This window comes from Equus caballus, chromosome X, assembly GCF_041296265.1.
Source record: "Equus caballus isolate H_3958 breed thoroughbred chromosome X, TB-T2T, whole genome shotgun sequence".
Classification (NCBI taxonomy): domain Eukaryota; kingdom Metazoa; phylum Chordata; class Mammalia; order Perissodactyla; family Equidae; genus Equus; species Equus caballus.
In genome coordinates this window covers 115,785,099-115,856,485 of record NC_091715.1, presented here as the reverse complement: position 1 = coordinate 115,856,485, position 71,387 = coordinate 115,785,099, and the positions used below count along the sequence as shown (strand labels likewise).

The 71,387-nt window shown below is 42.7% G+C and overlaps 2 protein-coding genes and 1 long non-coding RNA gene across 4 annotated transcripts; 1 reads left to right on the top strand and 2 right to left on the bottom strand.

Annotated features, from left to right (window-relative positions):
• The first annotated feature begins 13,717 nt into the window (after positions 1 to 13,717).
• AKAP17B (A-kinase anchoring protein 17B) lies at positions 13,718 to 38,566 on the top strand. 2 transcript variants are annotated; one of them, XM_023634310.2, is made up of 7 exons: positions 13,718 to 13,857; positions 17,581 to 17,646; positions 19,730 to 19,833; positions 27,913 to 28,681; positions 30,123 to 30,253; positions 32,327 to 32,561; positions 34,206 to 38,566. In XM_023634310.2, exons 3-7 carry the CDS (start codon positions 19,781 to 19,783, stop codon positions 35,847 to 35,849), a joined length of 2,832 nt encoding a protein of 943 aa, XP_023490078.1. In that variant the 5' UTR covers positions 13,718 to 13,857; positions 17,581 to 17,646; positions 19,730 to 19,780; the 3' UTR covers positions 35,850 to 38,566. The 2 variants fall into 2 exon arrangements, with proteins under 2 accessions (XP_023490078.1, XP_070114398.1); XM_070258297.1 differs by lacking the exon at positions 13,718 to 13,857 and adding an exon at positions 14,990 to 15,328.
• On the bottom strand, positions 17,567 to 32,637 carry LOC138921973 (uncharacterized). Its single transcript, XR_011435025.1, has 3 exons — positions 32,499 to 32,637; positions 23,808 to 23,875; positions 17,567 to 17,700 (listed from the first exon to the last, which is right to left on the bottom strand). It is a non-coding gene; the product is annotated as an uncharacterized lncRNA (long non-coding RNA).
• Positions 38,567 to 40,594: 2,028 nt separating the features above from the next.
• On the bottom strand, positions 40,595 to 49,158 carry PGRMC1 (progesterone receptor membrane component 1). Its single transcript, XM_001914705.6, has 3 exons — positions 48,396 to 49,158; positions 44,898 to 45,053; positions 40,595 to 41,916 (listed from the first exon to the last, which is right to left on the bottom strand). Exons 1-3 carry the CDS (start codon positions 48,721 to 48,723, stop codon positions 41,813 to 41,815), a joined length of 588 nt encoding a protein of 195 aa, XP_001914740.2. The 5' UTR covers positions 48,724 to 49,158; the 3' UTR covers positions 40,595 to 41,812.
• Between the last annotated feature and the right edge of the window lie 22,229 nt (positions 49,159 to 71,387).

Here is a 71,387-nt window from a genome sequence, read left to right as displayed (position 1 = left end):
GGATTTGCACTTTAAGGGGAAAATGCTCTCTATTTAGATATGCCAGTACAGAGAAACCCAGTAGGTGTTTTTAAAGAGAATTAGGCCATTTGACATTTCATTGGAAGAGACTTAGAAACAGTATTAGGCAGGAAAAACCAACCAGCACCCTGTGAAACAAGGAAAGGAGAGGGTGAGTGAGAGAGACTAGAGTATAAATTGATGTAAGATTTTTGGAGGGTAATTTGGCAATATATATGGTAAAAATCAATATGCATGTACCCTGTCCTTCTGTCTTGCCTTTTTGAAAAATTCAGTCCTGAAGCCATTAGGTGAGGCAGAGCAAGGTAGACATTCATGGTGGGGAGTGTAGGAGGCCCAGATTGAGATGTCAGAGACAGGGTGAGGAGGGTGTGCCTGTGGAGGGCGGCCTGGTATGAGGGATCAGAGTCCAAGCAGGTGGATGCAGGTATCCTCATGGAAGGGCAGCCTGGTGTGGGCAGTCAGAGCCTGAGAGGGCTGACAAGGGCATCCCATGATGGAGCGGGCTGGCATGGCATGAGGTGTCAGAGCCTCAGCAGGATGAGAAAGGAATCTATGTGGGGGGGCAGCCGGTAATGGCGAATGAGAGGCCCCAAGCAGGGAGTGCAGACATATTGTGAGGGAGGATGGCAATGGAGATGGGAGATTGATTACTGTATTAGTTATCTATTTCTGTGTAACAATTTACTTCAAACCTCAGTGACTTAGAACAACAAGCACTTATCTCAGTTTTTGTGTGTCCGGCATCCGGGCCCAGCCTAGCTGCGTGCCTCTGGCTCAGTCTCTCACAAGGCTACAGTCTGAAGGCTCAGCTGAGGGAGAATCTGCTTCCAAGCACGTTCAGTGATGTTGTTAGGATTTAGTTCCTCACAGGGTGTTGACTTAGTGCCTCAGTTCCTCCATGGCTGTTGGCCAGAAGCCTCCCTCAGCTCCTTGCCGCGTGGGCCTCTCCATAGGGCAGCTAGCTTCCCTGAGAGCTAGTGAGAGAGAGAGAGCACAGGAGAGCAAGAGAGGGTAAATTAGACAGAAGCCAGAATCTTCCTGTAACTTAATCTTGGAAGTGATATCCTATAAGTTTTGCCGAATTCTATCGTTAGAATTGATTCACTAGACCTAGCTCACACTCAAGGGGAGGTGATTACACAAGTGGATAGATACCATCAGGCATGGATTGTTGAGGGCCATCTTGGAAAAAGAGTTCATACTACCCAAAGTGATCTTCAGAATCAACGCAATCCCTATCAAAATCCCAAAGGCGTTTTTTAAGGAAATAGAAAAAAACAATCCTAAAATTCATATGGAGCCACAAAAGACCTCAAATAGCCAGAGCAATCTTGAGAAAGAAGAAAAAAGCTGGAGGCATCACACTTCTGGATTTCAAAATATGTTATAAAGCTACAGTAATCAAAACAGTATGGTACTGGCATAAAAATAGACGTATAGACCAATGGAATGGAATAGAGAACTCAGAAATAAACCCACGCATATACAGTCAATGAGGATGCCAAGAATGCACAATGGGGAAAGGATAGTCCCTTCAACAGATGGTTTTGGGAAAACTAGACATCCACATACAAAAGAATGAAATTGGACCCTTATCTTATAGCATACGCAAAAAACAACTCAAAATGGATTAAGGATTTAAATGCAAGACGAGAAACACTAGAACTCCAAGAAGAAACTATAGCGGAAAAGCTTCATGACATTGATCTTGGCAATGATTTCATGGCTATGAGACCAAAAGCACAGGCAGCAGAAGCAAAAATAGACAAGTGAGACTATGTCAAACTAAAAAGCTGCTGCACAGCAAAAGAAACAATCGATAGAGTGAAAAGGCAACCTACAGAATGGGAGAGAATATTTGCAGACCATGTGTCTGATAAGGGATTAATGTCCAAAATATATAAGAAACTCTTACAACTCAATAGCAAAAAGTCAAATAACCCAATGAAAAAATGGACAAAGGACTTGAACAGACATCTCTTCAAAGAAGAAATACAAATGGCCAATGGGTATATGAAAAAAGTGTTTATTATCACTAATCATAAGGGAAATGCAAATCAAAATCAGCTCACATCTGTTAGGATAGCTATTATAAAAAAAAGACAACAGATAAGTGCTGGCGGGAATGTGGAGAAATTGTAATCTTCAAGCGCTATTGATGGGAATGTAAAATAGTGCAGCCACCATGGAAAACAGTATGGAGTTACCTCAAAAAGCTAAAAATAGAACTACCGTATGATCCAGCAATTCCACTTCTGCATATAGACCGAAAAGAATGGAAATCAGGATCTCAAAGAGATATCTGTATTCCCACGTTCACTGCAGCATTATTCACAACAGCCAAGCTATGGAAACCACTTAAGTGTGCATCGACAGATGAATGGATAAAGAAAATGTGGTGTATATATATGCAATGTATTATTATTCACCCTTAAAAATTAATGAAATCCCGCCATATGTGACACCAAGGGTGAAACTTGAGGACATTATACTAAGTGAAGTAAGCCAGTCACCGAAGGACAAATACTGCATAATTCCACTTACACGAGGCTTCTAAAATAGTCAAATTCATGGAGACACAGAGTAGAATGATGGTTGCCAGGGGTTTGGGGGCGGGGGCAATGCGGAGCTGGCATTCAAGGGTAAAGGGTATAAAGTTTCAGTTATGTAAGATGATGAATAAATCTAGTGGTCTGCTGTACAGCATTGTGCTTATAGTTAACAATACTGTATTGTACACTTAAAAATCTGTTGAGAGTAGATCTCGCGTTAAGTGTTCTTGCCACAATAAGAAAAAAGAAGAAATAATGGTACAGTGCTTAGGGGGTCATTTAGGCCTTTGTTTGAACCAGGCTTCATTTTAACTAGCTATCCTACCTTGAGCAAATTATCCTATGTCACAATTTCTCCTCTAAAATGAGGATAATCATGCCCTTCTCACAGGGCATACTGAGAATTAAATGTAATTTTGGATATAAAGCAGATAGAACAGTGCTTGGCACATAATAAACAACCAACAAATGGTAGTTACTATTAAAAAAGAAAAAGAAACCTCCCAACACAGTTACATACAGGGGGCTTGATAAAATGAGTAAATACATTAAGAATAAGGCAAATTAGTTTTCTCATTGTCATAAATTGTTACAAATCCAGAAAGAGAGAAAACTAGAATGAACCCTGTGGTGTTGGATTAGATATGTCAGAGTGAACTCATGGATAGATAGATAGATGGGTAGGTAAATAGATAGAGATAGAAAATGTGTGAATGTGTGTGTGTGAGCATGTGAGTGAAAGTGTATAATTGAAGCCTCTGAGAGGGTGAGGGAGCAGCAACACACCGATAGCAATATCTACACCTAATGCTCAGATCTGGCTTCTAAATACTATTTTTCACTAAAGGGAACCAGAACTCCTCAGAAAAATAGCTGACTTCAGGACTGGGTATGTTAAAGTACAAGATGTTCCAGGATCATCTTGTACCAGAAAGTAAGGAAGTGCTCAGAGTGATGGGGACACGTCAAAGGGACACAGAAGCCAGCTTGAAGGGACCCCCAGTGGCCAAATCTAGGACAACTTCAGCATCAAAGTGAACAACGATAGTAATGGATTATAATCCATTGAATAAAATAGGAAACCATAAGTCTATACTGATATAAATAAATGAATAAATTGAAAGTTTGATGAGAAATGGAAGATTTACACTGTTTCAAAGCACTTCCTCATAAAATGTTGTACAAAGAGTAACTTCACAGTTGACAAGCCTGGCAAGTACCACTTTCGGCAGGTGATCCAAGTAAGCATCATCAGTAACAGGACACATTGAAATCGTGCTCCACCTGACAGAACGCAGAATACAGTGTCCCTTCTGTGATAGTCCTGCCAATGATGGGTAACCTGAATCCAATCATGAGGAAATATCAGACAAACCCAAATTGAGGGACATTTTCCAAAATAACTGGCCTGTAGTCTTCAAAAGTGCCAAGGTCTTGAAAGTCAATGAAAGAGCAAGGAAATATTCCAGACTGAAGGAGCAGAAGGAGATGGGACAGCTAAAGGCACCATGTGGTTCTGAACTGGATCCTTTTGCTGTAATAGACCTTTTGGAGACAACTGATGAAACTGGAACAGGACCTGAGGATTAGATGTTAGCAATCTATTAATGTTAATCTCCTGATTTTGATGACTGTGTCATAGTTAGATAGGAAAATATCCTTGTTGGCAAAAAAAAAAAATACACACTAAATTATTCAGGGATAATGGGACATTGGATTGGTAACTTAGGCTCAAATGGTTCAGAAAGAAAAATCCAGGACATTCTTTTTTGTACTTCCAACTTTTCTGTAAGTTTATAATTGCTTCAAAATAAAAATAATAATAAGTAATAAAAAGAATGTCATGGTCATGAAAGGCAATGTCTGATCCTGAATTACATCCTGGACTCCCTTGCCAAATTAGTTTTGCTACAAAGAATATTATTTGCACAACTGGAGAACTCTGAATATGATCTGTAGGTTGGATACTGGTATTTTATCAGTATAATTTCCCGATTTTAATATTTGCACTGTCCTTATGTAAGAGAAATATTTTGTTCTGAGAGATACAGGCTGAAGTATTTAGGGCTAAAGCAACATCATGACTAAAATTTACTCCCAAATTGTTCAGATAAAAAAGGAATATGCACATATATTGAAAGGAAGTGATAAAGCAAATTAACAAACTTAATAATTGAGGAAACTGGGTGAAAGGAACAGGGATGTTCTTGCAACTTTTCTTTAAGTTTGAAATTATTTTATAGTGAAGTTACAGAAAAAGCACATACACTCTGTCCTGGCAATTCCTTTGCTAAAAAGTACCCAATATGTACGTAAAGAGGTGTGGGTGTTCGTCCACTGCAGTATTATTGGAAATAGCTGAAGATTGGGCTCAAATACTGTGCATTGATAGAGGTTTTCCATATCATAAAACATTATGTAGCTGTTGAAAATAAAGAGTGAATCACTTCACACCCGTTAGAATGGCTACTATTTTAAAAAAAACGGAAAATAACAAGTGTTGTCAAGAATGTGGAGAAGTTGGAACCCTTGTACGATGTTGGTGGGAATGTAAAATGGTGCAGCTGCTATGGAAAACAGTATGCAGGGTTCCTCAAAAAACATTAAAAATAGAATTACCATGTGATCCAGCAATCCTACTTCTGAGTATGCTTGGAAAAGGATTGAAAGCAAGTTCTCGAAGAGCTATTCGTACACCCATATTCATAGCAGCGCTATTCACAATAGCCAGGAGGTGGAAGCAACCCAAATGTCCAGTGATGGATGCATGGGTAAACAAAACGTGGTCCATACATACAATGACATAGTATTCAGCGTTAAGGCGGAAGGAAATCCTGTCACACACAACAACATGGATGAACCTTGAAGACATCATGCTAAGTAAAATAAGCCAATCACAAAAAGACAAATACTGTATGATTCCACTTACATCCAAACTAGTCAAATTCATAGAAACAGAAAGCAGAATGGTGATAACCAGGGACTGAGGGGAGGGGAGAAGGAGGAGCTGTTTAATGGGTGTAGTGTTTCAGATTTGCAAGATGAAAAACTTCTGGAGATTTATTTCACAAGCGATGTGAAAATACTTCACACTATTGAACAGTACACTTAAAAAAGATTAAGACTAAATTTTATGTTCTGTGTTTTTACCACAATAAAAAAATGAGTAAATCTAGATGTTCTGCTACAGGAAGATCTCCAAGAGAGATGGTTAAGTGAAAACACAGGTGAAAAATAGCATGTATGCTATGACCCTGTGTGTGCCTGCTTGTGTGTATGTTTAAAAGACGATACATATTTGTGTTTGCCCTTAAAAATTCTGGAAGGATACATAAAAAGCTGTTAGTGGTTACTTCTAGGAATGAGGCTGAGGGTTAAAGGGGGGAAACCAATTTCTACTGTCATTTTACTTTTTGTTTTAAAGTCTTCTGTAATTTTTTTTTACCACATGCATACATTATTTTTACAATAAATGTTTAACATTTTAAATAATGGCTAATATTGAGTGCTTATAATGTGCCGGACACTATTCTAAGCACTTATGTGGAGTAGCTGATTTAGTCTGAAAAATAACTCTATGAGGTAGGTCCTTTATTAGTATTATTGACACCTCATAGATGGGAAACTGAGTCTTAAAGAGGCTGAATAACTTGACCAAGGTCACACATGGGAAGACACAATGCATGCTCATTAATGTCAAAAATAAAAGCTAAAGTGAGGGGGAGCATCTGACCCCCAATCCTGCCAGCCAGAGCCCAGCTTGTTAATCTTTCGGTATGTGGCCATCCAGCCTTTAAGATATGCGCTCTTTCCTAGCCTAGTGGAGATTATATTGTACATACAATTTTGCATTCTGCTTTTCTTCCTCTCCATATAATGCCATTTTCCTTTTAAATCATCTCTTCTCAAGTCTCCTTACAAATAGTCACAGTGTTTTTAGGGCTGATAATGAGAGCCCCAGATTCATTTTAGAGAAGAGGCAGAGTAATAAAATCCTTGGAAAAGAAAAACATGGAAAAAAGATGGGAAGAGGAAAATCTGGGTCTGCAATGGTGAAGAAATGGCTTCCACTTGCTTGTTCATGAATGTGAAAGTCTAAATTCTATTTTTCCCCTCGTTGTGCATCTTTATTATATTTTGCTCTATTGATATTTGGACTGTTTTGTTGGGGTCGGTATGCCTAAATGACTAGGTTTGGGAAACAGAAGGGCATTTTGGAAATTTTTCCAGGAATCCAATTTTAGGAAAAACAAAAGTAGATTATTGCTGTTTTAAGCTATTTTAAAAAAGGCTGTAATGATGGTAAGTCCTAGATTACTAAAATGTTAGACCCAAAGTAGAGACATTATTTAGCTCAATTCCCCCTCATTTTGCAGATGGAAAAGCTGAGCCCCAGAGAAGTAAAATGAATCATATAGGCCGTGCAGCTACTGAAGACAGAGTCTGGACTAAATCTAGGTTTCCTGATTCCTAGGCCACTGTTCTCTAAAACTTCTGAAAGCCTTTAAAATCAATTAATGAATCCTTGGAAGCACTCAGCCAAGTAGGTTAGTGTTACTTATTCTGACTTTAAAGCCATTTACTGAAAGAGTGATTCGATGTCTGTAAGCCAAAACGGATTCTACTGTAATTAAGCATGTTTTTAATCACTCCCAAAAGAACAGACTATTAAGTAAGCTTATCATCTTAAGAATTAGCCTTTTCAGTTTCTTGTGCAACCAGTTTAAAGATCACCACTTCTCACCTGGCATCTTAAATTCCTTTTATATTAGGCATAAAGCCTGTATTGGCTTAGCATGATTAAGCAAATACATAGTCATTAGATTAGCTGTATCTCAGCACTCCTCCAGGACTCTCAGCGAATGAACGAGGGGGATGGAGAACGCGTCACTGCTGGGCTGGCAGAGACTATTAGAATACATCCATGTGCCTGTTGGTTTTCCTTCCAAATGACTTCCTTAGGCTGCAATTTCTTATCTGCCCTTTTGCTATATGGAATAAGCAGGGGACACACAATAAATTTCTTTATGTAATTTATTGTGGCAATTATCACCTGAACATGATAAAATAGTTTGCCAAAGCAGATTTTAATTAAAGTTTGCATAGAAGATTCTTTAATTGTTAAAGCAAACAACTTGGAATTTTTAGTTCAAAAGTTGAATTGAAGTGGTTATATTATAGACTGAGGGAGTAGGTAAGGCTGGAGGTTAGGGCTTCTTGTCTTTCCTTTTCCAGATTTTCTTCCTTCTAGTATTCACTGCTCTCATGCTGTCTGCTTTGGCATTTCACCAGAGCTTGTCCTTTCCAAAAAGCACCTCTAGTACCAAAACTATTTCCTGCTACAATGAAAATGCCCAGGCCCCCAGTGCCCTGATCTCAGCCAGCCAGTAGTGGAGGGATTATAGAGAGAGCTGAAAGGACCCTTGGAAAGCATCTCATTTGTTTTTTTCTTTTGGTGAGGAAGATTGGCCCTGAGCTAACATCTGTTGCCAATCTTCCCCTTTTTGCTTGAGGAAGATTGTCACTGAGCTAACATCTGTGCCCATCTTCCTCTATTTTGTACGTGGGACAATGCCACAGCATGGCTTGATGAGCAGTGTGTAGATCCGTGCCTGGGATCTGAACCCATGAACACTGGGCAGCCAAAGCAGAGCATGTGAACTTAACCACTATGCCACCAGGCTGGCTCCTCATTTGTTTGTTTGTTTGTTTGTTATTAAGATTATGATAGATTACAACCTTGTGAGATTTCAGTTGTACATTATTGTTAGTCATGTTGTGGGTACACCACCTCACCCTTTGTGCCCTCCCCCCACCCCCCCTTTTCCCTGGTAACTACAGATCAGTTCTCCTTGTCTATATGTTAACTTCCACCTATGAGTGGAGTCATATAGAGTTCGTCTTTCTCTGTCTGGCTTATTTCACTTAACATAATACCCTCGAGGTCCATCCACGTTGATGCGAATGGAACAATTTTGTCCTTTTTTATGGCTGAGTAGTATTCCATTGTGTATATATACCATATCTTCTTTATCCAATCATCAGTTTCTGGGCATTTAGGTTGGTTCCACGTCTTGGCTATTGTAAATAATGCTGCGATGAACATAGGGGTGCAAGGGACTCTTGGGATTGCCAATTTCAGGTTCTTAGGATAGATACCCAGTAGTGGGATGGCTGGGTCATAAGGTATTTCTATTTTTAAGTTTTTGAGAAATCTCCATACCGTTTTCCATAGTGGCTGCACTAGTTTGCATTCCCACCAACAGTGTATGAGGGTTCCTCTTTCTCCACAACCTCTCCAACATTTGTCGCTCTTGGTTTTGGATGTTTTTGCCAATCTAACGGGTGTAAGGTGATATCTTAGTGTAGTTTTGATTTGCATTTCCCTGATGATTAGCGATGATGAACATCTTTTCATGTGTCTATTGGCCATACTTATATCTTCTTTGGAGAAATGTCTGTTCATGTCCTCTGCCCATTTTTTGATCGGGTTGTTTTTTTTGTTGTTGTTAAGCTGTGTGAGTTCTTTGTATATTATGGAGATTAACCCTTTGTCGGATAAGTGGCTTGTAAATATTTTTTCCCAATTAGTGGGCTGTTTTTTTGTTTCAATCCTGTTTTCCCTTGCCTTGAAGAAGCTCTTTAGTCTGATGAAGTCCCATTTGTTTATTCTTTCTATTGTTTCCCTCAACTGAGGAGTTATAGTGTCCGAAAAGATTCTTTTGAAACTGATGTCAAAGAGTGTACTGCCTATATTCTCTTCTAGAGGACTTATTGTTTCAGGCCTAATCTTTAGGTCTTTGATCCATTTTGAGTTTATTTTGGTGTGTGGTGAAAAAGAATAGTCAATTTTCAATCTTTTGCATGTGGCTGTCCAGTTTTTCCAGCACCATTTGTTAAAGAGACTTTCTTTTCTCCAATGTAGGCCCTCCGCTCCTTTGTTGAAGATTAGCTGTCCATAGATGTGTGGTTTTATCTCTGGGCTTTCAATTCTGTTCCATTGATCTGTGCACCTGTTTTTGTACTAGTACCATGCTGTTTTGATCACTGTAGCTTTGTAGTATGTTTTGAAATCGGGGATTGTGATGCCTCCGGCTTTGTTTTTCTTACTCAGGATTGCTTTAGCAATTCGCGGTCTTTGGTTGCCCCATATGAATTTTAGGATTCTTTGGTCAATTTCTGTAAAGAATGTCCTTGGGATTCTGATTGGGATAGCGTTGAATCTGTAGATTGCTATAGGTAGTATGGACATTTTAACTGTGTTTATTCTTCCAATCCATGTGCATGGAATGTCTTTCCATCTCTTTATGTCGTCATCAATTTCTTTCAAGAAATTCTTGTAGTTTTCATTGTATAGATCTTTCACTTCCTTGGTTAAATTTATCCCAAGGTATTTTATTCTTTTCGTTGCGATTGTGAATGGGATTGAGTTCTTGAGTTCTTTTTCTGTGAGTTCATTGTTAGTGTATAGAAATGCTACTGATTTATGTATGTTGATTTTATACCCTGCTACTTTGCTGTAGTTGTTGATTGTTTCTAATAGTTTTTCTATGGATTCTTTGGGGTTTTCTATATATAAGATCATGTCGTCTGCAAACAGCGAGAGTTTTATGTCTTCATTACCTATTTTGATTCCTTTTATTTCTTTTTCCTGCCGAATTGCTCTGGCCAACACCTCCAGTACTATGTTGAACAGGAGTGGTGAAAGTGGGCACCCTTGTCTTGTTCCTGTCCTCAGAGGGATGGCTTTCAGTTTTTGTCCATTGAGTATGATGTTGGCTGTGGGCTCATTTGGTTTTATTGATGTGGAAACTGAGGCCTAGAGTGGCATGGTCACTTGGCCAAGGTTAATGGCAGAGCTGGAATTTGAATACCTAGATGAGTCTTAGCTTCCTCCCTCGTACAGTGGAGATCAAGATATTTACTCAGGTTACTATGAGGATCAAATATGACAAAATCAGTGAAAACACTCTGAAAACTGCAACTTGGTACAGGTACCTTAAAAATATTTTTTTTATTAAGATATGCTGCTTTCCATATGCTAATTGTTAATAACTAATAAATGTTGGCATGTGGCTCTTTCAAGTGGGATCTGCACTTTGAAAGAGGAGGTCCTGAGGGCACATCTAACCCTGGAGGAAAAAATTGGACAAAGAAGCTTTCTAGGTTCCTCTCAAATCACTTAACCGAGTAGAACCATATATTTTAGCAGTAAGAACAAAGCATGCTTTCAGAGGCCAGAGAGCTAAGAACTGTGTAAAGAATCTGAAAAACTGCCCACATAGTAGTTCTAGCAACTAAAGTGGGGTTTGATTAAATTAACTTAAAATTCTCTTCTGACAACAGAAGTTCTGTAATTGTGTGATTCCAATTGATTCATTTTTACAATACACAGTCCTGTTCATGTGCTTTCTCTTCAGATTCAGAAACATCAGTGCCTGCAATGTGTTACAAATTGCTATCCTGATCTTATTGTTTATATATTTTTATTGAGATGCAACTGACATATAACATTATGTAAGTTTGAGGTGTACAAAGTGTTGGTTTGATTGACCCTGATCTTCGAAAAGAAAAATAAAAAGGAAAAAGGACCCAACACCCTCACACAATGAGCACATACTCACACACACACAGAACACTTTAACAATTTGGGGTTTTTGTAAGTTAAAGTGAACATGAAGGAAAAGGGCCATAACTTCTGGCCTTCAAACTGCCAATGTTAATAGACTGAGTTTGAGTATTATTTAATGACACTCTGCAAGGAAGAAAATCCCAGTCTCAGTATTGGGATGAATCTGAAGTCCCAACCAGTCATTCCAGTTAGCTGCCTGATGTCTGCGTGGCCACGTGAACGGAAGTGGAATCATTAGGCTTTACTCCGAAGCCCCTCATGGAGGGATCAAATGAAACTTCTTTTTTAAAAATCACATTTTTATACCCCGAGTACTTGATACATAGGAGGTGCTCTGGATGCATGTGTTCAATGAATGAATAAAATACATCAGCGTGTTGTAGGTCAGGACTAGGAGGGTAAGGAGCCGGTTATTCCAGACTTTGTGTAAAAGGCACAGAAGTGTCAGAGACCACAGCTCCTTTGAGAAACAACAGGAAGTTCGGTTGCCTGAAGTAGAGAGTGCTCCGTGGTGGAGGTGGAACGCTAGAAATGAGGCTGGGCAGGTGGGGCCAGATGCTCTGCCGTGGAGTTTGGATCTTATCCTGAAAGCAAAGCGGGACAGAAAGGGAGTAGAAAAGGGCTTGAGGGGCCGGCCCCGTAGCCGAGTGGTTAAGTTCATGCGCTCTGCTTTGGCGGTCCAGGGTTTCGCCAGTTCAGATTCTGGGCGCGGACACGGCCCCGCTCATCAGGCTGCGCTGAGACAGTGTCCCACATGCCACAACTAGAAGGACCCACAACTAAAAATACACAACTATGTACCTGGGGGCTTTGGGGAGAAAAAGGAAAAATAAAATCTTACAAAAAAAAAAAAAAAGAAGAGAAAAGGATTTGAAGCTGAAGTGGCTTTTTAGGCTGGGGTGTGGTGACATGATTATATTTGTGTTTTAGAGACAACGCTGGCTTCTGGTGTAAAATGGATGAGGAGAGGAGCGTTGGGAGGCCAGCCAGGAGGGTGCAAGCCTAGAGGCAAAATGCCGGGCTAGGAGGCTCTTTGGCAGTTGTGCAAACAGGATGAGGACCTGAGCGAAGCAGTGGTAGCAAGCAGAGATGGAGAGATATTTAGGATAGAATGAGCGGCCAAAGAGGTATTGAAAGAAGAGAGTGAACTCTTGAGAGAGCACTGCCCGCCCTCCCCCCCCCCCCGCCAAAACCCAATGACATTTACCAGTAATCAAGTAGAAAACAGAGCCTTGTGATAGCAGCAGCGGTGAGAAATGGCCCAGGGGTGAGCTGACAGTAAATCTACTATGCATCAGCCACGTGATATGGCAGTCGAGAAAGTGAATGCCATCTTAGGGAGCTGCAGCAGAAAAGTCTAGTGTCTAGACAAGGGACATGACCGTCCTGGTCTGCTCTGTGCAGAAGGGTCTGTGTCCTGGGGCTTGGGGGACGGGGGGAAGGGTAGACTCAGTTTTCCCCCTTCCACTTTCGAAAGATATAAAGGAATTGGTGTAAACTCAAAGAAGAGACTTGAACCCAGGTCTTTGGAGCAATAGAGTCTGGAAGAAGTGTGGGGCCAGAAGATTTGTCTTCAAATTGTTGGACTACTATGTGGAAGAGGGGCAAAGCTGGCTCTGCTTGGCCTCGAGGGGCCAGAAGTTACCAGGGGGCCAATTTCACTCAGCCTCAAGCCCTGAGGCAGAGACCCAAGCAGTGGCGGTCTGCGGAGCCAGTGAGTCCTGGTCTCGGGAAGCTGTCCAGACTAGAAGGCAGGGACCCTGTACATGGGACCAAAAAAACACCCCAAACAAAAACAACCAGTGCGGGGATAGAGTCAGTATGACCTTCGAGGTTCTTGCTGACCCTGTGATGTGTAAGTTCTGGTCAAGCGGGTGCACATTTCTCAGCAGTCCTGCCTCAGGGATGAAGAGGACAACAGGACCTCTCTCATTAGCTTTCTCATACTCGTTTATTCAAAGCAAATAGGTCGCGTAGAGGTCGGCAGCCCAGGTAAGCTGCAGCCTCTAAATCACTGTAACTTTGTGCGGGGGGAGCCTGGGCCAAGTCTTGCAATCGTCAGGAGCAACCGCGCAGTGGGATAAACTTTGGCTCCAGCTTTGCCACACGAGAGGGGCGGGGTTACTTGAATGGGTCCTCAGGAGAAGGCGATTGGCCCTGGGGGAATCGAAGGGGCGGGACTAGGCCATGGTTGCCATTGGTCCTGCGGGCAAGTTGAGGGATGGCAGCGAGGGGGCGGAGCCCGCGAGGGGAGGCAATCTGCTTGGCAAGAGCCCACCGAGGGGAGCGGGCGGGCAGGCGGGCGAACCCGCAGCCGGGAGCCAGAAGGCCGGAGCCAGGAGGCAGCTGCGGCGAGCGCGCCAGGGCCGCGGCGGGGCGAGGGGCGCGCGGGGCGTTGGCACTGGGGCGCGCGCCTGCGTCGGCGGCTTGGATGCGGCGGAGACGCTTCTGCACCCCGCGCGCTCGACGCGAGCCATTCAACAGCTGGCCTCGCGGGCCACAGTTGCAGCGAGCCGGTTGGAGCGTTAACGGTTGCGACTGCGGCTGCTGGAAAGAGGCGGCGGCGGCGGCGGCGGCGGCGGCGGCGGTGCTAGTCCAGCTGTCCCGGCGGAGACCCGAGTGGAGACTCAGAGGCTCCTTAGGCTCCCGGTAAATGCCCTTCGCTCTGCTCGCAGAGAAGGCAGCCACGTGCCGCTGCGTTCCTGCCGGCTGGCCTCCCTGGCCTACGGGGGCTGTGGTGCCTCGCAGACAGGGCCACGCGGATCCTCGGTGGGGACTGGGGAGGGGATGCGCCGGAGACCTGGGTCGCCCCACCTGCCCTTGCAGAGTCAGCTTTTCCAGAGATGCACCTAGGCTCTTCCCCTGGTTCTCTCCCTTAGCCCTAGAGCTTGCTGCCCTGACACCGCACTAGGGGGCGCTCTGGCAGCCAGTCAAGGGCTGGCTCTGGCCGCTGCTCCAGCCGAGGTCACTTGAGGCACTCCCCTGGGGTACGCTGGCAATGGCATCCCGCTAATGGGAACTGAAGGTGAAGCTTGGGCTTCCTCCCTGCTCCGGCTGAACTCATTCAATTAATCATTAGCAGGGCTCCACCGACCCCCTCCCCCTGATAACTGGGTCCTTGGCTTCAGAGATTCGCCTAGAGTCTGACTTGAGGTTTCCAGTGCGAGTGGAATAAGACCGTTTCCAATCTGACTGGGAGGGCGGGGCTCACCCACAAGGCACAGGACACGGGGTCCTGATTGGGGGGCAGCAGGGCGAGGGGAAGAAGTTGGAAAGGCCCATGCAGTAGGAGAAACTGCCATCCCTGAACGCTGGGGAATCATGTCGTCTTGGCCTTTGGGACCTGCGTCTTGTTCACACTTGGTCTCCCGCTTTTTGCAATTTTATTTAAAGCCAGCCACTACCAGATAACTTTTGAATGCTGTCCACTCCAAGGAGTGACTTGTATCAGAAAACTGGGTTTCAGCATGAGGACTGGTTATCCTTTGGGCCTTTTCATCTTCTCTGTGTCTTTTCTAAGTTGAGAATAAAGTTCCAAGGATCATGCCCATTTTATGCTGTTTTTCTGCCTGCCTCTGCTCTAACTTTGGAAATTTATGCTGTTGGAAGAGTGTGCTCCTGCAGCATGATTGGTAGGGCTCAGTATTCATGCTGAGAAAACCACTCTGGGATAATATAGTTGGGACCTCTCAAGTTCTGGTTGTTTTGTTTGCTTTATAAGAATGTGGCATTCCAGTAGTCACATTTTTCTGTGCCTTGTTTTTTTGTTTGGGAGGGAGTCACTCAAAGCATGGAGTAACTTGCATGAAGTATTTTTACCTGGACTCTTGCAAAGTACAGAGAAAAGTGCCAAGTGGAATAGGCCTGCTGGCGCTGGTGCCCCAGGGATCCCAGCTATCACTATATCAGAGGGTGGGTGGGGCTGACTTGAGGTGGTCAGACATTGTGGGGAGGGCACAGGGCCTGCAGAGGCCATCTTGGCGCCTGCGGTGGGTCATTAGTCCCAGCCAAAGATCACACCTGCATTGTGGCCCATTTGTCCGGTTCCCCATCATACACTCATGTGAAGAGCGTGGCCTTTGACTGGCTTCGTGTGTCATCTCCAGCTTCAGAAGGAAAGGTAGGCACGGAGGTTTGGGAATGTGAAGGTAATGGTGGTGGCAGGTGGGGGGGGGAGCTGTGTGAGAGAAAGAGACTTGTTTCAAATGTCAAAGCAGCTCTCTGCCATGGAGACTGGCTACATGTCTATCTTCCCAGCATGCATTCCTGCCTTTGCTAGAGAGAGGGGCTTTTGCTGAGTTGTTTCAGAGCCAGGGTGGTGTTACTTGTGCAACTCTCTGATTTAGTGTCCACCTGGGTCTATGTGAGTACTATGTTATATGCAACATGTTCCCGGAGCTTTTAGAAGCTTTAAAGCCAAGCTAGGGGCTGAGGTAAACTAATGCCTGGGGCTCAGTCTGAACAAACGTGGACTGACCGCATGGAATCCAGTGATGTGCATCCTCAGAAGAGATAGCACGAGGGCTAGACCACTTACAGGAGGAGAGAAGGGCCGCCGTAACAATAATAAGAGCTCACATTCATTGAGCACTTCCTGGGGCTTAAGTACTTTACTTGCATCATTTCCCTTAATCCTTTTAAAAATTCTGTAAGGTAGGTGCTGTTATCATCTTCTGAAGCTCAAAGAGGTTGGGTAACTCACCCAGCTGGTTGATGGCAGAAGTGGGGTTTGAACTCAGATCTGCTTGACACCAGCCCTTGAACTTGAAAGCATGTTACTTTTTACTGTCATAGAGAAGATTTCATAAAAGGGGGAGGATGTGAGCAAGGCTTTGAAGGGTGGGTGGAACTTACATAGGGAGACAGGACATTTGGTCGAGGGGATCAACATGTTTGAAGGAAGTCAAGGAAAACTAGCCCAGTTAGAATGGCGGGTGGAAACAGGGTCACGATGAAATATCAGGCTCTTGAGGTGGGGCGGCGTCATGTTTTAGAGAGCTTTGAGAGGAACCTGTGATTTGATGCAGTAAAAAAGAGGGAGATGGTGAGAATTTTTGAGCAAGGAAGGCCATAGCAAAACCAGTACCAGTCACTTGGTGTGCCCTACTTGGGTCCCTGAGCCTGTTTCTGTCTCACTCTTTTTTGAGAACCTTGCCCAGTTGTCAGCATATTTTAACTCTTGTTTTTGAATTTCCTGAACCCTTGGGGAGCACCAGGTACATGCAACCAAACAGATTCCTGGGCTCAGTGTGCAGAAGGAGCCAGCTAGGAGAGGGGCCCTGGGTCAGATTCAGCCTGAGATGGGTATGCTTCAGCCTGCACAGTATTTTAAAAGGCTTCTGTTTTAAAAATTAAGGGTCAACATTGAAAAACCAAAAGATCTCAGTAAAAATCAGGATTTCCAGCTTTTCCAATGCCAGAAGGCAAATCTGTGCAGTGCTGACTCTTTAGCTGGGGTCTGGGTGCTCCACGTCCACCCCTGCCCCCCCCCCCCCCCCATGCTGGGACCTGCCTGACCCTGTAGGCCCCACACCCCTACTCTGGAGAAATAAACCCTCGCTCGGGAAGATTCTCATTCAGGATTAGCTTCTTGTCTTACTGTGTAATTAGGGAATTGTTGGACACGCAGTAGAACTGACTCTGTGAAATGTGAATAATCTTAACACACAGGGATGCTGTAGATATCGCTGGGGATGGGCTGATGGCCAGGGACTGAGCATTTTCCATAGGTGGTACCTTTCCTCTGGTCTGGGCTTTTGAAGCCCGCTATGCTAGCGCCCCCAAGAAACACTCTGGCGGGCCTCACTCTTCTCTTTTATCCTTCACTTGGACTCAGGTTTTCTTTCTGCTGAATACTTGGTGTATGTAGGATATGGATCCAAATGATCCAAAGAGGTCAGGGGAAAAAAACAACTCAGAACTGACTACCTAAAAAGTAGCATGTTAAAATATTAATCTGGAAGTCCCTGAAGGCACGCCATGTGTTCTAGATGGACAGGAATCAGCCATTTCTGGGTTGGCATTTGGGGCGGAACGTTCTTCATTGTGCAGCTCTGTCCAGCCACTGCATGGCATTTAGCAACCCTGGCCCCTACTTACCGAATGGCAGCAGTGCCCCTCCCTACACCAGTTACTGTGACAACGACAATCAACTGTTCTTGTGCATGTCCCAGTACTCTTGAAGGGAGCGGTACTAGCACATTTGAGAATCACTGAGGCATAGTCCCAGGGATTCTAACACTCATTTCACGTGAAAGAGTGTTAAAACCATTGTCACTTCTCTGTGGCCCAAAGTAGCCCATGCTTCTCACGGCTTTCACCATCTTCTTCCTCAGATTCCAGATAATTGTCTTAATTTCTTTCTCTTTCTAGACTCAGTTCTTTGAAGTTGACTCGTCACTGTAGCCCCCCGACTGTCATAAACGGAGTGGTTGCTTGGTAAGTACTTGATAGATCTCTGCATCCACTGAGTACTGTTAGTGGCACTAGGAGCTGGAAAGAACAAGCAAGTCTGCATTAGCATTTCACTCTTCCTCTTTAGGTGCTATTCTCAGTACTTTCAGTATGAAAGTAACACCTTTTTAAATGTAGTTGATGAGCAGATTCTCTGTTTTAGGTAAGATTTAGCATTAGTAAGTTCCTATGATGTTCTAGGCTCTGAAGATAAAACAGTGAACCAGACAGATGCAGCCCCTGCCCTCGGGGAACTTACAGACTCGGGGGTGGGGTGGGACAGATAAAAAACAGCTTGACAAATATGCATGATAATTTGATCATTTCAGTGTTACAGTGAAAAAAAAAAGGGGCTGATATGCTACAACATGATGGGGTGGGAACAGTGCTATTTAAGATGGTGTTCAGTGAGCCAGCCCTAGATGGCCTAAAGTTCCACACGCTCCATCTTGGTGGCCCAGGTTCCGTTCCCGGGCACGGAACCACACCACTCATCTGTCAGTAGCTATGCTGTGACAGTGGCTCACACAGAAGAACCAGAAGAATTTTGAACTATGTACCAGAGCTTTGGTTGGGGGGAAAGGAAGGAAAAAGGAGGAAGATTGGCAACAGATGTTAGCTTAGGGTGAATCTTGCTCTGCAAAAAAAAAAAAAAAGAAAGAAAGATAGTGTTCAGGGAAGGCTTCTCTGAGCCAAATCTGAAAAATGAGAAGGAGCCAGCCGTGAGAGAATCCTGGAGGAGGGAGCACTTCAGCCAGAGGAGGCACAAGTGCAAAGGCTGTGAGGAGTGAACCCAGTGCATTTGAGGAACAGTAAAAAGGCCAGTGTGACTAGAATGGAGAGAAGAAGGGCAGGAGGGGAGAAGGGGACAAAATGAGTTGAAAGAGGTGGGCACGGGCTGTATTTTGAGGGTAAGCAGTTTGGATTTTGTTCAAAGCATGATGGGAAGCCACCGGAAGGTTTTGAAGGGAGGAGTGACATGATCTAACTTCAGGTTTAATAAAACCGTTTTGACTGTTGTGCAGTGTTGACTCTCTGGGGGCAAGGATGAAAGAAGAGAGACCCGTTGGGAGGCTGCTGCAGTAATCGAGCTTAGAGATGGTAGCAGCTTGGAGCTGGGGAGTAATAGGGAAGATGGAGATGGCTTTGGAATGTGTGGCCAAGGTGGGGTCAAAGGACTTGCTGGAGGATTGAATCTGAGAAGAAAGGAGGAATATGACTTGGTTTTCAGCTTGAGCCCCTGGGTGTGGGGTGGCTCTCTTTAGGGAGATGGGAATCACTGGGTGGGGGGAGCAAGTTTGAGGTGGAGGGGAGGTTTGGGGGGATGGAAATTAAAGAGCTCTGTTGTTAGGTTGAGATGCAAATAAAACATTCAGCTTGGAGACGTTGAATAGCCAGTTGAATATCAATGTAAAGGTTGGCTGGAGCTTCAGCCTACATAAAAATTAAGTGCAAATTAAAGCCACTTTAAGTTGCCATTAGAGGCTAATAAAGATAGCAGAAATAAAAATGCTAACGATCCAATGTGAGCCAGGCTGCAAGGAAATCAGGCATGTTAATACTGCTAATGGTGTAATAAATCGACAGTCCTTCAGGAGAACAATTTGATGATATACAACAAGCCATATAAACTTATTCCTACCCTTTGACGTGGTAAAATAGTTTGAGGAAATCATTTTCTGAAAGATTTGTACAAAGATTTTCATAGAGATGCTCTTTCTCATCTGAGAAGTATAGAGTATTGCTCTTTCAAAAAAAAAAAAACACACAATAATTGGAAAACACAAGTCCCCAGGCAGGGGAAATATCTAACCAAATATGTAGTATCTATAGAATTTCTATAGAATTTACACAGAGATTTGCTAAAGGCATGAAAAATGTGAAATGTGTTGACCACATCAATATCTGGAATTATTATTAAACAGGTGCAAAATCCAGATCATGATGGTTCATAAGTAAACTGTGTAAATCTCACATGTTGCTCGTGTTGAATATTGTAAATATGCAGTTGTCTTCTTTTTTTAACTTTTCACCCACATGCGATTTTGTATCTCTTTCTCTCTGACAGTGTTCCCTGGTCAGGATGCCATGAGACAGCGCTCCGGCATGAAGAGTTCACATGAATTGTGGCTTCTCATGTCTTTCGTCCCTTGATCACATTTCTGCCATAAGGTATTGAGTAATATCCTATTCTGCAGGATTCGTACTCAAATAAATTTACCTTGAGATTCTAAAGAGGTTGGGAAACACTGCTGCTCTCAGAACAGTTTAGTAGCGCAAAGCAGGGCCCCTTGTAAGGGTTGCTTTTCCCCTGTAGGTGGCGACTCATGGGCAGGAATTTTGCTGGTAATTTTCAGGCTGTGATAAGACTGAGAAGCAAAACACTGGTGACTTCATGATATGGGTTTCCCATAAATAATACTCCGACTGTTCAGTGAGTGAGGCAAAAGTGCAGAAGATACTCAGCCACATTCCTTTAACTCCCTGATAGCTTTTTTTAATGTGAAGAAGAGAAAGCTATGATTCTGCTTTAGTATGGTAAATTAATCCAAGGTGTAAAGCAGAATTCCTGGCTGGAAGTGTCTGGAAAAGATGTTCTACACCAAAAATGCGCCTGGTGCTAGAGAAGGGCCAAAAAGACCAAAAGACTGGTCAGAGAGGTCTGCGGACTGCTCTATGCGTGTTTGAAAAAATAGTTCCCTCCCAATGATGCAGTGACTCCTGTCCTCACTAACAGACATTATGTAGACAGGCCTAATGCAAACCTTTTTTAGGTCAGTTTATTTTTATTAGCCTTAGAAACGCTTTGCTTTCACAGACATTATCACATAAAGGAAACATTAGTGTGATCTTTTAAAATAGGGAAACCAAAACAGGAAATTAAGTTGCCCAAAGACACAAATGAACATCGATCCAGTTGTCTTCATTTTAAGATCAAAATTTCCCATACTAGACTCTACCTGAGAGCAGATTTTCTTTGAGGGGTGGTAGGAGAGATTCTCTTTCAGTACAACTCTAGTATTTCATGGTCGCAAATTTATCATTGCTAAATGGCTGTGGGTCTCTAAAAGTCCTTTCTGTCCTGAAAGCCCCCAGTGCCCCAATAAGCTCTTTAGGACCTCCTTAATTTGGGAATGTAGTCATTTGGAGGATCCTGTATTGGCTATATTTCTATTGTAACACTGGGTGCTGCTCATTTCAGTGACGTGGGTTTGTTTTGTTTTGTTTTTTGGTGAGGAAGATTGGCTCTGAGCTAACATCTGTTGCCAATCTTCCTCTTTTTGCCTGAGGAAGATTGTCCCTGAGCTAACATCTGTGCCCATCTTCCTCTCCTTTGTATGTGGGACACTGCCACAGCGTGGCTTGATGAGTGTTGTGTAGCTCTGCACCTGGGATCCAAACCTGTGAATCCCGGCCTGCCAAAGCAGAGCACACGAACTTAACCACTATGCTACCAGGCCAGCCCCAATGATGTGGTTTTAAAATTTTTCAAGATCAGAGCACACGGTCAGCCTCAGTTTTAAAAATGTTGTTTGGGTTAATGATGTGTCAGAACACATGAGCGTTCATCCATGAGCTCTTGACTAAAGAGCCAGGGAATGTTTCTGTCTGGTCAAGACTTACTGGGATTCTGTAGAGCCAGGAAATTGAAAATTGCCTAGTTGAATTGACCCAAATACATTTTGGCTGCCCTGCTGACCATAAACATGTTGATATAATTTTATACATCTTAAATGTTTTTAAAATGACTAACTTGAAGGTTCAAAAGCCTGGAGAAAAAAGAAAGGCAACAAAGAATTACTTTGAAAGAGGATATTGAGTTGTCCAGATAGTCCTGTTTTATCACAGTTTTTAAAAAATGTGCCGCATTCAAATGGCCTTGCTGGCACTCTGACAGCAAATATTTATGAGGGTGACAAAAAGTGAGAGAGAATGAATGATACTTTACTTATGACTCAAGTGCTTTTAAAGTTCTAAAGTTATATTTCTGATCTAAAAACACTTAGATAGATCAGAGGAATCTCTCTAGTATCTTCTGCAATGAAAGAAGGTATTGGAGTGACTTTGGATGCAGACCCTGCAGAGTTTCTTGAATTTTCACTGCAGGTTAAAACAACCATTTTAGGCTTGTGAGAATATCTCAAGACCATTTCTTTTCTCTCTTCTCTTATTCTACTGTTATTCAGTCTGAGAAGTATAGAGTATTGCTCTTTCAATACTAGGGTCTAGAGCAACGAAGATGAGGTGGACAGATGCCTAGAGAAAGCAGCCATGTTCTCTGAGAATCTGCTAGAAATGTTCTGGCATTGGGAGCATGTTGAGTGAAATGCTTTGGTAAAGCTATGTACACAAGATACTGCTGGAATGCCCACTGTGTAAACATTATTGAATAACTATAATTTTTTAAGGTTAGAGGAGCTCTCATTTGCCTCTGCAAAGGTGTTAAAGAATAAGTGAGTTCAGCCGTGTTGCTAGAAGAAAGATATTGTATGTGGGGGGATTGGGAGGTCATGGTGGAACATGATAGAATATGGGAATAGTTAAAAATCTTTAGTAAAATTCAAGTTTTTGGTAATTTATGGAGGCCATAATTAGGGCATTACTTGCCAGCAGGGCTTGGCTTATACTAGGCTCTTAAATTTTTGTTGAATAAAGTAATCTATGCATGTGACAGTGAAGGTGAAAATGATGGGAAAATTGTTAATGAATTCTACCATTACTGTCATTTGAAGCACAGACATATTAAAAGGGAATTTAGATGGCAAATTAGGTTGTTCTAAAGAACCAATTTTAAGTTATAGTCTAATAACTTGATCTCAGTGATTCTACCTGTTTTAGTAGATATATTTTTATTAATATATTTAAATATACATAATATAACGATGTGTACTAAATAATATATCTAACTTAAAATGATTATTTAAAAAATATGTTTATTTGATTTAAATGGGGTTGAAAACAGGGATTATATGGGGAGAAAAGCACAAGCATTTTTGGACCTATTTTCAAGAGCAAAGTAGGGCCCTATACAACTTTAACTAGATTCAAGGATTTGGCACATTTAAGCTTGGAGTTGAGAAAGTATCCTGATTTAAAAGAAAGCACCTGTTAAAGTTGAGTATTGGATGTAACTGTGAGTATTTTCCAGAAACATCCGTCTGTTTTTGCTATAAAATAAATCAGTTATGACTTAAACATTCTGCAGACAGATCAGTCGTTGCTGGGGGCGGGGAAAGGATGACGAAGGGGCTCAAGGAAACAGTTGGGGATGAGGGGCATTTTCACGATCTTGACTGTGGTGATGGTTTCATAGATGTGTATACATATGTCAAAACTCACCAAAATGTATACTTTTGATACATATGCAGTTTATTATGTTATGGAATGTGTGGCTTATCGTATATCAATTATGCTTCAATAGAGCAGTTTTTAAAAATAACTTCTGCAGCCTATGGTATAGCTAGTATTGAAGTGGCCGAGGGCTCCTTTGTTATCCACAGTCCTAATCCCCCAGGCTTCAGTCTTGACTCACACAAACCTTGGTTATGAGTTCAGATTCCTATGGGCATTTACAGTGATGGCAGATAGAGGGGTGTCTTTGATGGGGCAAGGGAGTTGCTATTGTATTACTCTGTTTTGGCTCTTTTCTGGGTAAGTTTGTATCAGTAGTTTCGAATTGCTTCCTTTTAATGGTTTCTTATCATCATGTGAGTTTCCTCTTTTTAATTAAAAAATATATAAAATTAACACATGCTTATTGTAAACATTCAAAAATTCAAGCAGTAAGAAGTGCACAAAGCAAAAAGGAAGTCCATTCCCTTCCTATACTCCCAGTCCATTTCTCAGGAGAAATATTGTTAACAATTTGATGTACATCTTTCCAGACTTTATATATGGAGGGGTGTGTGTGTGCATGTGTGCTCGCCCATGCATGTATGTTTATATTGCTTTTATTATATTACTTTTACAAAAACAAGATCATATTGCACATTATTATTCTTCAAATTGCTTATTTTTTCCTCTAAAAAGTATCATGGGTGTTCTTCCCTGCCGGTAGGCACAGACCTAACCCTTCCTCTCTCCCTCCCTCCCTCCCTCCCTTCCTTCCTTCTCCTCTCTTCTTCCTTTTCCCTCTCCCCTCCTACCTGTCCCTGGCTCCTCCTCTTCTTCCTCCTTCTTCTTCATTTTTTGTTAGTTTTTGGCCTGAAGTCTCCTTAAGGAAAAGCATCACAACAGGAATTAATCGTTATTGTGCACCCACGTGTCGGGTGCTGTCTAATTAGTTTTTAGTGACCCGGCAAAAGTTGCCAATGACATTGCTGTAGCATTGAAGCCATGACATATGTAAAAAGCCTAGATCTTGGTACACACTAGGTCCTCAATATTTTTAAAAAAATGACATTGGAAGATTAGCTCTCTGTTCTGGGAGAGTATTTTTTTATTGAGGTCGCATTGGTTTCGAACATCATATAAGTTTCAGGTGTGCATCACTATATTTCGACTTCTGTATAGACTGCATCATGTTCACCACCGAAAGTCTAGTTGCCAGATGAAATTTTCGTAAGCGTTTCAGATCTAAAGCCTGTGAACAATAGGGGAGATATGAGAGGAACAAATGTCGAATTTGTCCTTGTTGCTGTTGTTGGGAAACAGGAATTCGAGTTGAGGATTTTAAAGGAGGCCAGTTTTTTAATTTTTAAAAATAACTAGGCCTTCTTGGGAAAGTCAGAAAACAACTTAAATGCTTCCCAATCAAGGTGTCAAGTCCTCCCACTAGAGAAACAGCTGTGAAAAGACAGATTCTAGAGGACAGGTCATGGGCTGGCAAGCCAGTGAGGCCTGTGGGTATGTTTATTTGCCCTTTACATTGTTTTAAGTTGTTTTAATTGATTGTAACATCTGAAAATCAGGTTTCACATAAGGACCTAGATTTCTGGCCTCTCTGAAATAAAGGGAGTATCTGGCCACCCTAGCCCTCCTCCCCTCATGGCATCTGCAGCTCAGTAGCAGCCACCCCTTTAGGTTGAGCACGTTCCTCAGTCTCTGCTCCATCTTCTTTGCTCCCTAAGACCATCTTGCTGTTCACTATAGTCATCCAAGTTGTGACCTCTGCTGTAAAATTTACTGCTTGTTTTTGCTTTGCTGTGGATGGAAGTGATAGCCAGTTTTTAAAAAAATGTCAAGAATACAGTACATCAAAGTATAAAATAATATTTGACTCATTTCTCTCCTAATTTGACAAGAACCTTTATTACACTTCAGGAAAGCAGAGAGACCTGGCTCAAATATAGAAGCTTGTTTTATTATGTAGAAATTACCCTTGTGAAGGATATGAGGCATATATTTAATCTCAAAAAGTGGATGATTTTAGTGTCTTTGTGAGTTTCATCTTAAGCGGAAGAGGAAATTGAAATTTTAAATAAAATCCATTTATATTGGTCATAATTTTAAAGGAATGATTAAAAATGCGTCTATTAAAAGTTATTAAATCAGTAAAAAGTTTTATTAAAACCACTGCAAAAAACTCATAACGCAATTTCTGAACTTCATTCCGATGCATACATAATTTTAACAAAATTGTACTCAAAATGACACCGCAATAAGCAGCTTTGAACATGTTCTTTTCTTACTTTTAATTATTTCCCTAAGATATTTCTAGAGCAGGTTCCTGGATCAAAGGGGATGAGCATTTACATGATTCTTGGTTTGTTTTGCCAGATTATTCTAGAAAAAGATGTAACTAATTTACATTATCTCTAGCAAGATATGAAGGTGTCTGTTTTTTCTTTCTTCCCCAAACTTTCCCCAGAATGGGTTTTTATAATGTTTATTTGTTTGTGTAAAAATTATTAAATGGAATTATGTATCTTGGAACTAATTAAAATTTAGATGTTTGTATCATCAGTAGCTACTATTGTATGACAAACTATTGCAAATCTTAGTGGCTTAAACAGCAACCATTTACTACTTCTCACAGTCTGTAGGTTGGCAGGACTGTTCTGCTGATCTGCAGTGGCTTCAGCTAATCTCAGCTGGGCTTGCTCAGGTGTCAGTGGTCAGCTGGGGGGTTGGCTGCAGGCTAGCTAGTCTAGGGTGGCTCATCTGTCATAAGTAGGTTCTTCTTCATGTACCGTCTCATCCTTCAACAGATTTACCCAGGTTTGGCCTCATGGCATGGCAGTGTTCCAGGAGAGGAAGAGCCACTTGACACCTAGGCTTAGAACTGGCACTCAGCCACTTCTGCCTCATCCTATTGGCAAAAAAAAAAAAAAAAAAAAAAAAAAAAAAAAGGGCCAGCTCACATTCAAGGGCTGGGAAAAAATAGACTCTATCTCTTGATAGCCATAAGTCAAAGTCATATTACAAAGGGTGTGGACACAGGGACAGGTGAAAAATCAGGATCATTTTTGTAACCATTATATCCCAACATTCAAATGAATGTTATCCTTCAATGTTGCCGTCTTTCAAAGCTCTATACCCATTCCGGCGATTATCCACTAATTAAAAAATAATAATTAGAGCCTTTCTTGGACTCTCCTTCTGAGGGAAGCTATCAACCAATAAAGAAAATCAGTTTGTTCTTTATAGTCACCCATTTTATCCAACATTCTCAGTTCTAGATAATTTTTCATGATTTCTAAATAGCAAATCCACGATAAAAGAATTTCAAAATTGACCTCCATCAAGGCTATTTAAAAGAATGTAACCCAGACTTTGAAGTCAATCCAAGAGAAGCATCCTAAAATGTTCAAAACAAAGGCTGTATCACGGGAATAAATGGAGAGCATGACAAACCTGATTCCTTTGCAGTGATTAATTATTTTGTGTGTATTTTTCCTGGAATATTTTTTTAAAGCGTTGCTTTAGATTTGGCTGTATAAATAAATACTTATTGACTTTAGGTAAACTTGGGGGTTCAGTATATCCTACTTGAATACGAAATTAATTTTTCTCCTGAAGGAGCTTAGTGTTGCTTCTTATTTATGTTGCAAATTGCAGCCAACTAACTGGATTTTTTCTTCATTTTGCTATTTAGATAATGTTTTTAGAGAAACAGAACATGTTTATTCTCATATCATCCCAGTTCAGCGTTTCTATCATAAGGACTTCTAGAACCTAATATCTTACATACTGCTTTTGGTGGCCTTTTAAAAAAACAATTTGTACAGATTTTGTCTCCTAAAGGGAGTTCACTTGGATTGTCCTTCAGGGACAGTTATTAAAGAAATAGCTACCCTGTAAAGTTAACCAAGATTTAGTAGTCAACTTTGTGTTGGAATTTCCATCATCTGGCCATGTATGTTTGGATCTAAATCTCCCTGAAGTTGACATTGATGAGGAACTCAGAAGATATAGACACTGATACATCCACTTTTAGAAAAAAGTCCTCTATTGGGAAGTGCTATTTGAAGTCAGCAAATAGGAGCAGAGATCCCTAATTCCAACATTAGCAATCTCATTCACCTGGGGACAGCTTGCAAGAGTTTGTTAATATGAAATGCCAGCAAGCATTCATGTTTTAGGGTTTTTCCAGTCTCTTTGTCACTCATTAGAAGAGATTGTCTCCTCTTCACTTAGTTAAAGGCAATAGACTGGAAAAATAAGAGTAGAGATGTCCGTGTAAGACTTAGAAACCAACCTGGATGAATGATGCTAAGTCAGGTGCATGGGTTAGAACTACTGGCTGGGTGCATGTTCATGAATGTAATACACATATTTAACTGTAGTCCTGTTTCTGTGCCGTCCCCAGCAGGTTTTTATGGGACTTTACATTTGAGATCAATTGTACAACAGATTGGAGATTTGGAATCTTGAGGTCTCCATGTATGGGCAAGTCATTTAATTTTCCTGAGTCTATCTGAATTTTCCCATCTGTAAAACAGGCATAAAATACCTACTCACAGATTGCTTCATGAATCAAATCAGATAAAGTAAGACCACTCCCACTAATAAATGATAGTCATGGCTTGTGTTTATCGAGAACTTCCTGTGTGCCAGGCACTATTCCAAGCATTTCGCATGCACTTGCTCGTTTAGTCCTCCCTGCAGTCCTCTTGTCTCCATTTTGTACTTAAGGAAACTGAGACACAGCAGTACATGGAAACTCTTTGAAACCTTAAACAAATGTAAGCTACTGTCTTAATTCTCTCCATATGCGTTCCCATATCAAGTTGACCTAAGTCTACCATTCAAAATCCAAATCTGTGTTTTGCCCCGTTTGTATCAAAATGCTCTCTTTCACCCTCTAAGCTTTCCTGCAGATACCATGACGGTCACGGTGGTGTATGATAATTCTGAGGCAACAGAGCTCTGTGCAGCTCAGCACCTCTACCTCAAGCCCATAGCAAAATTGATGATCAACGTCTTACTCCCAGAGAGTACGGAACCTCTGAGGCCCTTCTCTAACTGGGAAGTTCTTGACCAGCTGAAGAGCCTGATTTGCCCTGACCAGTTCACCACAGTTCGGCTCTCCAAGAGCACAAAGGACTTCATCCTATTCGAGGGTGAGGCTGAAACACGAAGTTTGGTTCAGATCCTGAAGGCAAAGTTACATGGGAAGATCATCAAGCTAAACGGTTTGAAAACAGACTTAAAAGTAGTGGCTACAGATGCCCAGGGAGAGTGGGAACACTTCCCCAAGGAAAAGGAGGCCCCATCGAGTGACGGGGCTGAGGATCAGGACCATGATAAGAGCCCAGATTCCATATATTTCGAAGGCCTGCCCTGCAAGTGGTTTGCACCTAAAGGTTCCAGCGGAGAGAAGCCGTGTGAAGAGATCCTTCGGGTAGTCTTTGAAAGTTTTGGGAAGATCAAGAATGTGGATATCCCTATGCTTGACCCCTACAGAGAAGTGATGACTGGTGGGAGCTTTGGGGGATTTAGCTTCGGCTTGCAGACATTCGAGGCCTTTATCCAGTACCAAGAGTCCACTGACTTCATAAAAGCCATGGAGTCCCTTCGAGGAATGAAGCTGATGCTTAAAGGAGATGATGGGAAGGCTCTGGCATGTAACATTAAGGTAAGAAGTAGCCAGAGTTTCTTTTATTTCCCACGTTTCAGGTGGTCCTAAGTAAAAGCCAGAAGAAAGCATCTAAAATAAATTTCCTTGCACTCTACTGAGCTCTGATCGATAGCTAATGTAAAGATTGTGTTGTCATTAATAAATGGATATTTAGGAAGAAAAACAATCCTGATTTGAACATTCTTCTACTACCAGGCGTGCTGCCAGCTGCGGTTTTAAAAGTGATGGCGGTTAGAATCTGGGGCTCTGCCCTAGCTTCTTGAGGGCGTTAAAGGATTCTTCATGGCCCTTATGGAACTATCTCGTATGCCTATTCTATTTGACAAGTTGCTGAGAGAGAGAGGAATGTATACAGTTTGAAACCATAAGGATAGCAGTTTACTCCCTTGTTACTCTTGGGGTCACAACTTATAGTTTCAGGATGTCCGTCAGGTAAATTGCTAAAATGTAATCTCAACAAACTTGGATCCTTTCCTTTCAAAATCAGCCTGTCTATCCAATCATGTCTCCTCATTGATGTCTGAATGCTTGATCACCTCCTTCTTGAAGTCTTAATCCAGCAGAGGAAAAGATGTGGCTAAACCCTGCTTTTTCTCTAAATCAGTCTTTAGCGTGAATTTGGACTTTCAACTCAAGTAGCTTCCTGTGTATGTGTGTGTGTGTGTGTGTATGTGTGAAGCCACTTATGTTAAAATGTACATTTTAAAATTATGAGCTATTCACTCAGACAAAATATATAGCAAATACCATAACGACCGCCCATATACCATTGCCCAGCTTAAAAAATAAAATGTTACCGGTGAGAAGGGAAACCACCTCCCTCTGTGTACCCATCCTCCATCACCTTTCCCTCCCTCCGCGTAAAGGGAACCATGATCGTGAATTTGGTGTTATCATTCTCGTGCATGTTTGAATAGCTACTTCTGCTTCCTTTTATTTTTTAAGCAAATCTGTTTGTAGTGCCTCGATCAGACTTTCATTTTATTTTGAGACTTGCAAAGTAGTTTAATAATCGCTATAGTCAGATCTTGTATCTCATTAGGTCAGTTTTCCTGCGTCTTCCCCCCCAACCACCATATTTTTTGACTATTTCTGCCTCTGGTGATTAAAAAAAATACATTAACTCAGTTGATCTTTATGACAAACCAGAGGTAATATACTCACATCTCTGAGAGCCTGTGTCCGTAATGGCACTGTGGTGTCACCTATGACTGTAAAGTGAACTTCCCAAGGGTTCTGCCAAAGAAAATTCTGGAGCCCACAAGGACTGTCTGGCAGGTGACTGAGAAGCAGTGGACAGTATGGGATGCAGAGAGGACATTTTTAATTCATTTGGTTTTGAATTGCCCTGTATGTATTCATTTTCTCTCTCTGGCCTGGGACACACCCAGCCAGCTGGGAAACTTTTCTAATGAAACTTTGAATTGTTTGGGGGCAGGTTATGTTTGACACAACCAAACACTTCAGTGAAGGAGCTATAAGAAGGAGAAATCAAGAAAGGCTAAAATTACAAGAGCTAGAGGAAGAAAGGAAAAAAGAAAAGAAGAGAGAAGAGGAAGAGGCTGAAAGGTGAGGAGACCAACTTTAATGAAGCGGGTTTTTGACTTTTGACTTATGGATGTATCCGTTTGGGTGAGCGGCTAGACTTGATAGATGACATTGAGGCGGGGGAGAGGGGACGAATTGGTACAGACTGCAGCACTCCACGGAAGCCTACCGTCTTTCAACTGTGCTGTTAAAAAGCGAAAATGACAAGACAGTTGAAAACAAGAGACTTAAAGAGAGGCATACTTGTCAGGGAGAACAAGTAATGAGGAGCAATGGGACTAGCCAGAGTGAAATATCTGGGAAGAAATGATTAAAAAGAAAAGGACCAGGAACTTTTATAGCGAAAATCCTAGCCTACCAACTTAAAACTTTTACCAATTTACCTGAAGTTTACCAAATTTTATCTAGCCTACCAATTTAAAATTTTAAAAAATTCTTTGTAGGTCTAGAAGAGGTTTTCTTCCATAAAACGGTCAATAATCAAACTAACCCATAGGCAAGAAGGTGTGGATTTGTTGGAACTATATATCTTGTCAGCCTAAGTTCTTTCTGTGATTTAAGGAGCCTCCATACTTATTTCTTTGAACTTATCATTGTTTCCCGGTTTAGGAGCTTGAAGCTAGAAAAGGCTATTGGATTGCCAAAGGTTTGCCAAGAAGGTACAAATGGGCCAGAACTACGGGGCTCTGAAAACCGGTTTTACCTCCTGGCCTCTCCCCTTGCATGTTTATTCTCCCAGTCTTTCATGTAAATTAAAGCCCTTCAAAAAAGGAGATAAAGAGTACCCTCCCACGTGCCTCCCTCTTTTTTGGCTGGTGGGGTGATAGGAGTTCCTTGAGGTCACATCTGTGAAACTTGGCCAGAAAGTTGAGCATTGTCAAGGGAACTATTCCCCCCAAATTACCAGACTGAACTTGCAGTTTAGATAATCCAGCTTTGGGCCGAGTCCTCACTCAGGTAATTTTCCCTTCTTTCGCCTTCCCCACATCTCCAAAAGGGCCTAACTGTTTTAGTTAGGCTAAACAGTTTAAATTTTCAGAAAACAGCAGTTAAAAACAAAAAGGCCAGGGGCCAGCCCAGTGATGCAGTGGTTAAGTTTGCATGTTCAGCTTTGGCGGCCCCGGGTTTCGCCAGTTCGGATCCCGGGTGTGGACCTACACACCGCTTATCAAGCCATGCTGTGGCAGGAGTCCCACATATAAAATAGAGGAAGATGGGCACGGATGTTAGCTCAGAGCCAGTCTTCCTCGGCAAAAAAAGAGGAGGATTGGCAGCAGATGTTAGCTCAGGGCTACTCTTCCTCAAAAAAAAAAAAAAAGAAAAAAGCCCATATTCTTTCTAAACCAGTATGTTTTTATGACAGTGTACTGTGTTAAGTAATGTGTACCAAGGACCAGTTCTCACCCTTAAGATTTTCTGAGTGCCTTGATTTACCTTTATTTGCCTGTGTGCAACCAGGTCATGGAAGCTTGTGAGCTCCAGAGAAATGAAATCATCTCTGTGAAAGCTGGATCCAGTAGTTCTTCCTTGTGGTTTGAGAAAGTGGGGGCCAGAGGGGCCCCTCCTTTGAATTCTGTAGCCACCATTTTTTTTTTTGGAAGTTTAGCCCTGAGCTAACATCTGCTGCCAATCCTCCTCTTTTTGCTGAGGAAGACTGGTCCTGAGCTAACATCCGTGCCCATCTTCCTCTACTTTATATGTGGGACACCTGCCACAGCATGGCTTCCCAAGCAATGCCATGTCCACACCCGGGATCCGAAACGGCGAACTCTGGGCCGCCGAAGCGGAACGTGCCAACTTAACTGCTGCGCGACTGGGCCAGCCCCTGTAGCCACCTTTTTTTGATACTCTCTCTCTGGATAAGGTCTCCTGTACCTTCTTCTAATTGCCCCACTCAATTCTGTGTTTTTCCCTTTGACTGATGTGTCACAGAGTCTTTTATCATCAGCTGTCCCTGTCAGGCCCTGGGGTCAGCAGTGAGAGATTCCTGGAAACCAAATGATCTGTCCTCCCCTGGCAGGGGGGAAGGAGCAGGGAGGAGAGCAAATGCCTAATAAATACCTTCTGAATGGTTGAATCTTAATCATTGTCCAGAAAAAGAAAAGAGGAGGAGAGGAAAGCCCAGGAAAAGAGGAAGAAGGCCAGGGTCAGGAGGCGAGCCCTGAAGGAAAGGGACAGACACCGGCAGAGGAAACAGAAGGACAGAGGCAAAGCTGAGGCGCCTCAGGAGCCTGACTCTTCCGAGGAGTGGGAGGCAAGGAAGTACCTGCTGGCTCAGAGGCGAGCGGAGGCCCTTCGGTTGCTGCGGGTACTCCTGAGGAAAATTGCAGTAAGGCTCTTTCCCAATTGTTCTTCAGCCTTGGTACGTCCTGATCTTTCTGAGACACAACTTTCACATTTAAGCAGTGGCCCGGTTCAAGTTGACTCCCTGGAAGACACACTGCCTTCCTTGGGGTTTGTTTTCAATGGGCTGGTCTCCAATAACCCCAACTGTGGATTCACAAAAGGGGCACCGAGATCCTCTAAAGGAGTTGTGTCTCACCCCTACCGTGTTGCACAGATGCTTTGTGTTTCTAGACTTCAGGATGGGTTTACCCAGGGCAGTGTAGCTGGTCTGCCTCCTTTTCTAAGTTCCTAATAGATGGAGCAGAACATGCCAGGGGCAGAAACGTGTGGCGTAGGTGTTGGGTTTGTAGTCTTCCACTCCCCTTGCTTGATCATTCACCTGCAGCAGGATGGGGCGAGGAGGGAGAGCCTTGAACAGAGCCCTTTGAGCAGCAAGCTCCTGTTAGTCTCATCTGAAACTATTTGCTAAGGAATTTCTCACATCACAGGGCAATTGTTTTGTTTGGAGAGTTTCAGTTTGGGAAGGGTTTTTTCCCCCACTTACTGACCTCCTAAAGATAACCAGCCTCAGCAGACATCCCAGAGTAAAGGCCAGAAAGGCTTCCCAAGTGTTAATTTAAAAATCCATATTCAGTGTTTTTAAATACAAAGAGTGAATGGCATTGGTGTTAATTTTTGCAGTCTCAGCCTTTTTCTCATTAGTGTAGACAATCAAACTTAATGAAATCAGCATAGAAAAATCTCACATTTACATCTGTAATAAGGCTGGCTGGATCTTTTTTAGTTTACCTTAATGACTGCCAAGGTTGACGCCTTTTTTAAGAATCTGTCTCTTTAAATGGGCGTGGTACCTAACTCTTGGCCCCGTGGATAGCTTATACTGATCAGAAGTCCGCAGGTTCTAATCTCAGCTAATGCGTAAGCACCGTGCCCTGATTTGTGCCACGCGTCAGTGGGAGCACTGTACAAACTCTTCCAGCAGCGTGGGGCCTGTGGGCAGCACCTCTCACCTGCCCTACGGTTGTGCAGAGTAGAGAGCATTGCAGACAGAACCATTGTCACGGCCACATTGTCCACTTGCCGTCTTGTTTCTGACTGAGGCGGGCAGGAGGAGGGCAGCTCAGAGACACTGTCACCTGCAATGCATAGGAAAAGGCTGGAATGAAAGAAATGCAGTTTCTCTTTTAAGCCAGTTGGCCCTTTTAGAGACACGTTTTACCACCCAAAAACTAGGACAAGTCTTTTCTTGTTCTAGGATTTTCTGGGAGGGCTATAGATCATTTCTTATTCCTCTTCGCATCCCCAGCCTCTAGCACAGTACCTGGAACAGTGAGTAGACCCATCAGTTTGTGAACAAGTGAAAAAAGGGTCATGTGCTTTGAAGGTGTGTAAACCGTGGTGGCTTCTAACATAAGGATGGGCACAGACCTAGTAAAAGGGGCTCGTATTAGACTGAGACATTTAATTTTGCACCTCCTGTTTCCTCAGTGCAATATTGTTCCTAATTTGGATCTATTCTAGGTGTTATTAGAGAGCTCTTCAGAACAATGTCCCAAAGCCCAATTTTCTTTGAAATGTTTAATCTGTTTAGTTTTTCATGTGAGATTTTTAACCTTTTTCTTTGAAGGGATCCACACAGTTTAATCCACAAGAGGAAAACATTGCAGGTTCCGAAGCTAATCACATGCTGGGGAACACAATGAAAACTCTGAAGAAAGAAGGGTCAAATGCTCGGTATCTTCAAAATCAGGAGGAAATGCCAAAATATCAGGTTGCCAAGTCAGGCAGTAAACGAAAACAAAAAATGAAGAAAAGAGCTAGGGCTCGCTTACGTAAATCTTCCTACTACCTTGGGGAAAGAAAAATAAGATGTTCGGCTAGAAAAGCGAGAACCAGAAAATTATTAACCTTTGAATACAATCATGGTTTTGTCTCTGACGAGGATACCTTGCAGATTACATTGATACGAGATCAGTCTCTGGAGAAAGAAGACCACCACAGTTTTGATAAATCCTGTTCTTCCAGATTATCTGAGAGAGAACATGGCAGGAAACAGAAAATCTATGAAACAGATGAATTTACTGACTATCTACTAAACTATTATCAATCTCCAAAATATGTCCGTATCTGCTTAGAACCAAGTGACATAACAAGCACATGTCAGTGGCAGAGGGCTGTCTATGCTAAGGGAAATGGATTTCAAATCAATTTGAGAAAACTTCAGTATCACTCAACCAGTTGGAGCCAAATGCAAAACCTGCAAAGGAGAGAACAGGTTCGAGAAGACGATTACCAGACAAAGATTTGTACTCAGGATACTGAGCACAAACCACAAAAGAGAGGAAAATTAGACTATGCCAAAGAATGTACTAAGGAACTTAAAAATCGTTGCAAGGACACAGCCAATGAAGCTGGTGATCAGCTGCTCCCAACCGATGGAAAAAGCCATCTGTTGGAAAAGACCCATGCTTACCAGGTCAAAGATTCCAAATCCACAAGTCAAAGCCAAGGTTCTTCACCCAAGAAGTCAGCAGACTTATATTTGGAGTTGACAGATTTCTTAGAGGATATTAGTAGTGATTCTGAATGCTTCAGTGAAATCTCCAGTGTAAACAAAGGGGAGAAACAGAAATCTATGGCCACATATGATAGCTCCCCAGAAAAAGGATCTCTTGATGCTAATGAAACCATCATTTGCAATCAAGAAGATAGGTCATGTCAACAAACCTTGTATTCAAAGCGGAAACGTGATGGAGAAGAAAAATACTCTAAATACAAGCTTCAAAAACCAGGCCAAAGGTCCAAGAATGAACTGAGATATTCATGGCTTGAGGGTGAGAACAATTCCATTAGAGACTGTAGGAGCAACAACAAAAAGAGGGCAATGCTAGCCCCCAAATACTTATTTGATGAAGGCTACTACCGCCAATCCAGTTCCAGTGGTTTATTAGATGACATCACAAGAAAGAGGAGGAGATTTAATGATAGTGCATTTGACCAGAAAGTGAACTATAGGCCCTCTTATGTGCCAATAATGCCGTCAAGAGATGCTAATACTTTCTATTTTGGAAGTTTTCCTAAAAGAAGAGAGACTTGGTGGAAGTCAGGATATAACCAGGTGGCAAAAAGGTTTACAAGACGTGAGAGTTCTCAAAATTTCATGCTGAATTCTGATACTTATTATATTAGACATTACAGTCAGGAGCATGTTGACTATGGAAGTTATTTAAGAAACAGCTACACTAGTTCTGTATATTTTCAAATGTTCTGATGGTCTCTTGAGAGGTCAGGAACACCCTTATTCACAATAAGCAATTTGCAAGAAGAAAATTTAAAACCAAATATAGCTATTAGTTAATAACTACAGAGAAAGAGAGTGACATTTAAAAGCTTGAGCAAGGTCAAATACAAAACCTTGTTTCTCTTGCCAAAGTATAAAGCCTAGAGAAAAATGACTACAGGTGTCTTAGCGAGCTTTGGAAATACAAAACATACAGATTCTGAAGCTTCGTACAACAATGTGCTTGCAAAACTTCTTTATCCAAGGACAGACGTTTCTATAGGTTTCTACAGTTCAATTGCAACTTTCATTTGGTGCCAGCAAAGGAGCAAATTAAGAGGCGTTGAGATAGCCTTCTATGGCTCTTTACCTGTCATAATGTTGTTTAGTACCATTTATCTTCAAAGGGGACAACAGTGAACAAATAAGGATCTTTTCACGTGTTCTTTGATTTGATCAGAAACACCATGTGCAGCAACAAACTTTCCCGGCTTTTCCCTAGAAATAATTATAAATAAAAGAAGAGAGATAACAGAACATATAATAGACTTCTTCATGACATTAGAGGATTTCATGAGCACCCACCAGAAGGAAATTAATCTTATTAATATGGTCATAGTACTCAAAGAGTTGTCCTTTGAGAAACAAAGTCTTGGAAGAATCTAAAAGGGACTGAGACTGTCCTTTGAGGCTTAAACAGATAGTGAACCACTAGCAGAGTTGCTTTTTGAAGAACCCCATGTCATTCCATCCTAGAAAAGCAACAGGATTGAAGTGATGTGACCAGTGGGATTTGCAAAAGGAAATATTGAAAGTTCCTGGGGCACCAATAATGGCACTTGGGAAGAGAGGACACGACAGTATTCCATTTCAGGTTATGTAATCCTTTCACTCAGGGTTGGGTGACATCACTTTGTAAAAAGCCACTGAATATCTCCAAACTGACTTTGATAAAACAGTAACAAGTGCCTCCTCAATCCTCAATAATGCCATGGAGTTAGGAAGAGTCAAGGGCAAAGCCCATAGTTTTCTATCTGGGAACAAATTATATGTGTGCAGGATTTGTAAACTCTTAACATAAGCAACTTATCTTTTTACCTACTGGTTTTGGACTTCTTGAATATGTTTTTAAATTGAGATATTTTATAGGTTTGTAAAGACTTACATCTTAATGCAGTGCATGTTCTGTTGAAAGCTCGGTTGATTCATTCTGCCTTATATTGGATTTAGGACCTCAGGGGCAGTAGATGACTTTTTTTTTTTCCAAACAAAGCTATACCTGACTTGGCAATTGAAGACTTCAATGAGATTAGACTGCCTACAGCAAGAAAAGGTGATTTTAATCCTCAGAAGTTGTGGAAGACAACATTTTCATACGCCATGATTCATTTCACACAGTCTTAACTTGATATTCTGTAGAAAAGTGCCAGCGGGTAGAGCCAAGGTGGGATGCCAGTCACTGTGGTTGCCCAGCATGACGAGGCACGATGTGTACCCATAACCAGCCTCTTGAGCAGCCTGATATCTGATCTTCTAATCTATCTAAAGTAAGCGCCACAGTGGTTTCATTGATCCTTCTAATCACCTTTAATAGAAGTATGCTGGTACATACAAAAGTTCAGAAATGAATGTCACATAGCAGCTTATGGTTATTATTAATAAGATAATAACCAATGAACAATTTGTTGACTCTCTTGTATTCAATTCTGCTTTCAAGCCAGTGACTCTGCCATCAAAACTAGATTTGGCCTGTCAAATTTGAAAAACCGCTCATAAGGCGAGTGCCTTTTCTCCTCTGAGGACTAGCAATGACCATTAACGTTCAAAGCACTGTTGTCCAGGGTAGCCTTTTAAACTACTAACAGCTTGTATTTTGTCACACAGCTTTTGGTAACTAGGTATTATTCTCCTCCAATGAGACCCTGCCTCCTTATTTTTTTCATGTTTCATGCCACTGAAGCAAAGAACATTATGGGTTTGTAATGGAAAGCAGATATGCTTGTTTTGAAAAAAAGAAAAACCTCTCAATTTCTTCTGTCATTTGATAATTTTTCTTTGTGGAGATTTTAGGCATGAAAACAATTTGCTGCTCAGTAACCAGACATAAAAAACAAATTGCAGAATACAGCATGTGCAATTTTTTTTTGTATAATAAAACTGGTGCTAAGTCACTTCTATATAATATCTTTTTTTTATGTAATACCACCCCGGGACCTAGAAGAAAGTAAAAATACTGGTTTTATGTTTACTTTCTGTACAACCTTGGATTTTTATGACTTGTGGTAATGCATTCTACATTTGAGTAAACCTCTTTTTTTGTGTAAACCTTCGATGAGGAAGAGAACAATTTATCCTGTACTTTTCAATTGAATGGCTTAGTAAGGAATGCAAAGAACCGAAAACATTGTAGTCACTTTCTATGAATTAGTGTTGTTTTTCTTTGTTGTGCTGTTATTTAAGTGGTACAAAAGTATTTTCTCATAGCTCTTTTTCTATGTCCTATTAAGTAAAGGCCTGAACTTTAGACTTTGTCTTTTTAAATAGATGTTTTCATGTTTTTCCTTGTATGTGCTGATAGTGCTTTTAGCAAGCTGAAAATCTGTCAATGTCAAAACAATTCAATTTGTTTGAATTTCTCAGGTAGAAAGCCATGTAACCTGGTAATTTTGAAAATAAGAACCAAATAAATGTATTTTTATTTGTTGCAAGACTGTTTAAAAATGTTAACTTTTAAATAAATGCTGATAATTCCACTTTGCGGCGGCGGGGGCGGGGGGGGGGAGTTTCTACCTGTAGTATGCTGCTTTGCACTACTGTTTCTGATCCTTTTTCTCATTTGCATTGTTAGAGAAATAATACATATTTAATTTTCAGATATAGTAAAAATAAAATTGTTATAGTGAATAGAGTCTTTGTTCATTTGCCACATGTATTGGCTAGAATGTCGCGCATCTATGATAACGTTTTCTAGAAAAATATACATGTCTAGTTTCAATGCTGTTTCTATGCAACTTTTCCCTTTATGATGCTCGCTTATAGGAATTGGCCCTGTCAGAGCTCATGAAACCAGTTTTATTTTCATTTGGATAAATTGAAATCATGGCATTTGGACTTAAGACTGTCCTCCCTTCAGCAAAGGTTTTATCAGTGCTCTTAAAAGGTAGCAAAATGGACTCCCTGGAATTTTATCTCATTCCTTCAGCACTCAGTGGAAGTGGTAAAGTTATACAGTATCCAAAACCAAGTGTGGGTGTGGGCTGGGGAGTCTAGTCAGAGAAGCTAGGGCCCTCAGTTATCAGTCCTTGCCCATCACACACGTGAAATGTACAACAAGCTGCCTCTAAGTATTATCTAACAAAGGCAGACTGGACCTTAGAGGACAATCTGGGCCCTTTAGAGCTGAAAGGGTCCTTGTTGGATTCAAAGAGCTCTTTCTGAAACAGCAAGGGTTGTATGGATGCTTGTTCTGGATCTAGGATTGGCTTAAGTTTGGCCCTCTGAGGTAAGGTGAATATGACATTATGCAGAGAAGCCACAGATATGGAGAGGTACTGAAAACAGTAGCCAATGCTGCTTGTGACCCATAGATGCTGGTACTGAGAACAAAGTGTCTCTGCGGGTGCGCTGGATGAAAGCAGGTGGGGAGCAGATGTTCACCTGACATCTCCCCCACGGGCACGGTGGTTGTAACAACCACTCTCTGGTCTTCTTGAACGGCGCCTTTTACATAATGTCGCTTACAAACATGTTAGCTGCATTTGTTTTTAGATCAAAGTCCTGCCTTATAGTAATATCTCTTTACAGTAATCAACACAATGTTGGTTTAGTTCTGAATGGAGAGGAATCAGGCCATTTGGGATTGAAACTTTAACCAGGCTCTGGATGTTTTCCTCTTGGCATCAGACAAACCTGTTTAACTTTGTAAAAGTAGCCTAATCTTCACATCTAAATGAGATTTCAGGCTGCAAAGGTGGCCCAACTCTCTCCCCTGCCTTCACCAGAGCATACAGTATACCAGGGTGCTTGGCACACAATAGGCCACTCAAATTATTTGTTGAATCAAACCTAGTGGGAGAAAAGGGCACATTTACAAATGGCAAAAACAGCCAATATGGTTTGATAACATCAAACATGGAAAGCTGTGAGCCGTCTTTGATTCAGGGAGTACATCCCTTGTGAGAAAACCCTGCCAATTTTAACATTAAAATGGCAAAACACTGATATTCAGAGTAATAGGTTGGCTGTGTTTATACAACTGACTGCATATGCAAATCTGATATCCTTCTTTTGACATGAGGTGAATTCACTTTGCTACTATAAGGATTGCTGAACACTTTCCTGACCAGATGATCTACCGAAACACTAACAACAAAACCTTGCCTTGGCACTTGGTTAACAACGCCTTCAGTAAAGTTACCCCTCAGTAACCTTGCTATAGACCTCAAGGTGGAGGGCTGCCTCTGAGAGTTTAGAAAGTTCTGCCTTAAAGAGGCAGAATTTGACAAGTCACAAAAAGTCAATTCAATTCACTATTTCTTAACAGGACAAGCTGGTATTTGGTTTGCGGTGTGAGGCCTCTATGAAGTTTTGCCCCTTGTTTCTTTTGGAATACAGAAAATACCTCAAAAGTCAGAGTATTAAAGTCAACATCGCTCTGAGTATTAAGCTAATGTAAAATGATTAATCTGGTTCCTTAGAATAAGGTTAAAATAAAAATAAAACAACCCACCACACTATACTGGGTAAAACCATTTTATTAACTGACCAAAGCACTTCATTTTGTTTTCTGATTTGAGGTAAAACCATTAAACACAGTTCACAAGAAAATACAATGACTATTCAGCTACAGTTACAAGAATCTGAAACCTCACTAGTTGTTCATATAATACTTTTACAAATTCATACAACTGTAGAGTCTACTTAAGCTAAGTTTACTGTTAACCAAAAGACCAATATCAAAGACCTAGACACTTGACTACTACTCTTGCAGTGGCTATAGTTTTGTAACAACAGGAGAATTATTTTTCCTTATGAATATACTTTACTTTCAAAACCACTTGGCTAGCGCTATGTACTGTGTCCTCACTCTTCAGGGCTGTGTGTGAAGGCTCTTAGGAGAGCAAACACCTGTTCCCGTCCTGCACGCCCCTCTCTCCCGTCGAACTGTGTAAAATAACCATTGCCCCACCACGAACATGGGGACTGGGAAGATAGTCCTACAATCTTCATATATTTAGGTTTTTAGGCAAGCAAGCTGATTTTCTCCAAAGCTTTCTTTTGAATGTTCAGGTCCTGTTTTAATCCTCACTCTAGATTACTGTTAGTGAGGGCGTCTGAGTGTGCAAAGGAGGAAAAGGACATGATGAAGTCTAGAAACACAGTAAATATATTATTTCTTCCAACTGAGCCCAGCTTTGAGATCTCATTTTGTTCCTGGCCAGCTCTCTGTAATCAATCCCAAAACCTTTGGAACACTGCAGATTTGCTTCAGAGGTAGATAAAACAGAAATCATGCAGTTAAGTCGATTGAGAAATAAGGGACTTGCTGTCTTTCGAGAACATTGTAACTAAAAGTTGATCCTTTGTTCTTGGCACTTGAAGGACTTTGCACATCTAACATTTTTACCTGTTTTTGGGAAACACCCAAGTCTTACCTGTCTCTCAGGAAAAACAAGTCTGAATTCAGCCCGTACTAACTACAGATAAAAGAAGAACAGTAATCACATTCGTATTACAGCACTGCAGTTCACTTTCTGGATTTGTGACACACAAACATATCATGCATTCTAAGACAGAAGTTAATTTTATCAGTGTCACTAGTGATGTTAATTAAAAAAATTTACAGCAAGTTCAAAACTTTTCTAAATATTGAAATCACCATGTTTTAAAGACAGACTGGAATGTTACAAATGATTCTGAAAAATACAAAAATAGATATGCTTCCACTGAATGCTTTAATCATTTTTCCGAGCATTCTCGTCTTTTGGTTCTTCCTCATCTGAGTACACGGTGGGCTCCTCCCCCTCCTTCAGCAGTTTGCCCACATGATGGTACTTGACTGGAGGTAGAGAAGAAAACACAAATGGTCATTCTCATGCTTCCTAGAAAATCACTACATTTCATTTTAAAGCATTTATTAGAGGCCTACAATCTACACAGCAATGTATTTGTTGGGCTTCTTGAAGGATAGATACAAAGGTGGTTTGTACCACAGTCCTTGCCAACTAGGAATTAAGAGTGTTGTCAGAAGACAGAAATATAAAACGGGTAGCAATGTCTGACAATGAGTGTGCCAGCTAATGTCAAAATGAGTTGTTTGTGTGTAAGTGTTGAGAAGAGCAGAGGCTCATTCCGAGTTAGAAGAGTTGGAGAACACTTCGTCGAGGAAGAATATGCTTTTGAAAATGTCTAGAAGGATTTGGGGAGGGAGGGATTTCCAGAAAATGAAAACAGCACATACAAAGGCATGCAGGTGAGAATGAGTGGATCTGGGGAGCAGTAAGGAGACCACGTTGGCAGGAGTTGGAGTAGGAGTAAGGTTGCCTAAGCAGCGTGGGGGAATATGAAGGATGTGGAAAGCCAGCCTGAGGAGTCTGAACTTATCCTATAGGTGGCAAAGGGCACTGAAGATTATGACAAAGGAATGACATGGTAAAATAGTGCTTTGGCAACAACGGTCTCATTGTGGTGTACAGGGCAGGTAACAGTAAGGCGAGACCAGGAGCAGGGTGACCAGGAGGCCAGCTGTTAGATCCACATGTGAAGGAACAAGAGCCAGGAGTAGGGGGGTGTTTATGGGAATGGAAAGGGAAGGATATGAGATACTTTAAAGGAAAACTGGAAACGTGAGTTAATGAAGTGAAAACTGGAGGTTCCATGGACCGAAATGGGGACTCTGGAGAGGGAGCCACTATGGAGGGTGGCTTACAGCAAGGACTGGAGATGATAGTATTTGCAGGAAGTAGGTCCCTGGAAATCTTTGAGAAAGAGAGTTCAATCAAATTGTGAGGACAGAAACCATGTTATAGGGAGTAAGGAGGTAGAGAGAGGAAATGAAGCAGGGGTTAGGGACGCCTACTTATTAGACAATTGCTAGACAGCGAAGGGAAGGAGTGTTAAGTTTGGTGGATGGAGAGGATAGCAGGAGACAGAATTTTCCCCCAACATAGGGAAAAAGCTCTCTGTAGTTAAAGGAAGTGATAGAGGAGGAAGCAGAGCACTGGAGATGTTGGAGAAAACAGATTTGAGAATGCAAACCAGATGCAAAAGACTTGAGAAGGGATGGAGTCAGCAAACCACTACCATAATGGCTGCATAACTGCGGCCAAGCTAATGCAGAGTTAATGATCTCAACGGCAGAGGCCAAGAGGCCCAACTCTCCTCTTTCAGAATATGGGTAGGAATTGGAGTAATCAACCTGTCAAACCAGGTAACCAGAGCTGCTTCTGTGTGGAATAATCATCAGGAACAATTGGAACTTCCCTATTTGAATGTAATACAAAGGTCCCTGGGGTGCTTGGCACTGTGAAACATAAACAAAAGCTGGGGGACGCCTGAGAAACCTGCCTTAAGGGGAATTCACACCAGCTTTGAGTGCAGTGGAAGTGTCACAACAGTATCTGGAGCTAGCCTTAGTTTAAGGGGGAAAAACATCACACTTTTTACCCCATTGATGAAGGCAAGCCCTAGAAAATAGAGCTTTGTAAGTTATAAATCACAACTTGTTGGTTTCATATAGGAGAATCTATTGTTACAAAGGCATCCTTAGGATGCAAAAAATGAAGGACTATGGGGCCAGCCCAGTGGTGTAGTGGTTAAGTTTGTGCCCTCCACTTTGGCAGCCGGGGGTTCGTGGGTTCAGATCCCAGGCACAGACCTACACACTGTTCATCAAGCCATGCTGTGGCGGCATCCCACATACAAAATACAGGAAGACTGGCACAGATGTTAGCTCAGGGACAATCTTCCTCATGCAAAAAGAGGAAGACTGGCAAGAGATGGTAGCTCAGGGCCAATCTTCCTCACCAAAACAAAACAAAACAAAGGACTATGTTAGATAGTTGAATTATGTTTTCAATGTACAAAGACTTGCCTCTACACTTGAAAGCTCTACTTAGTCTGCTTGGGATCCAAACTCTAAAGGTAGAGCCATATCTGGCTAATTATTAACCCAGAACTCTCTGTGAAGTCAGCAGTATTTTCAAAGAAAATGGTTGAATTTGGCCAAAAGAGCCACTAATATGGAACTGATTATAGAGAACGACAAATAGAAAACTATATTTTAAACGAAAACTCTTCCTCAAAGAGATGCTCATGGTCTTTATATACTGCTTGAAAACTGGGAAAGATTATTATTCAAATTCTTAGCAGTGAAATGTTGCTAAAGTGATAATTAAACACTTAGGTTTGACAAGAGCCAATTCTTCAATTCTCAAAATTGAACTTAACTCCCATCCTTACTTCCCCCCAAAGACCTCAGCCCATAGCATAAGCCAGGAAACAAGTGTCTGCTTTTTTCTTTCTTTTTAAAAATGCAGACACCCTCGTTGCTGGGCAGATTATAAGCGTCATTTGTAGACGAGGCCTAGAGTTAGGCTCAATTAGATTCAAAGAGAAGCTGTTTTGTAGAATACAAGCCTCCCATTCTTCAACAGAAATGTGGGCTGCTTTTAAACGGCAAGCTCTCCAAGTGAGGGCTCATGAAAATCCCTTTCTGTAGCCAAGATGGCCGCTCTCCTTTCCCCTACACACCAAGCGGCGAATCCTAGTGTGGAATCTGTGCAAACCTCTCAAAGATTTAAAAAAGCAGAAACCCAGGTTTCCCCAGAGAACTAGCTAAAAATTGGTATGCAATCACAGCGAGTGACTCAGCACTGCTGCGATTACTTCAAGCCATGAACTTGATCCGTCCAAGATTCAGGAGCCTATCAAAATGCTCCCCAGTTTCAGGCTGCTTTCAGGCTGGTAATAACTATTGTACGGCTTTGAGTGCCGTTACTGGTAGAAATTTGATCCAGGCACAATTTAAAAAGCGCTCACAAGTGAACTGAGAGTCCCAGTCACTCAGGGTCTCCTGCTGGGCAGGAGTGAGGTCAGAAAGGTCATCATACTCGTCCTTCAGTGCTTCTTTATCCAGGCAGAATGTGGCAAGGCCCCTGGATGCATCTCTTCCAGCAAAGACCCCGTACGGCCCCTCTTTAAAAAGAAAACAAAAGCAGACACCGATTCTTTATTAGACAGTCAATTTCTCTGTGGTTCATACACAGAAAATGGCTTCTTTACCCAACCACAAAGAAAGGCCCCTTTTGGAATATCAAATTCCATTCAGAAACCAGAAGTGATGCTGATACTTTGATTGTTATGTAGTGGACACTGAAAGACCTGTTGTCATTAAACCTTTAAATAACTCAAACTAAATCAAAATGTTAAACATTATCAACCACTTCCTGTGATTTTAAAATAGCCAATCAAAAAGCCATAAATGATTATCTCCTGGGGAGGTAGTAGGGAATGATCCAGAATAATACTGAGTTCATGGATCAGAATTCAACTTTAGGACATTGACCCCAGAGCCTGGCTCGGTTCTAGGCAGTTAAGCCACACCATTAAAAAGTATGGTTTCTTAAGACAATAAACATTAAGCCTTTAGTAAATGAAAACATTTCCTTATAAATGTATTCTGAAGCATTTTAATGAGTCGAAAGTATATTATAAGAGATCTTTGGTTGCGAGAGTGTATTAAATATTAACATGTGGCTTTGGCAGGAGAAATCATTTTATAAGAGTATCATTGGTTCAGAAATCTATCCACATGTTACATAATCTTCACTGTCAATAAAGAAGAGAGAGCACAGAAATCAGCTCTGTCACTGTTTTTGGTGGGGTTGAAAAGAAGACTGAAAGTACTAAAACTTTCATGGAAAAAAAGGCTGAATCGATACCCTCCCCCCAAATTCTAAAAAACTTTTCAATGCTATTATATATTTTACACTGAACTTCTGTCTAAAAGATGAGTCATTTTGTTGGTACTTAAAGTAGATGTTTAGATGTGTTTAAATATTGCACAAGTAAATGAAAAGAAGCCAGTGGACTTTCCCCAAAGGGAGATTGGGTAGCAACCCCGTCATTAAAAAGTTTGTAGGTAACCACTAGGCCAAGTATGAGAACGGATCAAGTTTTAGTACGGTATGGGCTAGTCACGCGAAACTTCAATCCACTAGGAATTTTTTTTTTTTTTTACAAATTTATGTAAAAATTTATGACCAATTTTTAAATGCAAATAAGATTCCAAAGAAAAATGGTTGTTTTCAATCATCATTACATGCTCTCATTTCCACTGAAGAAGGTAAAAAAAAACCTTCACAGTTTTCACAAATGTACACTGTTAGTGGAAATGGTAGCATTTAGTACTTGAAAATAGTACTTGAAACCCCACTTATACGGGTTTGGACTTCACCATTTCAGAAATTATGGTCACAGAACACTTAAACAGTCTGAGGGGAGCATCAAAAATCTTCGGAGAATATATATTTTTCATCAGAATGTATATTCACTAGAACGTAAGCTCCATGACCAGAGATTGGTGTCTGTCTGTTGACTGATGTATTCCCAGCACCTAAAAAAGCGCCATGCAGAGAATAACAGGCACTCAAAGGAATACTTTTTAGGAATCCTTTATAACACGAAGTATCATTTCCACATGTCACATATTCATGGGCTCACTGGATGACAGTGCAGGGTAGAGACGGAGATCTCACAAGGGGCCACCCTTATCATTTTTCAGAGGGACAATTAAGGCCCAGAGAGAACAATGCTTTGCACCAGGTCACAGGGCAGGTCAGTGATCCAACCAGGCCTAGAATCCAGGTTGCCTGACCCCTAGCTTTGTGCTCTCTGCAAAGGCCTAAGTTCCTCTCAATGACTCTGCAAACTACAATCCTATGAGGACGGCCTGTGCACGTGTCGTGACTACTTTATGGTGCAGCTCAGTGATAGCAGGTATTTACATGATTATGTTTCTTGATAATGCCTCTAGGTGTGCAATTATAAGTGACAATATAGGTGTGGCTTTCAAATTATTTTGATAGTTACATGCCTACAGAAAGTAGGAAAAACTGCTAAGTGGGAGAGTTCCTTAAGAACTTTAACATGTCTGACTTTGAAAGCAGGAGTGGGAACGACAGACTTGCTGCCTTCTATATGCTTCCCTCTCTCCAGGCCTGTGGGGAGGAAAGCACCATCTGTGGACATACTCGCTGAGCTCCCTGTTTTGAGAGGAGTCCATATTAGAGGAGCTAAAACCTCTTCCTCCTCCTCTGCAAATATTCGAGAAAGCAGTACTTTCAAAACCTGGCTGCTTCTCAAATTCGCCTGGCCGAGTCTTAAAATGCAGATTCCTGGACCTCCCCCACGGAGACTCCTCGGTGGGTATGGCGATTAGGCCGGGAATCTGTATCTTTCCTTAAGCGCATCAGGTGATTCTGATCCGCAACCGGGCTGGGAAAAGCCTCATCTCTCAGGCCACTTCAAGCCTGCCCCCTCCAACAGCTCGGCAGTCATCCACCCCTCATTTCCCCTCTGGTTGGCTTTTCCTGAAATCCCCACACCCAGCAGCCTCCATAGCCCTACCCCTTTTGTTTCTCAGGATCCTCCCACTTATTCCTCCCTCCATTTTTAATTTTTTTTTTTTTGGCTTCTAGTCCTTTCTCTCCAGCTAGACTAAAATACCGTACTACCTTCTCGTCTTGCCACATTCCCTTTGTCCGCTGCATTCAGCCTTCATTGCTCCCCCAACCAGCTCCCTTCCCCCCATGGAACCTCCCTCGTTCACCTTCCAGCTTTGCCCCGTCTGCCACACACAGCACGCGCACACACATACCAAACACATGCCATACACATACCTGACACATGCCACATTCCAAGCGCGCGCGCGCGCGCACACACACAGACGCCTGACAAACCTTATACATCGAACACACACCTCACTCACCACCACGCTCAGAGCTTCTACCTGCTGCTAATCCCATCCCGGCTTGCTTTCCCCCGCACCCTCGCATTCCACCATGGCTACTCCTGGCGTCATCGGCCTTCTCGTCTTCTCCAAGGCTGGGCCTCCCTCTTTCCGCCCTCCCTCGAGACACCTTCATTTCCTTTCTTCAGCCCGACACCACCCCCTCCTCCTTCCACAAACCCCCAAACTGGATACCTTCGAAACTCCCGTAATACTGTGCTCTGCTGTGCCCCCCCTTCCAGCCTCGCGATCTCACCCACCCACCCGCGGCTTAAGCGCTTCAGCCTTCTCCCACCGCCCCGATCCTGGCGCTGGCGGCCTTCCCCTCCCGCCCGCAGCCCTTCGAGAGCGCCTTTTGCCCCCTGCCCACCGGGGGAGCCGCCCTGCCACGACCGCCTGCCCGCCCTCCCTGGCTCGCCGCCATTCCTCCCCTCGGGGGCGCCCCGATCCCCCTCGCCTCTCCCAGATCCAGCGCCGCGCGGGGGCCCCTTCTTTTGTCTCCGCGCCCCGCCGGCCGGCCGCCGTACCGGGCCCGTAGAACTTGCGGCCTTTGGTCACGTCGAACACTTTGCCGTTGATGGCCATGAGTATGCGCGGGTCCTGGACGCCGTCGAAGCGCCGCAGCTCCGCAGGGGTGAAGTCGCGCCGCTTAAGGCGGGGCAGTGGGGGCGGCTCGTCGTCGTCGCTGTCGCCGCTGGCCGCCGGCTGGTCCCCGCGCACTATCTTGTAGAGCAGAAAGATGCAGAGGCCGAGCAGCAGCAGGTTGAGCGGCGACGTGAAAATCTCGTGTAGCAACCCGCCGCCCTCCAGCTCGCTCGGGTCGGCGCCTGTCGCCGCCACATCCTCGGCAGCCATGATCTCTGAAGCGAAGGGCTGGGTCGCGCTAGGGAGGGCTCCGGAACTCACTGCTTTCTCCTCCCTCTCAGCGAGCTACTGGCGCGCGGGGCTCGGCGGACAAGGACTAGCCAGGGGCGGAGGCGGGGCCAGGCGGGCCGGAGGCGGGCCCTAAGTGGGCGGGGCCTACCAGCCCCGCCTTCTCCGAAGCCGCCGAGGCGCCTGGCCCTGCTCAATCCCGCCTCGCCCAGCTCGGGCCCCCACCTTGCCTCGGGGTCGTGGCTCCCCTCCCCACCCCGCCCTATCCTTCCTCCCCCGCCGCCGACAGAGCCGAGTCCACCCCTCAACTCTTCCTGCGAGGCCTGGGCCCCAGCCTCACGCCATGCTCACACCATCCTCCGGCTAACGGCGACGCGGCACGCAGCCCTCCTCCTCATCCCTGCTTGCTCCCCTCGCACAGACCCGCGGAGAACCTTGGCTTTGCCGGGCTCTGTCTGAGGCCCCCTCCGCCAAACGCCAACTCCATTTCTCTCATTTCAGACTTCTCCCCGCCCTCCATCCCGAAGCCTCGTCTTTCCATGGCCATTCCTAGGGACCAGGAGGCTCTCTTGGGAGACAGGAAACTCACTCATCGAGCTCCATATTCCACCTTGAGACCCAGACTACCCATTTTCACCTTGAGAACACCCATTCGCTCTCTTTGACACTTCTGTAATCCTCCCCCAGATACTGTGGGGCCCACACTCTCGGGATAGCTAAAATCAATGCACAGGCCTCCGTCTGACAACTCTCGCCATATATGGGGAAAACGGATCGGATCGCCCAATTTACTTTGGGCTCGTTCTCGGAAAACTAAACCCTTGCAATCACTGATTTGCTCAGTCCCAAGGCATCAGCAAGCAACGTTCTGTTGTTGTGCTTCATTTTTGCCTCAGAATAATGACCAAAGTTTCTTTGTTTGGCAGCGTTCTTCTATTTCAAGTCTGTCGAACTACCATTGGCAGTCACAGTAACCCTGTGCCGGATCCCAGACGAAGGCAGGAGTTTGGAAGGATCCTAGATTTGCTCCCTCTCTTTCCTGGGTATTTCATCCGGCCTTTGATGTGCTGACCCGCTGCGCAGGAGCAGGCCTAACCGAGGAAGGGCTGTCTATACCCTTTAGAGTCCTAATCTGGCCGCCCCCTTTATTGTGGCAGGAGAGGGGAGCGGAAGAACGGATAGAGAGAAGGGGAAAAAATAATTAAAACCAAGCCATGCACACATCTGCAGCGCAGAGCAGTACTTTTCCATCAAGAGTTCTGTTCCCTTGTGCATAATTTACTCCCCCTCCCAACATGCAGGAGACTCCAGAGAATTGGCTTCTTTCTTCAGAATTCTAAATATTTCTGGCACAAACTGCTTCCATCCCTGCCCCCAACCCCATCTTCTTAAATCATTTAAAAGTGCACATGAGTTGAACAATCTTTAAATCGGGCCCACACATTTGTTTTTCACAGATCTAAATTTAGGATTCACTGATATGGCCCTTCCAGATCTTTTGTCAAACCTCTTTGATTTAATCAAGGGGAAAAGGCTCAAACTGAGGGCACTCCACTGTAGTTTGAATCTAATTATCTTTAAAAAAAAACCAAACAAACACTATGTATGGCCAAGACAGTTTTAAAAACCAAAAACTTGGGAAAATATTTTCATTTGCAGCTAATATGGCAAAAGGTTAATATCTTTTAAGAGCTCATTTTGGCAGATAAGAAAATCTGTACAATTCTAGTCAATAAATGGGCAAAAATAGAAATAGGTAGTTCACAGAAAAGAGAATACCAATGGTGAATAAGCATAGGAAAAATGTTCAGTCTCGCTAGCAATGAAAAACGGAGATACCACTGGCACCTACCACTTTCCTATAGGAAAGATAAAAGGGAAAAAAATGATGGGGCCGGCCCATGGCCGAGTGGTTCAGTTCCCATGTTTGGCTTTGGTGGACTGGGGTTTGTGGATTCGGATCCTGGGTGTGGACCTATGCCCCGCTTATCAAGCCGTGCTGAGGCAGCATCCCACGTAGAAGAACTAGAATGACCCACAACTAGGATATACAACTATGTACTGGGACTTTGGGGAGAAAAAACAAAAAGAGGAAGACTGGCAACAGATGTTCGCTCAGGGCTAATCTTCCTCAAAAAAAAAAAAAAAAGAAAAGAAGTATGCTAAAAAAAAGAAAAAAGAAGGATGATATACAATGCTGGCAAGAGAGTGGTGAGACTCTTGTACACTGTTGACGGGAGGAAAACTTGGTATAACCTTTTGTGATCCATAAGAATATTTTCTATCCATCAGTCTCACTGCTAGACATCCACTCTTTGGTCCAGTAATTCCACCTGTAGGAATCCATCCCAAGGAAACACTTAGAAATGCAAAGATTTCATTACTAAGTTGCTCATCAGAGAATCATATGTAATGTGGAAAAACTGGGAACAACCTAAATGTTCAACTTGCAGAAATAGCTAATTAATCCAGTTGAATTGTGACAAAACCATAAAATGGTGTATGCTGCAGCTATCCAAATGTTATCATGACGGGGGAAAATGCCTATGTTTTCATCTTAAGAGAGAAAAACAGAATACAGAACTGTATACCATATGAACTCAACTATGTAAAAAAATGCACAAAGGAAGCATGCTAAAATGTTAACTGTGCGACTGTTGGTTTTTTCTTTATACGTTCCTGCATTTTCCACAATGAGCACATCTCACTTTTAGCCTCAGGGACAAAAATGGTTTATTATTTCTTTTCTGAGAAAAGGTAGTATGGTAATACATGTTCGCTATAATGAACTTAAACAGTATGTAAATATATAAAGTAAAAAAATGAAACTCATTTCTCCATCTCCCAGCCCCCAAGCAATCTTTAGATTGAGTCCACACATTAGCAGTTCGCTTGATATTCTTGAGGACGTATGAAACACACATGCACACATAGATTTTGTTTTACAAAACTGGGGAAATTTTAAAATAATAAGTGCTTCATCAATTTTTTTCTAATAAAGAGAGATACAAAGTAAAAAATAATAACAAGCTATTACCTCCCACCCAGATAAACCCTGTTGGAAATTTTTTTCTTTGGGAGGGGGTGAGGAAGATTGGCCCTGAGCCAACATCTATTGCCAATCTTCCTCTTTTTGCTTGAGGAAGATTGTCCCTGAGCTAACATCTGTGCCAGTTTTCCTCCACTTCATGTGGGATACTGCCACAGGGTGGCTTGATGAACGAGGCTAGGTCCACACCAGGATCCGAACCTGCGAACCCCGGGGTTGCCAAAGTGGAGTGCGCAACTTGACTACTACGCCACCGGCCAGCCGGCTGCAACTTTTTTTATAGTCATATTTGTTTAAGGTTATAAAATTCAAACTATGGAAAGATACAAAAGATAAATTAAATGCCCTTTCCTCGCCACTGATTCTCTCTCCTCAAAGGTAACCACTATTAAAAGCAAGGTAAATGTCAGAAAGAGAAAGACAAATACTGTATGATATTTCTTATATGTGGAATCTAAAAAAACCCTGAACTGGAAAAAGCAGAGAGTGGAGTGGTGGTTACCAGGGGCTGAGGGGTGGGGAAATGAGAGAGATGTTATTTAAGGGTACATAATTGCAACTGGTAAATAAATAAGCCCTGGAGAGCTAACGCAGGTACAGTGATGATAGACAATAAAACTATATATTAAACATTAACCTTACTAAGAGACCAAGTCTTGATTGTTCCCACCACTAGAAGAAATGATAATCGTGTGACGCAGCGGAGGTGCTAGCTAACGCCACAAGGGCTATCATAATGCGGTATAAATGTATCAAACCAATGTGTTCTTCGCTTTAAACTTACACAATACTATATGTCACTTTTATCTCAATTTTTGAAAGTGCGGGAAATGTTTTTATGGAGGGCTGGGGGGATTTATAATTTTTCATTTATTACAGTCCAGTGTCCTTCCTGCGCCATCTCTGTAGCCCCTGGGAGGGTAATGGATTAAAGGAAGTCCTGCTTCACACAGAGGGCAGAAAATGTGTGCAATTTAAAACTTCAAGAAGTGATACAGCTTGAAAATATAAATGCTTTCAAAGCAGATTTGACGTTAAATAAAGTGGGCTCTTAGGTAACACTGGGATGTTGAGGTTATTGAAGAAAAACCTCCCACCATTCTGGCTCATGTCACAGTGCTCAGTGGAAAGGTCTTGTCCAGAAAGACAATTCTCTAGTTCTCTGGAAATAAGCAAGGTGCTCTTGACTAAAAAGCCCTCTCCAGAACATGAGAGTGGCATTATATATGCTGTTTGGCTTGAAATCAATTGCTAAAGCCCACGTACTTGACCTGAGGACTACTTACTGTATTTCCCAAGATATATATTAAGTCTTTTAATGTTTCCAAACTTCCTGACTCCTTTAAATTATTTCCAAAGGTTTTAAAGAGCTTTTAAAGAAAAATAGGACGATTGACTGATTAGCTAGACAATGTGTGGGAAGTAATTCGACGTTGCTAGTAATCAAATAAATCCAAAGGAGCATAATAACAATGTACCATTTTTCATCATTAAAATTACTGGAGCGTTCTTTTTTCCCTTTTGTTTCCTGAAGCTTTTTAAGAATGGAAACACTTGGTGTTGGCAAGCACACAGCAAGGCAAGCACTCTGCCGCAATGCTGGCAAGAGTGAAATTGCTAGAATAAAAGATTTGTTTTGTTCACCGATGTATTTCAAGCCCCTAGACCATGTCTGCCACATAGTAGGCACTCAATAAATATTTGTTTATTCCAATAAATTATATTTGTTTGTTCAAATAAATTTTATTGTAAGAAGCTACAGACTTTCTAGAAAGCCCATTTGGCAATATGCAGCAAGATTCTCAAATTATTTGTAACCTGTGACTAAAGAATTTAACTTCTAGAAATTTTTCCTAGAGAACTACTCAGAGACGCGCACAGAGAGTTGTACAGAAGAATCACAAAGCATGATATATGGTAGCAAACAACTGGAAACCATCTAGGTATCCAAAGATGCTCCCCTCCTCACCTGGAGTAAAAGCCCAGTGTCCTTCTAGCAACCCACAAGGCCCTACAGGACTTGCGCCGCTCCACCCTACCTTTATCTTTAGGCCCTTAGGACCTCAATTCCCACTTCCTTCCCTGGTGGCTCTGATCAGCCACCGTGGCCTCCTTGCTGGCCCTTGAACAACCAGGCATATTTCCAGCTCAAGGCCTCTGTACTTGTGGTTCCTTTTGCTGGGATGCTCTTCCCCGGATATCTCCATGGATCAGTCCTTCATTGCTTTCAAATCTTGAAACGCCCTCCCCATTCTCCATCCGCCTTCTCAGCTTTATTTTTCTCCATCACATTTCCTGCTTTCTATCATACAATATCATTTACTCACTTTTTTAGTTATCTCCCCCAACTTGAATACAAGCTACATGAGAACAGAGATTTTGTCTATTTCCTTCACTGCTGTATCCCCTGTACTTAGAATAGTGGCTGGCATATAGTAGGAGCTCAATAAATATTAATGGACTTGAATTTATTTGAATATAGAAACTCATTATGTTAAATATGCATTCACAGAAAAAAATCTGAAGTACACATAAGAGTTACTTATCTCTGGGTTGTGAGATTATGGGTAATTTTTGCTTTCTTTTTTATGTAGTGAGCATAAATTACTTTTATTATCTTGAAGAGCAATACAAAATCCAAACTTTTAGAGGATAAAAAACAAAACTCCAAAGCTGCCAACTATGTCTTAAGTAATAGAAATATACGGGTTCCACATCTTCGATTTCAGAGAGTAGAATAGGCAGCGCTTGGTGCTGAGATTTTACAGAGCAAGAGGCCTGCCTGTCTATATCCACCTGACCATCCTCTCCTGAGCTCCTACTCTGTGCTAGGCTCTCTGGGAGATACTAGGGATGCAAAGTCTTTGGCCCTCAAGGCAGGATTTCACTGCTTATCAAGGGGAGACAGACGACCAAAAGGTTATAGATGCTGTGATTGTGGTCTGCCCACCGTAAGGGGGACGTAGGCAAAGAGGCAATGGGAGGTCTAGGAAGGTTTCATGCATTCATTCAGGTCTAGGAGGTGACATTTGAGCTGAGTCTTAAAAATGGTCACCAGGTGGACAAAGAAGCAATGAATTTTCTAGGGAAACCAGTGGTTCTCAAACTTTAGTGAGGATCAGAATAATCTGGGGTGGGGGGAGGGAACTTATTAAAATGTCTGTTCCTAGGATCAGCCCCCAAAGATTCTGATCCAGTAGGTGTAAGATAAAGCCTGAGCATCTGCATCTTTAGTAATAGCTAACATTGTTTGAGCCAGCCCCAGTGGTCTAGTGGTTAAGGTTTGGCACTCACCGCCACGGCCAGGAAACCACACCACCCGTCTGTTTGTCGGTTGTCATACTGTGGTGGCTGTGTGTTGCTGTCATGCTGAAAGTTATGACACTGGTATTTTAAATACCAGCAGAGTCACCCATGGTGGACAAATGTCAGCAGAGCTTCCAGACTAAGACAGAAGAAGGACCTGGCTACCCACTTCCAAAAAAATCAGCCATGAAAACCCATGATTAGCAGTGGAACATCATCTGCTCTAGCGCCGGAAGGTGAGAGGATGGCACAGAAAGACCAGGCAGGGTTCTGCTCTCTTGTACACAGGGTCGCTGGCAGTTGGAATCAAATCGATGGCACTAACAACAACATTGCTTGAGCACTTATGTTCCAGGAACTGTTCCAAACCCTTTGTATGGAACAACATACGTACTCTTTTTTTTTAATTGAAATATATTTAACATATAACTTTGTGTAAATTTAAGGTGTACAACATGTGATTTTTTCTTTTTTGGTGGGGAAGTTTGGCCCTAAGCTGACATCTGTTGCCAATCTTCCTCTTCTTTTTCCTTTCTCCCCAAAGCCCCAGGACATAGTTGCATATCCTAGTTTTAAGTCCTTCTGGTTCCTCTATCTGGGACGCCACCACAGCATGGCTTGACAAGTGGTGCTAGGTCTGTGTCCAGGATCCAAACCGGCGAACCCTGGGCTGCCAAACGGAGCACGCGAACTTAACCGCGGGGCCACTGGGCCGGCCCCAACATGTGAATTTGATACATTTATATACTGTAATATAATTGCCATTGTAGCAATAATTAGCCCCTCTATCACGTCACATAATTATCACTTATTTTCCGTGGTTAGATAACTTATGTATTCTTCATGAAACATCGTGAGGCAGACGGTTTGTGGGACAGACTCCGAGGGGCCATCCCAGCCTCAGAGTCTCCGTGGGATTGACTGAGGCTGTGCTGTGACTGCATCGCAGCTCAACTTCTTCTGCTGCCAGATCCTGCTTCCTCGCCTCACCCTTCAGGTGTAGAACCCAAGAGCACTCCCCGATAAACTTCCTATATACTAACCTCCAATCAGAGACTCTGCTTTCCCACAGAACCCAACCTAAGACTAACCTTTCCTGATCTCGCCTCAGCCTACCTGTCCAGCTTTATCTTTCGACTTCCTCCTTACCCTCAACATCCGACCACCTTGAAGTTAGGCGTGACATGGCCAACATCACAGCTAACGAGTGTGTTTATTCAGTGTTGCAAACATTTTACATACACTGCCTCATTTATCTCTCACCATGAGTTAGGTTCTGTCATCATCCTCTTTCTATAGGTGAGGAAACTGATACACAGAGAGCTTAAGTTACTTGCTCAAAGTCACACAGTTAGTATAAGGCAAAGCGGGGATTTAAACCCAGAGGTCTGGATCCAGAACCCAGGCTTTACATGAGGTCAATTTTTTTTTAGCATCATGCTGATAGGAGCACTGAGGGTGCATTGTAGGGGTGGGTATCAGGGCAGGGACACCAGTGAGGAGCCTTACCGTGGGAGAAAAGGAGGCCTCAAATCAAGGTTGTGATAGTGTGGACGTAAACGCAGGTACAAATATGATATACGGCAAGGAGTTGGATGATACAGGGCTTAAGATCCCTCCTCTACGTCTTCCATTCTCTCCACATCCAATCTATGCCCCCAAACCCTTGCTTGGGTGAGTGGGTGGATGGTATATCATCCACCAAGAGGAGGTACACAGGGGGAAGAGCAAACTTGCAGAAAGGACCTTGTATTCAGATGTGGCTTATGTCTTAAAGTACAGGTCAGGGACCAGCAGCATTGGCATCAGCTGGAAGCTTGTTAGAAATGTATGATCTTGGCGGTCTCCCAGACCTACTGAATTAGAATCTCCATTTTTAAAAATTTATTTACTTGTGGTGAGGAAGATTGGCCCTGAGCTAACATCCGTTGCCAATCTTCATCTTTTTGCTTGAGGAAGATCATCCCTGAGCTAACATCTGTCCCGATCTTCCCCTATTTTGTATGTAGGACGCCACTACAGCATGGCTTGACAAGTGGTGCTAGGTCTGCTCCCAGGATCCGAACCTGTGAACCCTGGGCCGCTGAAGTGGAGTGCACAAACTCAACCACTATGCCACTGGGCCGGCCCCAGAATCTCCATTTTAACAAGACCCCCACATGAGTCACATGCTCCTTCATGTTTGTAAAGCACAGGCATAGGAGCATCCTGGTGGAGATATCCAGTAACGTGTCCAGTTAGATATTTGGCCTTGGGGCTCAGGACAGAAGCCTGGACTGGAGAGAGAAAGACAGGAGAAAGCAGCCCGTGAGTGCTAGTTGAAATCACTGACGTTGAATCATATCACCAAGAAGTACATAGGGCAGAGGTCTTGCCAAGGGTAGTTGCACAATGTACTAAGCCAAGGTTGAAAATTGTTGGCTCTAATGACTAGAGCTGGCTCGAATGCATGTTTATTTGACCTTCACATTATGTTAATTTTTAAAATATTAGATAAAAACACTTAACCAAAGCTTTTTACATAAAACCTGTATTTCTGACTTCTCTTAAAAAGTGGGAGGATCTGGCGTTAGATCCCTGCGTGGCGACAACTGGCCAGAACTGATGGGTAGCTGCCGCCTTCAGAGGCCACTTCTCCTGACTGTATCCCCAATGCTGAGACCAAATATCACTTGTCTTTTATCGTATTTACTCTGATTTTGTAGATAGTAAAGAGGATAGTCAAATGTTTTTTGTACCCATGACTCTATCGAAAGTGGAAAATGAAAAGATAGTGAAGAGGGTTACTGTTCCCCCCACACACCAAAAAAAGGAGAGAGCATGTTTCTTTGTGAATTCCAGCACAGACTACGTTGTCACACATCCATCATCCTCGCATTACTCATTTATATTACTTGCCTGGTATCTATAGGTTGTTAGCCAGTTGTAGAGGGAAAAAAAGGGCCAAGATGGAATCTTGGGGGAAGACGAACATTGTCAGGATAGGTAGAGGAAGAGGAACCCACCAAGGAGATTGAGAATAAAAACTCCCAGCTTAGAAAGGTGACTGGGAGAGAGTGGTTTGACAGAAGCAAAGGGAGGAGAGAGAGTTTCCAGAAGGGAGAAGTTCACAATGTCGAGTGCTGCAGAGGGATCAAGACAGATGAAGACCAAACAGTAAGTTGGACTAGGCCGTCAGGAAGTTCCGGTTACCTATGCCAGGGGCCTTTTGGTGTGGCGTGAGAAGGGTGGAAGCCTGGTTCCAGTGGCCTAGGGAGTGAGCAGGATGTGAGGGTTGAGGAGATGTGTCTCTCAAAGAATAGCTTGGGAGGCTTGACTAAAGGGAGGGGGGATGGAGGACAGAAGGAAGTTGGATTTCTTGGTTTGATTTGTTTTTCTGAAAGCTGTAATAGACTCAGGCTGCAGCGACATAGCTAGTAGATGCTTAGAGCTTGAAAATACAGGAAGAGGGGCTATTAATCAACCCTGTGGCAGGAAGTGAGATAGGAGAGGATGAGATCCAAGGGCAGGTGGAGGGATCATATCTTGTCCTTTAAGAGGAGAGGGAGAGAGACGTGGGGACTTCAAGCTTGAGGGAATACACACCTAACAGCCTCAATGTTTTCCATGAAGTAGAAGGCACAGGTCAACTGCTGGAGGAGTAGAGGGCGAGAGGAAAGGGAAGAGCAGGGATTTGAGTGTTGGCCAAGGTTAATATTTTCACCGTTCCCTCCATAGGGGCTTTTAGAAACAGGAAGAAACAGGAGAAATACAGGCATTATGTTGCCTAGGAAACTCAGTGGTTTGCTAAAGCAAGAGTAAGTTGTTTTCAATTTTATTAACCCATTCATATCCATTGTCATCTAAAAGAGAACTGGTGAGTAGGGGCAGAAATGGAAAGAATTCTGCTTCATAGGGCACACAGTGGGCAGCTTCTGTAGCCTAGGGAAAATAGAGGGGCATGAGTAGCCCTGGGACAAGAAACTTAAATAAAATGAGAGGAATCATCAAATAAGTGGCAGGCGGTAAGATGTCAAAGACAAATTTCCCCTATCTCCTTGTGTTCGTGTCCACAGGCGCATGAGCGCGCGCGCGCGCACACACACACACACACACACACACACACACACTCTCTATACCTCTGCATGTGTATAGGTGTGATCCTACTATCCCACCAACTGGAAATGTCTAGGGTTAAAACGTGGGAATTATTCTTTCTTTGATTTTTTTTCCTGTGTAGCAGGATAATCTAATTAACCGTCTCCTGTTTTCTCTGCTGTAGGTTCATCACCAAATAAAACTTATTTTTCTTTCTCTTGCTCAATCTTGCCACAAAGTGTGGCCAGGGCTTGTGACCTGGAGATCTGAACTTTGCTGGCCCCAGCAGGACAGTAAAGAAGCCTTTGTTTCCAAAACGTCCAGGTTATCAAGTAACCTCTAAGCTCAGAGTTGGGATTGTCTGAAAGCAAAGACCTCTGAGGGTGGGAGGAGTGGAGGGCGGGCCAACCTCAGAGAGTACTAGACCCCCTGAGCGGGAGCACATACTGGGGAGGGAGGCAGAGTCCCAGAGTGTCTGGGATCTATGCCCTAGTCCCTTTCATTCCCCAGAAGCTCAGAGCAGGAGGTGTATAAATTCTACTGAGGAAGACTTTTCCTCCAGACTCAGTTGTCCTCCTCAAGCTGATGCTGGTTCATCATACTTGGCAACTTTAACATCCACATGGTTGACCCATCCCACGCCCTGGCCCTCCACTTCCTTGATGTTCTTCATCTCCAACCAGCTTTCCCTCTGCCCTGCTTGGCCACCCTCTCTCTTGGTCACACACTACACCTTCCAAAAAGCCCAACCTTGGTTAAACCCAACTGTTTCCCTATTCTCTAACCACACGTAGTCTACTGAACATTGCAGCGGACAGCACAGCACTCCACTGGCTGGTCTCACTTGAAAAAATCTTTTTTGGCAAAAAAGAAGTCAAACTGTTTTTATTCACAGATCACATGATCACTTATATAGAAAATCCAGTGGATTCTACAAATAAGCCACAAGGCCTAATGAGTGAGTTTAGCAAGGTTGAAGGATGAAAGATTGACATATAAGTATCAATTTTATTTCTATATAGCAGCAATGAACCATCGAAAATTGAAATGAAAAAGATACCATTTACGATAGCATCAAAAATATGAAATACTTAGGGACAAAAAGATATACATATTATGTGATTCCATTTATATAAATCTCCAGAAAATGCAATCCAATCTATAATGACAGAAAGCAGATCAGCAGCTGCCTGAGGACAGGGGATGGGGAGGGGGTCACTGGAAAATTTTTGACCATAATTCACGAATGGATGATGCTGTCCAGCAATTATACTACACAGCCCCAGTCCATTCTCTCTCCCAGTCTCATTCTCTGGGAGCACTCTACTACACTGTCTCCACTCTTTTCAAATCTCCAATACCCCCTCTCTAGTCTCATTCTCAACTGATGACCTGGCATTTTATTTCATTAAGAAAATAGAAGCAATAAGATGGAAATTCCCTCATCTCCCACCATCAAACCCCAAATCCCTACCTGTGTCTACATTTTCTGTTTTCCTTCTTGGTACAGTGCAGAGCATCCTTGTCAAGGGCCTTCCCCTTGGACTCAGCCTCCATTTGATTCGCATACTCTCAAGACCTTGGCTCCCACATGGTCTTGATCCCCCCCTCTCTCTCCTGCCTGCTAATATCCTCCTCTCTGCTTGATGATACAGATGATGCAGATAAACATGCTTAGTGTTTCTTTTCTTTTAAAGCCCTCTCTCTTGATCCCAGACCTTCCTTCTAGCAACTGCCCCAATTTATCGGCTCTCTACATATCCAAACTTCTCAGAAGGGTTGTCTATTTGCACACACTATTTCCACATCCTTGCCTCCCATTGTCTCCTCCACCCACTCCATTGGGCTTCTGCCCCCATGGTTCCTTCAGAACCATTCTTGTCTGTGTTCCCAATCCCATGAACATTTTTGTGAACTTGACTCACCTTGTCTGTCAACAGTATTTGACGGTTGATCGCTGCACCTTGAGATGTTCTCCTTACTTGGCTTCTGGGATAATCACCCTGATGGTTTTTCTTCTTTCTTACTGGCTACTCCTTCTAAACCTCTGTTACCATTTCCACCTCTTTTGCTGGACTTTTTCACTGTTGGAGTGCCCCAGGTACGTCCTGGGCCAGCATCTGTTCTCGCCCTCTCCCTAGGTGATTTCATCCAGTCCTATGACTTAAAATGTTATTCATATACTTATGACTCACATATTTAAACTATTTACCCTGGTCTTACTCCTAGACTCCAGCCTCCTCTATACAATTAGGCACATTCTGACGTGAATAAGTATTAAGATCTTTGCATGTCCCAAACAGAACTTTGTATTTCATCCCTGTATTAGTCAGTGTTCATGGGTAAGAAAGAGAAACTGTTTAGTTATTTTGAAAAAGGGATTTAACACAGAAAATTCGATGCTTACAAAATCTTTGGAAAAGCTGGAGGAACAGGGCTGTGGGAATGACTGCCAGGATTCTAAACTAAATAGGGCCCCCAGGGGTGCTGCGACCTCTGTCCCAGTCAGGAAAGTGGACAATCAGGAAGCCTCTACTAGGACTGTTGACTTCAAGAATACACCACCATAGCTGCAATTCAGGGAAGCTGAACCACTACCACTGCCACCAAAAACTGCTTCCCAACATCCAGGAAACTTTGGCTAAGATACAGGAACACTGAGTTGGGTTGCCGCCATTATTGCAACTGTCTCTTGACCACCGTTTCTCTTTCTCTCTCTCCTCAAATGCACACATACACATGCACACACCAGCTAATATATAACACTTTGTATGTGCAAGGCATTATTCTAAGTTCTGTTGTTACATTATCCACATTTTACAGTTGAGTAACCTGAGAGAGAGGTTAAGTTGCGAAAGATTATACAGCTAGTGAGTTGTATATGCAATTACCTGCCCTGCTTTTATCTCTGAACATTCCTTTGTCAGAGTTTTCCATGTAACTAAAATTCTTTATAGACATAATTTTAATGACTGCGTAAGATACTACCATATGTATTGACCACAATTTATTTGGCCATTCCTCTATTTGCACATTTAGGATTATTTCCAATTTTTCTTTATGAACAATAATTGCAATGAGCACTATGTATACGAATTATTGCCTGTTTCTGATCATTTCCTTAGGATAAACTCCCTAAAATTCAACTCCTGGATCAAAGGCTATGATGATTTCTAAACATAGAATTATTGGGTCAGAAGTTGTGAATATTTTTATTGCACTTGGTGTAACGGTTGATTTTATGGGTCAACTTGACTGGGCCATAGGGTGCCCCCACTATTTCTGGGTGTGACTGTGAGGGTGTTTCTGGATGAGATTAGCATTTGAATTGGTGGACTCAGTAGAGTGGATTGCCCTCCCCAGTGTGGATGGGCATCATCCAATCCTCTGAGGGCCTGAATAGAACTAGAAGCAGAGGAAGAGAGGATTCTCCCACTTGCTGCCCGCCTGCCTGAGCTGGGACATCAGTCTTTCCTGTCACTCAACTGGGATTTACACCATCAGTGCTCCTGGTTCTGAGACCTTTAGATTGGGACTGGAATTACACTGGGTCTCCAGCTTGCAGACAGCAGATTGTGGGCCTTCTCAGCCTCCATAATCACATGAGCCAATCCCTATAATAAATCTCCATGTATATACATGTATCTCCTATTGGTTCTGTTTCTCTGGAGACCCTTGACTAATATACTTGGGTATACTAATGGATATGCCAACCAGCAACATATAGAGTACTCATCTTCCTGTGCCTTCCTCACCTAAACTAGGCATGATCGTCTTTTCAAGTTTTTGCTATAAATATGTTCCATGAAATATTTACATCCTTATACTGAAAAAAGCATTCTTTTTTTCTGACATTCAAATTTAACTGGGTGTCCTGTATTTTGTCTGGCAACTCTCCCTAAGGTGGATATTCAAACCCTCTTCTTTTTTGAGATAACTCCACATTGTGAATCTGGGAGGCAAGGCCTCACCTCCCACCATGGAAACCAAGGGCAGCACATACTGAGTCTTCACACTGCCAGGCAGGTAGGGCACCAATAGGGGATCCAGGCTCTCATCAAAGACTTTGAATCTTAAGAGATTTATACAAAAAGTGGCAGTTTTGAATTCATTCATAGAAACTACATCTAGCAGAGGTTCCAGCAGCCAATGTCGGAGTAGCGGAGGCCAGAGGCAGCAGTGTTTTGTGGCAGTGGTACCTAGACGTGGTGGAGGCAGCTGTTGCCAGTGGTGACACACTAACCAACTGGTCCTATGGCATGACCTTGACTGGGGTCCCCACTGCCCAGCCTCCCTTGCTTCCTGCCCATTTCCTTAGCCTGGCTCATCTGCCTTCCTGTTGATTCTGTGAAATGCCCAATAATTTGCGTAATCCAGCCAGAGTCAGTTTCTGTTGTTTGCAGTCAAGAACCCTGACTGTTATAATTAAAAGCCCAGATAGACTTAGAGAAAAATTGAAATCATGATAAGATATTTCCCCAAAAAATCTTGTATTCCTAAAAATATTCTTATCTTTTTAAGATATTCTCCCAACCAAATGACTGATGCTTGAAAGACAAATGTGGAATTTCGCAAAATAAGCACTAGATGGCGCTATGAGATAATACATTCTTGATTATGGCACGTGCCCAAATCGGTTTAAGACTGTTAGTAACACCATCAAGGGCGCCACGAACAGAAATAACTAAGGTGAATTGAGTGCCTAATATGTGCCAGAAACTGTTCTAAATGCTTAATAGAGCGAACTCGTTACCTACAATTAATAAAGCAGGTATTTTCATTACCCACATTTTGCAGAAGAGGAAACCAAAGTATATTCACGTTAAGTAACTTGTCCAAGATCAGAAAATTAATTAGTGATGAAGATAAGATTTGAACCCAAGAAATCTGGCCCCAGAGCCTGTGGTCTTGACTTATATGCTCTACTACCTCCAATAATTATGCTATAGCTGTCATTTACTGATTTGGAACCACTCATTTCGCATAATGAGGTCGTTATTCCCATTTTACAGATGCGGAAATGGAGGCTCAGAGAGGCTAAGTAACTAGTTCATGTTCCGCAGAGAGAGGCAAATCCAAGAGCATTTGTAAGTGTAATTCCATAATGTCAATAATAGCATTAAAGTAGATTAAATAAAACATAATATTTGTCACTTGAGAAAGTAATTCCACTTTGGAGAGAGGGAAAGACAGACTTTGAAAGTGGTTGGCATGGTGAACTATTCCTTTTCATTTCAGCTCTTCAAACAGGTGTGGCCAAAATATTCTCCCTCTTGGAGCCCTCCCTCTAGGAGCTAAGGAAGTTATGAAAGCTGCAGGCACAATTGGAGCCTGGCTCCTTTGGGCTCTTCCATTGTTCATTATGAGGATGCTGTCTAATGATCCAAGTAGGTGAAATAGGCAGCCCCCAAAATCATGTAACTTAGATGGGCTCTGGGAAGGAGCCAGTCTTCCTGACAAAATGATTATAATACTTATCTCGAAGAGTAAACTAGCATAAATAGCTATGAAAAGTTTGTCAGAGGAGTAATGCTATCAAAATATATTATAAAAACACAGCATTTAAAGCAGTGTGATCGTGGTGTAAGAAGAGACAGATCAATGAAATAGAATAGACAGCCCAGAAAAACCAAAAACCCAGAAATATATGTGTGTGCATGTACATATGTATACACACATGTATATGAATTTGTAAAGTAAAGGAAAGATTCTAAATCAATGGGAAAGGGAAGGATTATTCAATAAATAGTGCTAGGATGATTTGCAATTTGCGAAAAATAATCACATCATACACTGAAATAAATTCTGCACATATAAAAGATAAAATTCTAAAAGGGAGAAAATGAGATTATCAAACTGATTCCTGGATGGAGAAATGCTTTTTAGGCATACATGGGATAGAAGAGATCATGAAGAAGTTGATTGGTATGCCCACAGAAAAATTAAACCTCCTGGACATCAAGAAACAGCATAAACAAAATTAAGGCAAAAATTCCCTGAAAATTCTTGCAGTAAATATTGAAGACAATTGACAAAGAGATGCTGTAAATAAATAAGAAAGACACTAAAAGAGCAAAAGACAAATGGACAAAGAACTGAACAGATGAAGCACATATGAAGCAATACAAATGTGTCATGAAACATTAACAAACTTGGACCTCACTTGAAATTTTAAAATGACAGCTAAGAGTAAGATAGCATTTCTCACCTATCAAATCAGCAAAGATATTTTCAAAATCATAAACCCCCCAACATTATAAAGCACTTTCATATACTGATGAGGACGACAAATTGATCTGCGTTTTCTGTACGGCAATTTGGCAAGATGCATCAAGAGCCTTAAGAAAAGTTTGAGCCTTTTGTTCCAGAAATTCCATGCCTAGGAATTTATCTTAAGGAAATAGTAACACAGATAGAGATTTTTGTATGAAGATATTTGTTTCAGCTCTGTGAATAACCTGAAGAAACCTGTTAGGAGAATGATTAAATAAATTATGGGACAGTCCTACAATAGGATATTATGCTGCTATCAAAAGTGATGTCTACATAGGACTTTTAATGACACAGGAAAATGTATGATAATAAATTAGATAATCTAGATGAAATGGAAAAATTCCCAGAAACACACATATTACCAAAATTGACTCAAGAAGAAACAGAAAAGTTGAACAGATCTGTAAGAAGTAAAGAGATTTAATCTGTAATCAAAGACCTGCCCTTTTCACACGGGCCACTCCTACTCCCCATCCGCACCTTTGATGAAGAAGAGTCACTTTTTTGATGAAACAAACTATAAGTAGTTTGGGGTTCAGGTTCTGGACTAAGGCAACACTGGAGGCGATAAGGTATGTCTTCACCTCCCTCTTTAGAGGTTTTTGGATCACCTCAGGGGCACTGTTTTCTCTTTCCTGTGGCCTCCTGGGATCATCAACTTCCCCTCTGGCAAACTTTCCCTAGGGCAAAGAGCGAGTAAATGAATTCATAATCATACTTGGTTGATAATATTTACTTTTCCTAGGATTATTTGCATGTTGACAGAGGACAAAGCCTTAGCCAACGGAATGAGTCCTTAATGAATGAATGAATTCCAGGCCATTCTCCACCTCCTCTGGCCAGTCTTCAATCTCACTACTCCCTATACAAGCTGAGCTACGGAAACAGCCTCTTGCTCTTCCAGCCAAATGGATCTACGGGCTGTATTCCCCTAAGTGCCTCGTACATGCTCAGGGTTCTCAGGAGTCCCTTCCATATGGAAGCCTTTTTGCCTACTTACCCAACTCTTACCCATTCTCAGGGACCACCTAAATCCCACATCTCCCCCCCTGAATTCTTCTTTCATTTATTCATTAATTCAACAATTGTTTCTTGAGCACCTGCTATCTTCACAGCATTATTCCAGGTACAGGAGACATCGTAGTGGTGAAAACTGACGTGGGCTCTGATCTCATGGAGCTTAGTTTGTCGGGAAGACTGACACCAAACAAGTAGACAAATACATGTATAATGACAAACTGTGGTATGTGTACTGAAGGAAAAGAACCGGGTGCAGTAAGAGAGAATAATGAGGTCAGGGGAAACAGCGTCCTTGAATAGCCCAGCTGTCCCTGACCTCTCCCTAATTTAAGCCCCAATACCTTACTGTGTGGACCCCTCAGATCCACACTAAATATGTATTTGGCATTCTCTATGTACCAAGCCCTGTGCAATAATAATACTAAGTACCACTGACTGAGCAATTACTATATGCCAAGCAGTGTGCTGCGCATTTTATATATATCATTTCATCCTTAAAATGACCCTATGAGAGAAGTACTGTTATCATTCCCATTGTACTGATGAGATGACTGAGTCACAGAGTGGGTCAGTTACTTTCCCAAGGTCATTCATTTAGTAGTGATAAGCTGGGACTCAAAAGTCGGGCTCTCTGGATCCTGAGTTCACCGACTTAATCACAATACTCTACTGTACTCTGTAAGATGTGTGCCTGTGTGCTGTGTGTGTCTGTGTGCGTGTGGGGAGAGGACATAGTTGAAGAGATGGGCCTAGCTGAGAAGTCTGCCACTCATGCACTGACCATACCCTCGTCCTCTCTTTGGTGCAGAGAGGAAAGGGAAAGAAATCCAATCTGCTGGAAGTGAGGGAGTGGAGTGCACGGGTTCACAAGGTGCAGTGACAGTATTTGAGCTGGATCTTGGCTGAATTTGGAATTTGTCTGTGGAGAGGGGGAAGAGAATGAGAGGCCTCGAGGACAGCCTGTTCAAAGGCACAGAGATGGAAAGAACACGACATGTTTGAAGAATGGACAGTCTGCTCTTGAACTCGCTTGGGGCCTGGGCCGGGGCAGGAGAGGGGGGAGGCTGTGCCGCACTGATTTGTCTTCTTCCTCCCATTTTGGAAATATATATCCTCTTTTCCCAGGGAAGATGTCCATTTCTTTATTTTGGAGGCAAAGCCTGGCACTGAGGAGGCATGGAGACAGGAGGTCACATGCCACCCCTCTGCTTTCCAGAGAGTGAAAGATGGTAATTGTAGGAAGCACAATAAAATTGTTAAAGGCACAGTCAGTCTCCCACATAAATTGCCAGAGATGAGTCATGGTTCTCGTTGTTCTGGGACAGTATAAAAATTGAAAATTTGCCCTCAAGCTAGAAAATGAAAACTTACCACTAGCAAACAATCTATGCTTTCCTTCACTTCTTGCAAATCCTTTCAGTGACTTTATGCTAGGCAACTGACACAACTTTTGTTAACATCACCATTCCAGATTTTAGGGACTGTACTGTCCCATTCCAGAAACTTCCCCATGGTTTCTGGAAGAGTGCTAAGCACAGACTAGGTGCCATAATTTCTTCATCTGCAAGGCAGGCACAGTAATAGTCCCTACCTCATATTGTTGTTGGGAAGATTAAATGAGATGTTGGATAGAAATAAAGTTCTCAGAGCTTGGCACACTGTAAGACCCTCCCCCCATTAACGTTAATATAATTATTGAGATTGGTTGATTGCGTGTGGGCTTTTTGTTTTTGTTTTGTAGTAGTAAGCTGGAAAAAGAGGTATTTGTTGAGGGGCAAAGGAGTCTTCTTCTTGCCTACACTAAACACAGACAATTTCTAAGGTCAATCCCCTTGGGGTTATTTTAACCATTAGGAATTTAAGAAAAGTTCGGAACCAGTCACCAAAACAAGTCCCATTCCCTTTGTCTTGATTCTTAATCCAGGGCAAACACAAATACCCTTGAAATCAACAGCTCCTTTCTCTGTGGATATCAGTCCATGTAAACTTGAAACTGAACCTGCCATACCTGCCTGTTTCCTGCCCCTTTTCCCTTGGTCTCTGGTAGTAACCCACTGAATATCGATCCTGGTCTCAGCATTAATCTCCTCCTGGATGCTCCCTGAGTTGACATACCTCACTACCTATGGTTCTAGAAACCATGAGATGGCCAAGCTGGAAAGATCCTTAGACAGTAATCAGTCACATTCCTCTCCCTCATTTTATAAAGGAAATACACCAGAAAAGAGGGAGGGGTGTGATTTAGCCAAAGTCACACATTGAGTTTGTGGCAGAGCCATGCCTAGGACCTAAAGGCTTTGCAAATCCAGCCCTGCATTGGTTCTCTAGGTTCTTGGGGCAGACTCCGGTGTTGACAGCAGTGTCAAAATGATTGGCCAGGCACATCTCCTGGGGATAAATTAAAATCAAGTATAAGAGTGGACAAGCATGACTCTGAACTGTCGCACAGAGGCATTTCAAGACTCTCAGCCTGATCCAGCAGCAGAACTAGCCTGGGACAGGAGTGAAGCCTGATTTTGGCATGTGCTCAGCATGCCTTTCCCCTTCACTGGAATATTTTGGCACCCAGTAAACACTGCTCTGGAGAGCGATTGTGCAGCTAGGGGAGGAAGATTGCCCGAGTAGCTGTCTTGTTCTTCTATGATGCCTTGTGCATGGGACTCAAAAATTTGTTGAACTGAATTTCATATATCTCTGAGGGAAAATATTCATTGTAGTGTGGATGAGGATGTGTGCTGGGCTGTGCATTGAAAACACCCTTGATAGCACAGTCAAAATGGGGAGGTGAATCAAATGTTGGCCAGATGTTGAGGAAAAATATGTTCATGCCTACAATCCCGGGGAAATGAAGTGAGCACACTTCATCCTTGTGTCAAGATTCTTCCACAGTACTGCCAAGGCCAATGAAGCCTTAGGTTATCTGAAATCTGTGCACTAATCACTTTTATGCGGTTTGTTGGGCATTTGCTAGGTTTCATTTAAGCCTTTTTTTTTCATCCTGTAGCCTCATCATCAGAGAAAATAGCCCTCCCCTCGCTCCCCCCATGCAATCCCTAGGGTTTCGTAGTTTTAGCAAAGGAGGATTTAGAAAACATAAAAGCAATTGCTAAATATTAATACAGTAATACCAACTCTTTTTTTAAAAAAAGTTTATTTTTCCTTCTTCTCCCCAAAGCCCCCCAGCACATAGTTGTATATTCTGGTTGTGCTATGTGGGACGCCTCCTCAGCATGGCTTGATGAGTGGTGCTAGGTCCGTGCCCAGGATCTGGACGGGCAAAACCCTGGGCTGCCAAAGCAGAGTGTGAACTTAACCACTCGGCCACAGGGCCGGCTCCAGTAATACCAACTCTTAAGAGCAATTTGACAGTGATAATGCAGCTACCCTCAGTGTGTATACATTTACGGGCTTCATATGAGACGTGAATGCAGAAATCTACCTGATCATTTTTTAAAAGAGCAGCTTTATTGAGATGTAATTCACATATAATGTTCATTCCTTTAAAGTGTATAATTCAGTGGTTTTTAGTATATTCACAGAGTTGTTCAACTAGCACGACTATCTAATTCTGGAACATTTCATCTCTCCAAAAGGAAACACTGTACCCATTAGCAGTCACCGTCCATTCCCTCCTCCCTCAGCCCCTGGCAACCACTAATCTGCTTTCCATCTCTATGGATTTGCTTATTCGGGACATTTCATACAAATGGAATCGGACAGTATGTGGCCTCTCTGATCTCTACATCATGTCCCTGTAATGAGCCCTCTATATTAGCCTCTGAGCACTTTTGTCTACGTCATCTTTTAGGCAACAAGCATAAGAGAAGGTGCCACTCAGGCCATCGTGACAGGGGAGTTAGGAATGTACCCAGAGTAATGAGGACCTAAAAAGTTGGTATCACGAAGGGCATCTCACCCTGGGATGGTGGAATCATGGTGCTGACCCCAGGGCCACCACTTACCAGGCAGTATGGTGTAGCTGAGGCCTTCCAAATCTTCCCCCACAGCCTGTCAGGATGCAGCCCCAGGTCTGTCTCTCACCCAGTTCAGACTATTAGGCAAACAGGGTTGCTCAGAACCCTTGTTACCAGGCAGTACAAAGGAACACAACTGTAAGATATGATTGATGACAAAGGCATCGCGTTCCTCGTCCTCGTCACCATGGCGATCCAGACAGTCCCTAATCTGAAGTCAACATCTAAAGCCATGTTCTGCTTCTCCCTCTCTCCTTTTAGGCAGATTTCTTCTGTTGAAAATATGGAAGGATCAGAAAACTGGGGAACTGGCCCAGTGTGATCTGCCCTATCTCAGTATTCCCCAAAGGATATTCAACTTTCCCGGCCACATTCCTTTCATTTACAGGAATCAGTATCAAGCTAGCTACTGCCGTAGAATGTTTTGCTTTACTTAGGTGTCTTGCTGTCCCAAGGACACAGATGCCTCATACCACCCTGTTTTCCCCTCCAAACTGAGCACCCCTCCTTTATTCTCTTAAAGGCAGTATCATAGCTCCAGTTCCCCTGGCTGGAAGACCTACTATTTTCACATTTAACTCACCCTTTTTCTCTATACCCAACAAAGCACCAGATCTCAGAATCTGTCACCTTGATGACAGTCCTTACTGGACTCTGCCTCTAGTCCTGCCAGCCTGCCAGCCTTTCCACACCAGCCTCCACAGCACTCCTATATGAGTCCTGTCAAACATTAATTTTGCCATGTTATGATCATGCTTATAGACCGTCAAAGATCTCCTGCTCCATTTCCTACTCTAGTAAACTAGGAAGCTCAACCACATGGATTCAGCATCAGCTTCCACATGTAGGTAATGCCCCCATCTTGTCTCTCTCTCTCCCTCCTCCCTGCTGTCACTCCTAAGAGCTCCTGAACCTAACTGTCAGGACCCCTCTTTCCACTACACACA

Coding starts and splice junctions, on each gene's coding strand:
- AKAP17B (XM_023634310.2), top strand. CDS start 19,781: ATGAATTGTGGCTTCTCATGTCTTTCGTCCCTTGATCACATTTCTGCC. Junction 28,682..30,122: donor CTCTGGCATGTAACATTAAG/GTAAGAAGTAGC, acceptor GTTTGGGGGCAG/GTTATGTTTGACACAACCAA. Junction 32,562..34,205: donor TACTCCTGAGGAAAATTGCA/GTAAGGCTCTTT, acceptor TTTTCTTTGAAG/GGATCCACACAGTTTAATCC.
- PGRMC1 (XM_001914705.6), bottom strand. CDS start 48,723: ATGGCTGCCGAGGATGTGGCGGCGACAGGCGCCGACCCGAGCGAGCTG. Junction 45,054..48,395: donor CCGCAAGTTCTACGGGCCCG/GTACGGCGGCCG, acceptor TTCTTTTTAAAG/AGGGGCCGTACGGGGTCTTT. Junction 41,917..44,897: donor CTGGGACTCTCAGTTCACTT/GTGAGCGCTTTT, acceptor CTCTACCTCCAG/TCAAGTACCATCATGTGGGC.